At 41.1% G+C, this 72,089-nt stretch overlaps 3 protein-coding genes and 1 long non-coding RNA gene across 8 annotated transcripts; 3 read left to right on the top strand and 1 right to left on the bottom strand.

Moving 5' to 3' along the window:
- The first annotated feature begins 19,899 nt into the window (after nucleotides 1-19,899).
- Nucleotides 19,900-22,612, top strand: LOC115185528 (uncharacterized). The gene is made up of 3 exons (XR_003875171.1): nucleotides 19,900-21,003; nucleotides 21,253-21,375; nucleotides 21,868-22,612. It is a non-coding gene; the product is annotated as an uncharacterized LOC115185528 (long non-coding RNA).
- Nucleotides 22,613-44,804: 22,192 nt separating this feature from the next.
- Nucleotides 44,805-47,820, top strand: LOC115185527 (zinc finger C2HC domain-containing protein 1C-like). Its single transcript, XM_029745779.1, has 2 exons — nucleotides 44,805-46,311; nucleotides 46,649-47,820. Exons 1-2 carry the CDS (start codon nucleotides 45,715-45,717, stop codon nucleotides 46,865-46,867), a joined length of 816 nt encoding a protein of 271 aa, XP_029601639.1. The 5' UTR covers nucleotides 44,805-45,714; the 3' UTR covers nucleotides 46,868-47,820.
- Nucleotides 47,821-48,399: 579 nt separating this feature from the next.
- Nucleotides 48,400-54,078, bottom strand: LOC115185526 (uncharacterized). The gene is made up of 5 exons (XM_029745778.1): nucleotides 53,940-54,078; nucleotides 51,490-51,662; nucleotides 51,125-51,235; nucleotides 50,881-50,943; nucleotides 48,400-50,650 (listed from the first exon to the last, which is right to left on the bottom strand). Exons 1-5 carry the CDS (start codon nucleotides 54,076-54,078, stop codon nucleotides 50,279-50,281), a joined length of 858 nt encoding a protein of 285 aa, XP_029601638.1. The 3' UTR covers nucleotides 48,400-50,278.
- LOC115185525 (uncharacterized) lies at nucleotides 51,233-57,532 on the top strand. 5 transcript variants are annotated; one of them, XM_029745774.1, is made up of 7 exons: nucleotides 51,233-51,548; nucleotides 53,217-53,339; nucleotides 53,545-53,643; nucleotides 53,864-54,407; nucleotides 54,513-54,622; nucleotides 54,731-55,006; nucleotides 56,987-57,532. In XM_029745774.1, exons 4-7 carry the CDS (start codon nucleotides 54,269-54,271, stop codon nucleotides 57,263-57,265), a joined length of 804 nt encoding a protein of 267 aa, XP_029601634.1. In that variant the 5' UTR covers nucleotides 51,233-51,548; nucleotides 53,217-53,339; nucleotides 53,545-53,643; nucleotides 53,864-54,268; the 3' UTR covers nucleotides 57,266-57,532. The 5 variants fall into 5 exon arrangements, with proteins under 5 accessions (XP_029601634.1, XP_029601635.1, XP_029601637.1 ...); XM_029745775.1 differs by lacking the exon at nucleotides 51,233-51,548 and adding an exon at nucleotides 51,654-52,539 and having other exon boundaries at nucleotides 53,217-53,328; XM_029745777.1 differs by lacking the exon at nucleotides 51,233-51,548 and adding an exon at nucleotides 51,654-52,539 and having other exon boundaries at nucleotides 53,864-54,078.
- Nucleotides 57,533-72,089: the final 14,557 nt, after the last annotated feature.

The following is a 72,089-nucleotide window of genomic DNA, read 5'->3' as shown; positions in this document are numbered from 1 at the left end:
CAGCATTATATGATACATTTGCCATCACAGATAAAGTCATTGTGTCCCATGGTTAGACATACAGTGAGGGAAAAAAGTGTTTGATCCCCTGCTGATTTGTATGTTTGCCCAATGACAAAGAAATTATCAGTCTATAATTTTAATGGTAGGTTTATTTGAACAGTGAGAGACAGAATAACAACACAAAAATCCAGAAAAACACATGTCAAAAATGTTATAAATTGATTTGCATTTTAATGAGGGAAATAAGTATTTGACCGCTCTGCAAAACATGACTTAGTACTTGGTGGCAAAACCCTTGTTGGCAATCACAGAGGTCAGACGTTTCTTGTAGTTGGCCACCAGGTTTGCACACATCTCAGGAGGGATTTTGTCCCAATCCTCTTTGCAGATCTTCTCCAAGTCATTAAGGTTTCGAGGCTGATGTTTGGCAACTCGAACCTTCAGCTCCCTCCACAGATTTTCTATGGGATTAAGGTCTGGAGACTGGCTAGGCCACTCCAGGACCTTAATGTGCTTCTTCTTGCGCCACTTCTTTGTTGCCTTGGCCATGTGTTTTGGGTCATTGTCATGCTGGAATACCCATCCACGACCCATTTTCAAGGCCCTGGCTGAGGGAAGGAGGTTCTCACCCAAGATTTGACGGTACATGGCCCCGTCCATCATCCCTTTGATGCGGTGAAGTTGTCCTGTCCCCTTAGCAGAAAAACACCCCTAAAGCATAATGTTTCCACCTCCATGTTTGACGGTGGGGATGGTGTTCTTGGGGTCATAGGCAGCATTCCTCCTCCTCCAAACACGGCGAGTTGAGTTGATGCCAAAGAGCTCCATTTTGGTCTCATCTGACCACAACACTTTCACCCAGTTGTCCTCTGAATCATTCAGATGTTCATTGGCAAACTTCAGACGGGCATGTATATGTGCTTTCTTGAGCAGGGGGACCTTGCAGGAATTCAGTCCTTCACGGCGTAGTGTGTTACCAATTGTTTTCTTGGTGACTATGGTCCCAGCTGCCTTGACATTCTTTACAAGATCCTCCCGTGTAGTTCTGGTCTGATTCCTCACCGTTCTCATGATCATTGCAACTCCACGAGGTGAGATCTTGCATGGAGCCCCAGGCCGAGGAAGATTGAAGTTCTTTTGTGTTTCTTCCATTTGCGAATAATCGCACCAACTGTTGTCACCTTCTCACCAAGCTGCTTGGCAATGGTCTTGTAGCCCATTCCAGCCTTGTGTAGGTCTACAATCTTGTCCCTGACATCCTTGGAGAGCACTTTGGTCTTGGCCATGGTGGAGAGTTTGGAATCTGATTGATTGCTTCTGTGGACAGGTGTCTTTTATACAGGTAACAAGATGGGATTAGGAACACTCCCTTTAAGAGTGTGCTCCTAATCTCAGCTCGTTACCTGTATAAAATACACCTGGGAGTCAGAAATCTTTCTGATTGAGAGGGGGTCAAATACTTATTTCCCTCATTAAAATACAAATCAATTTCTAACATTTTTGACATGCATTTTTCTGGATTATTTTGTTGTTATTCTGTCTCTCACTGTTCAAATAATACCTACCATTAAAATTACAGACTGATAATTTCTTTGTCAGTGGGCAAACGTACAAAATCAGCAGGGGATCAAACACTTTTTTCCCTCACTGTATGTGTATGCGGTTTGAGTCTAAACATTGTTTCTTTAAACAATGGGCTTCCAAGTTGAATTTAAAAAGTATTTGTAAGTCTTTGATCAATCAGAACCAAATATATGAAAGCTGCCAAAATGTAATCAGTTCAATGCACCCAGTTTTTTCAAATGAAAGGGAGATGGGACCTGTATCAGAGGTTAAAGATCTACAATAGTTACGTGGGAAATTGAGGGACTTCCTAGGTTTCAAAGAGGTAAACCATGCTGTATCACTGAAATGGCTTGTAATCAATTCTAATAAATACATAACTCAGAAGTCCATGATCTGAATGGTAATATGGCAGAATTTGGACTGGTCAAAAACATATTGCTTATTGATTCTGGGCTTTATTGTTTGGAATTTCAACCATTTCAAACTAGACGCTTTGATAGAAACATCATGGCTTATCAAGTTGAGGTCCCACACTTTGCACAGGCCACTGAGTTAGTGGATGCTGAAAAGCTGATTGATTTTACCTCTCATTACACAATTAGCAACAAGAGCCAAACTTATGTACAAGTCAAATACCATCTTGGGGAAGTAATAGAATTGGACAACAGTTCAAATGACTCATTGTGTTCCCCAGATATGAAAAGTGTACTGTCTTTGTTCTGTACTGTATTTTGTCTACATGATTGCTGTGCTGTGTGTATGATTGACAATAAAACAGTGAATTCCATTTGGTCATTAATTGTTCTTAATATGTGAAGAGATGAAAAGGATAAGATGCTTGAAATAAGAAATTCTGACTTTGACAAAGCAGTTTTGTACTTGTCAGAGTTGATCAAACGGCTTTATAATTCTGTTAATTATAGTTTTGAGCATTAAGTTACTCAGAACCAATAACACAATCTCAGTAACAAGTTATATTATCTTAAGATAATTAGGGACAAAAAAGCTTGAAACAAGTGAAATGCTCCAACCAAAAACAAGCATATACTGCCAGTATTTAAGATATTTAGTCTTACTTATATTTCAATTTTTGCAGTGCAGACGTATCTTAACATCAACTGTTCATAGGAGACTGCGTGAATCAGGCCTTCAGAGTCGAATTGCTGCAAAGAAACCACTGAAGGACACCAATAAGAAGAAGAGACTTGCTTGGGCCAAGAAACACGAGCAATGAACATTAGACCGGTGGAAATCTATCCTTTGGTCTGATGAGTCCAAATTTGAGATTTGGTTCCAACCGCCGTGTCTTTGTGAGACAAGGAGTAGGTGAACGGATGATCTCTGCATGTTTGGTTCCCACAGTGAAGCATGGATGAGGAGGTGTGATGGTTGTTACCAACAAGTGAGGTCTCGAACTAAAAGGTACAGTACATGAACACATTTACCGCTGGCTACTATATGGAGACAAACAACAAACCTTTTTTAATGAGCTGTGAAAAAAAGAGTGAACTATTTTCCAATGCTCATTAGACTGGCCCAAGCCAACCCCAGTGAATAAGCCATGTTGTATATGGCACATTCCACTCTCTCTTTCTTCTTGTGTGTAGGAGCTACCACTGTACTGTACAGGGGGCCTGCACTTCTTCTGGGACAACAAGTTTGACCATGCCATGGTGGCCTTCCTGGACTGTGTGCAGCAGTTCAAGGAGGAGGTGGAGAAGGGAGACACGGGATTCTGCCTGCACTACAGGTCAGTCAACTAGTCTAGCAGATATCATAGAATTATAATTGTAATCATCTATCGATTATGTCGAGAGTCCAAGGATTAAGCTGTCAAAAGCTGACCAACTTCAGTTATTTGTGTAAATTTGGTAAGTTATACAACTAAATTAATTAGTTCATGTTTCTTCATTTTTCCAATTCATAAAAAAAAATCACTCCTTTTCATATTCAGATTTGACAAATACGTTCCCTTGTTTCTTAATATTTAGTTTATTCTATTTTCCTGCACTAGTAACACATCTGACAGAATGATTTAGATGAGTGTTTGGATTTGATTTTATTGAGGTGTTTTATACAGGTGTTTCTGTAGATTTGAGGAACTGCTGAACACTGTTGGTTTAGACGTTTCTGGATACAATACTGCCTCCTAGTAGTACTGCCTCTTATTGGAACCCTCACAGATTCCAAGGTAGAAGTCCTAATTTGGGCAGCAGGTGGTTTATCAGTCACTGTATGTCTGTCTGTTCAATCCAAAATACAAAAGAGTGACAGACTCAGGTCCCTTGGTGCATCACACCACGGATCGCTTCACGTAGCCAGCCAGTACAGTGCCTTTGAGACGGTGCTTGGTGGAGTCATAGACCCCCCGTCTAGAGCTCTTGGAGGAGAGCTTGGCACAGATCTCGCTGTGTTTCTCCAGGCGACTAGAATCAAAGCACCGGCCGCAGTGCTCACACTGATTCAGCTTGGAGTTGGCTGCACTCATCCCAAATCGACGTTTCAACACCACCTGAATGAATGGATGTTATCAGATGGGACAAATAATGGGCAGCTGGGCAACAAAGACAAGATATACAACATGTACAAACCAGATGAGGCTGGTGGGAGGAGCTCATTGTAATGGCTGGAATAGAACAAAAGGAACGGTATCACACACATCAATCACATGGAAACCATGTTTGATTGCGATCAATTCATTTCATTCCAGCCATTACAACGATCCTATCCTCCTATAACTCCTCCCATCAGCCTCCTCTGATACAAACACACGTGATCACCAACACTACACTAGATCAGCAGTTAGCATGGCTTTGGAATGTCAAACTACTTTACCTGTCTGTCCTCCTTTTTCTCTTCCACGTTCAAACCCTTCTTGACTTCCTTTGGCTTGCTCACAGTGTATCTTGTGGCTGTCTGCTTTGGCTTACTTGCCACACTGCTTTCTTCTCCATTTCTCCTCACCTCTTTAATCCTTTCTTCCTCTTCTTCCTCTTCTTCGTTATCTCTTATCATCTCCCATAGGTCAGAATCCACCTTCATCAGGCAGATCTCCTGGATGAACTTCTCCACCTTTTTTCTCAACCGCACTTTCGCGTTTTTCTCCTCCAAAGCCTGAGCATCCATCTTGGCCCCACTCTTAATCAGTTTCAGTTCTTGGGTGACACTGATCAGCTTGGCCTTCATATATGCCATCACCTGCTCAGCCTCTGAGTTAAAGACGTCCCATACCATCTCATCGGGGCACGGCGGTAGATCCTGTACAGTTAGTGTCTGAGTCTTGAACTGAACGTGTTTCTTCACAACCCGCCTTCTGTACTTTGAAGCAGCAGGATGAGGGCTGCCCTCTGGTCTGACTGGCTGGAATGGCTTCTTCTTGGCATCATTGTTTGGCACAGTGACTCTGGCTCTAATGGGAGGCAGTGGAATCTTGGCGACCATATTGGCTCCATGGACTGCCTTCAATGGCTTGGCACTATGGAGGTAGATGTCTTTCACCACACAGGTTTGATCCCTCTTGGTACGGATGGGTTGCAGTGGCTTCCGTATGGGAGGAACAGTAGCCTTCCCTGACTGCTGAGGTGTTGAAGCTACATGCAGTCCTTGACTCTTCCCATTGCAGATGGACCTCTTCTTCTGCAGTACTGGGATTCTGGAGGGAGGATGTGGTTTCTTTTCCACAGCCTTCAAACTGGCAAGTCGCTGCAGAGCACCCTTTCTTTCTTCAGTCAATTCCAGTACTGGGATTCTGGAGGTGTTTAAACTGTTTTGTTTGATCGCCGGAAGCTTCTCAGTGGCCTTGGGTTGAGATGGCAAGGCAGGCTGAACGGAGTTGCTACTGGCAGCTCCAAGGTTCCCTGTTAAAGCATTATGTTCCTGTAGCGGCTGCAAGAATCTCCTCATCATCAAGGAGATTGACAGTGGCCTTTTAACCCCTTTCTGCAACTAAGTTTTCATCTAGTAGCACTTTCTATATTTTATGGTGATCTACTGTGTTAACTATATCTCAGGAGGAATCTGCTTGATTGTCTTGGATATTAGTGTTCTATTTTCAGCAGTCAGACACCAGAATGTTCAAACAGAACATTTGGAATTTATTGATCAGTTGTGACATCATAATTGGTTCACAAATAATGAGACTTCTAGAATCTCACACACTTATGTGGATGTGATGTCATAATAGACCATAATATGCAGCCCAAAATGGTGAATGTGACCTACCTGTGTTAAACTGCTTGCCCTCATCTCATATTTAAACATGCCACTTTTCTTTGAGGTGAAACATATTACTGAACTCTGAATTGTCAATTTAAAGACATTTTGCCAATTTATTCATTACTAAATTTAGCTAACATAGTTAGTTCAGAGATTCTTACCTTTGCCTCAGCAGTCTCGTCCAGATCATCATGGCATTTGTAGTTCTTTATGATAGCCACATTAGCAGCCAATTAGCATTTCATTTTTGGGGGCTAAATACCGGCAAATATATTGATAAGTCACCTTGTCCTACAGATATTTACACGGTTATCGAAACGTCACACAAGGGTAAGCCTACATGAAACACATCCCTAATTTTAAGTGTTTCAAAAAATTTCTATGGGGAAAAACCGATGGTGAAAAAACAGTTGGAACCATTTCCTTGTTTGACCGCTATGTTTTATGGGTATTATGACACATACTGTGGTATGACACATTACAGAAATAACTGGAGTTGGTCAGCTTTTGACAGCTTAATCCTTTGCCTCCAACTAGTCACTAGCATGAGACATCTGCAGATGATTTTGTCTTAGCGTCCTGGCCTTAGATTTTTTTTTTTAAATGTGGTGTTAGCAGCTGTAGATGTTTCACCAGTTTCTTTCATACCCTTCAAGAAATAAACACTTGGGGGTTTGAGTTTTAATGCACCTTTTTCTTTTATGGGTCAGGATGGATGTCGAGAAGGGCAAGATTGAGGACACAGGAGGCAGCGGCGGCTCCTACTCCATCAAGACCCAGTTCAACTCAGAGGAGCAGTGGACCAAGGCGCTCAAATTCATGTTGACCAACCTCAAGTGGGGCCTGGCGTGGGTGTCGTCTCAGTTTTACAACCGATAGATGAGGACTCACCCTGGGTGTGCCCCTTGACCCTTCTAAAACCACCATTTCGTCACAATGTGTGACTCTCAAAAATTCTTATACAATGCTCTCCTTGCTTCCCTATGATGTTTTGAGAGGGTAGGGAGAAACCTGGAGGAAGGACTTTTGAGATTCACCACTGGTGTGAGTTCAAATTCAATAAGTCTTGTTTCCTTGTTTGATTTCCATATTGACCGTTTGAAAGGACAAGATAAAAACTTAAATTATACACATTGAAGTCCACCTAGACTCGTATGTGTTATGAAGGGAGCTATCTGAGACTTTTGGAGCACATTCCAGGATTGAGTCCTAATAGTAGCTAAGTGGCTTCTGGTTGTGTCTTTTCCTTCATATGCACATATCTTATGACACTGGATAGGTGAAAGCTGTTGAGAAGCCGCACCACCTTCCCTTCCGTCTGCCATTTTCTTTCTCCAGCAGTTGGCTGGCAGTCCTCAGTTTTGAAAGAAAGGCTTTTTTATAAATTCTTGCTTGAGTTGTATCATAACTTGAGCTCTATATATTTCCAAATAATATAATCAATTGCACCCCCCCTCAAATGAAGGGGGAGTTTCTATTTTTGATGACCAAAGTTGAAGGCATGCCTGGCTGATACAACACTGTTACGTTTTACACACATCTAAACTGTCAAGTGAAAGAAAGAGGTCATTATCACTAGGATCATCACTTTTGACTGATTTGATCAGATTTAAATATTTTCTTGGATATTGGACTGGGAGTTTACTTTATTTGGATGGTTGTCCATATTTTTTCATGAGGCTTTCCCCCAAAATGGAGAGGGAGAGACTTAATAGAAATGCATATAAACCATTTAACCGACTTTTGGTCTGACTTTGTGGTTTGTTAGCAAGGAGTTACGTCAAAGATAATTCTCATTTATTGCAAATTGTGCAGTATAAAAAAGTTATTTTTGTGAAATGTGATTTCACGCTTGAGCATAGATGTGTTGTTTACCAGAGAAAAGCAGAATAGCCTAACTGGTAATACTTAAACATAGTCATACAGAGCTAGCTACATGCTACGTACAAGGCTAGCAACCCAATGACTGCCTGAAGAGCCAATCTAAAAGTGCCTTCAGAAAGTATTCACACCACTTGACTTTTTCCACATTTTGTTGTTTGGATTAAATTGAGTTTCACTGGCCTACACACAATCCCCCATAATGTGAAAGTGGAATTATGTTTCTAGAGATTTTTACAAATTAATTAAAAGTATTGTGTTAATAAGTTTCAATTCCTTTGTGATGGCAAGCATGAAGTTCAGGAGTAAAAATGTGTTTAACAAGCCACAAATTGCATGGACTCATCTGATAAGTGTTTAACAGGATTTTTGAATTACTATCTCATCTCTGTACCCGACACATACAGACAATTGTAAGGTCCCTCAGATGAGCAGTGAATTTCAAACACAGATTCAACCAAAGACCAGGGAGGTTTTCCCATGTCTCGCAAAAAAGTGCACCTATTGGTTGGTGGGTAAAAAAACAAACAGGCATTGAATATCCCTTTGAGCATTGTGAAGTTGATAATTACACTTTGGATGGTGTATCAATATACCCAGTCAATACCAAGATATAGGCGTCCTTCCTAACTCAGTTGCCTGAGAGGAAGGAAACCGCTCAGGGATTTCACTGAGGCCAATGGTGACTTTAAAAATATTTAACGGCGGTGATTGTCACGTCCTGACCAGTAAAGGGGTCATTTGTCATTGTAGTATGGTCAGGGCATGGCAGGGGGTGTTTGTTTTGTGTGTGTTGGGGTTTTTGGTCTAGGAGATTTTGGTTCTAGTTTTTATTTTCTATGTTTCGTTTTCAAGGTTGACGGGGGGGACACGACCCCCCCATCCTGGGAAAAATATGATTTGTCCCCCCCAATATATCACTGAAACATAACTATGTAATTTAAATAATATTAATAATACTGTGACGTAGAAGTCCGTCACTGGCCGCGGGCAGCATTTGGTACCTTAACGCACACACATTCATTACTCCTCCCTGCTCCATTATCAGACAAGTTAACAATGTGGGTCGACACACAAGTTAACTTCTCTATCTTAGTACATACATTTCACACTTACGTCAGTAACCGGTTAGGGTATAAAGAAATAAACAGACAAGTGTTCATATTTAATATAAGCAATATTTATTATACTTAGATGTTATGGATGAGCGCATTGTTTGTTCTGTTCCTCTCTCTCTCCATCGCTGTAGCTTCGGGGTATGCTGGATAAGGACCCGAGCTAAGGGAATTGGGCTTACTTTGTAGTGCCTGTCCGGAATGGCTCATTAATGTAAATGGGCATATTGGAAGACACTGTCAGTAGTGTCATTTTGTAAATGTTATATTGTGATGTTGTTTCATAAAGTGTTGCAATGTATATATTTTGGTATGTGTAGATAAATGGAAACTGTAGGTTGAATAGGTAATTGCTTAATTAATTAGTGTTAATTGTTCTGAGGGGAGGGGCTACCCCTATAAAAGGAGCCTCTCTTTCAGTTCATTGAGAGGCATTTTGGATTGAGCTGTGGGTGGGGCAGCTTTGTTTTTAAGCTGTCCCATAAGGTATACGTTTGATGGCAGTACTGTTGTTTTTGTTCCGGAATCACTATGTAAATAAACACCTTTGCACAGAAGAACTTTTGCGGCTCCGCCATCTTTTTATATTTTTATAGAGGTTAGGTTTTCCAGTTTAGCCTTCTGGCCTACTCTACGTGACAAATACGCAATGAAAGCAATTGTGCTGATTATAGACACTTAATAGCGCGTTTTTAAGTTTCAAAAGATTGCGACCGCCCCCACCCTTTTCCTCACAATGGTTTGCTCCACTGGCAAGGTAACAGAGGGGTCGTAGCCACTGTCTGAAAGGCACTCAATGAACGTAACTGACGTGAGGTTAATCCAGTCAATCGCGCACACACACTAGCTGAATATGCAGAGCTAGCGCGCAAATATTAACTATTAAGCTAGCTAGTACCTATTCCATTTATGTGGCCTTGTCAAAGATGGAATCTTTGCTATCGTCAATTTATTCCAAGATCAGCATGCAGATGATGTAAGTTAGTGCTTCAAAGTCCCTGTGATAAGGTTAGCGATAAACTGAAGTCCAAACTGAACAGAACTACACTCTCTTCTACCATTGTCTTAAATATATTTAATGGTCTCGTTGCAAAAGCTAAATTGTCGCAAGGGAACTTTAATTTATTTATTTTATTTAACCCGGGTAGCAAAGATTATAGCAAACACCACTGAAACTGAATTGGTGCTCGCTAGCTTTGCAAAATCAGCTATTGTTGGAAGCCAGCCAATATGAAACAAAATATTAAAATTACAAAAGGTTGCAGCATATGTTGTGTAAATGGTGAACTCATACAGCTGTCAACTCTTGTCATTTTAATCCGTTTCACATTTGCTAGCTACCTTTTAGATCGAAGCCCAAATAGAATGATAAAAGAGAAGATGATAGAAGCCCATCTCCTACTGTAAATAACCTACATACTGTGTGTGTGTGTAGCCAGCCAGCCAGGTAGAAAAATGGCAGAAAAATAAAAGACGGACATCAGAGTATTTTTCAGTACACCAAAACGCAAAGTAAGAACCCTAGTAGCCTAATATCTCAAAGACTAGTTGATAAAATGTTCATAAGAAATAAATGAAATTCTAATGGAAATGTTTCAGAATGATGTCATTAGGCAGAGCAGGCAACAGATGGCACACAGACAGCAGAGTTGGGGACAGATATGCAGGGACAGACTGGCAGAGACGGAGTCTCAGGTAAGTTTGTTGAGTCTTTGTTTGGCAACATTATGAAAGGTTCTCAATTTTTTTGACTTGTAAAATAGGAACATAATTGGAAAATGCCATGGATACCCCCACTCTCAACTTAAACTGGTGACTGAACTACGATTTGTTAAAGGCAATGGTATTGCGGTTGTGAGTAGTTGTGTAGTTTTGGGTACCGGTAGTTAGGAGTACGGAAAACATCTTATTTCTTTGGTTCCTCAATATACATTTACCATATTACAATGTAGGCTATGTGTTACAGCACTACTTTTGGTGTCCCCCTCAGGAATTGCTCTTGAGAAAATTTCATGTAATTGTCCCCCCCAAAGTTGATATCAGATTTTCGCCCCTGGGCGAGTGTGGTTTCCAATCAGAGGCAGGTGTCTTTCGTGGTCTCTGATTGGAAGCCATACTTAGGCAGCCTGTTTTCCTTTGGGTTGTGTGGGTGGTTATTTTCTGTATAGCCTGTGTGCCTTATGGAACTGTTTCGTCGTCTGTTTATTTGGTTTTGAGTGTTCTTTTCTAAACAAAGAAGAAAGATGAGCACTATACCCGCTGCATTTTGGTCATCGTTCATCGATGCCTGTGACAGTGATAGAAAACTGAGGATGGATCAACTACATTGTAGTTACTTCACAATACTAACCTGAATGACATAGTGGAAAGGAAGTTTGTACAGAATAAAAATATTCAAAAACATTCATCCTGGTTGCAATAAGGCACTGAAGGCACTGAAAAGAATGTGGCAATGAAATTGACTTTATGTCCTGAATACAAAGCCTTATATTCGGAGCAAATCCAACAACAAATAACTGAGTACCACTCTTCAAATTTTCAAGCACGGTGGTGGCTACATGCCTGTCATCGGCAAAGATGTTTATGATGAAAAAACAGAATAGCGCTAAGCACAGGCAAAATCCTAGAGGAAAACCTGGTTCAGTCTGCTTTACAGACACTGGGAGACATTCAACTTTTAGCAGAACAATGACCTAAAACACAAGGCCAAATACACACTGGAGTTGCTTACCAAGGCAACATTGAATGTTCCAGAGCGCCCTAGTTAGTTTTGACTTAAATCGGCTTGAAATTCTATGGCAAAACTTAAATGGCTTTGTAGCAATGATCAACAACCAACTTGACAGAGCTTGAAGACTAACATGCAATCCTGGTGTGCAAAGCATTTAGAGACTTACCCAGAAAGACTCTCAGCCCGAATTAACATGTATTGACTCAAGAGGTTGAATACTTACGTAATCAATAAATCAATCGATCTATCTATACATTTTTATGACCTTTTTTTATACAAATGTTAGAATTGGAAATATCCTTTTACATAAGGCGTTCTGTGTGGGTCCATTATTGACATGTTCATAAATGTAATGAACCTGAAAACCAAATCATACAGTGATTTAGGCATTAAATACTGCCACAAGCCTCCTTGTCTACATTTATATACACACCAAGGAGTCACTTGTAGTAAAAGGATTGCCTTGTTGAATTTGCCAATGAACAAAAGCACAGCATAATCCTGACGCCAAAGCTTTCGGGAGACACTTGGTGCGCCCTGCGAGTGGGGAGACAGAACAGACAAGGCAAACGTTCCAATGCTGTTCCAATGCATGGTGAACTTAAACCATCTTTACCTCGTCAGCACAGTAAAAGAAAAACAATTAAAACATACATGTACATTATTCTGTGGCTAGAGTGTAGTTGAACCACAAAGACACAAACCAATTGAAGAAAAATAGTCAGAAAACCAGATTCGTGACTCCCCAGTTTTGCTTCTGGAGCAAAGTAAGAAGCATGTGATACATAAGAACCCATTCCAGTGCTGCATCTCAGTAGTTCAACGTGTCCTTCTCTCCTTCCCTTCATGTGTACTGATCTTTAAGAATTGAACAGGTCAATTGGAAACAACAGCTTTCACCTATCCAGTGTCATAAGATATGTGCATATGAAGGAAAAGACACAACCAGAAGCCACTTAGCTACTATTAGGACTCAATCCTGGAATGTGCTCCAAACGTCTCAGATATCTCCCTTCATAACACCTACGAGTCTAGGTGGACTTGAATGTGTATAATTTAACCGTTTTTAATCTTGTCCTTTCAAATGGTCAATATAGAAATCAAACAAGGAAACAAGACTTCTTCGATTGGAACTCAAACCAGTGGTGAATCTCAAAAGTCCTTCCTCCAGTCTTCTCCCCACCCTCTCAAAACATCATGGGGAAGCAAGGAGAGCATTGTTTTTTTTTATCTAAGGCCAGTATGCTAGGACAAAATCATCTGCAGATTTCTCATGCTAGTGACTAGTTGGAGGCAAATGATCGTGCAGAGACAAAGGATTAAGCTGTCAAAAGCTGACCAACTCCAGATATTTGTGTAAGTACAATAGAGTGCCACAGTATGAGTCATAAAACCCATAAAACATAGCGGTCAAACAAGAAATGGTTCCAACCGTCTTTCCACCATAGGAAATTTTAGAAACACTTAAAATAAGGGATGTGTTTCATGAAGGTTTACCCTTGTGTGATGTTTCAATAACCGTGTAAATATCTGTAGAAAAAGGTTACTTATCAATTTAGTTGCTTGCATTTAGCCCCCAAAAATGAAATGCTAATTATCTGCTAATGTGGCTATCATAAAGAACTACAAACGCCATGATGATCTGGACGCGACTGCCGAGGCAAAGGTAAGAACTAACTATGTTAGCTAAATTTAGACATGAATAAATTGGTAAAATGTCTTTAAATTGACAATTCAGAGTTCAGTAATATGTTTCACCTCAAACAAAAGTGGCATGTTTAAATATGAGATGAGGGCAAGCAGTTCAACACAGGTAGGTCACATTCACCATTTTGGGCTGCATATTATGGTCCATTATGACATCACATCCACATAAGTGTGTGAGATTCTAGAAGTCTCATTATTTATGAACATATTATGATGTCAAAACTGATCAATAAATTCCAAATGTTCTGTTTGAACATTCTGGTGTCTGATTGCTGAAAATAGAACACTAGTATCCAAGACAATCTAGCAGATTCCTCCTGAGATATAGTTAACACAGTAGATCACCATAAAATATAGAAAGGGCTACTAGACTACAACTTAGTTGCAGAACGAGGTTAGAAGAAGGCCACTGTCAATCTCCTTGATGATGAGGAGATTCTTGCAGCCGCTAATGGAAGATAATTCTTTAACAGGGAACCTTGGAGCTGCCAGTAGCAACTCCGTTCAGCCTGCCCTGCCATCTCAACCCAAGGCCAATGAGAAGCTTCCAGCGCTCAAACAAAACAGTTTAAATACCTCCACAATACCAGTGGAGTTGACTGAAGAAAGAAAGGATGCTCTGCAGCGACTTGCCAGTTTGAAGGCTGTGGAAAAGAAACCACATCCTCCCTCCAGAATCCCAGTACTGCAGAAGAAGAGGTCCATCTGCAATTGGAAGAGTCAAGGACTGCATGTAGCTCCAACATCTCAGCAGTCAGGGAAGGCTACTGTTCCTCCCATCCGGAAGCCACTGCAACCCATCCGTACCAAGAGGGATCAAACATGCGTGGTGAAAGACATCTACCTCCATAGTGCCAAGCCATTGAAGGCAGTCCATGGAGCCAATATGGTCGCCAAGATGCCACTGCCTCCCATTAGAGCCAGAGTCACTGTGCCAAACAGTGATGCCAAGAAGAAGCCATTCCAGCCAGTCAGACCAGAGGGCAGCCCTCGTCCTGCTTACAGAAGGCAGGTTGTGAAGAAACACGTTCAGATCAAGACTCAGACCCTAACTGTACAGGATCTAACGCCGTGCCCCGATGAGATGGTATGGGACGTCTTTAACTCAGAGGCTGAGCAGGTGATGGCATATATGAAGGCCAAGCTGATCAGTGTCACCCAAGAATTGAAACTGATTAAGAGTGGGGCCAAGATGGATGCTCAGGCTTTGGAGGAGAAAAATGCGAAAGTGCGGTTGAGAAAAAAGGTGGAGAAGTTCATCCAGGAGATCTGCCTGATGAAGGTGGATTCTGACCTATGGGAGATGATAAGAGATAACGAAGAAGAGGAAGAAGAGGAAGAAAGGATTAAAGAGGTGAGGAGAAATGGAGAAGAAAGCAGTGTGGCAAGTAAGCCAAAGCAGACAGCCACAAGATACACTGTGAGCAAGACAAAGAAAGTCAAGAAGGGTTTGAACGTGGAAGAGAAAAAGGAGGACAGACAGGTAAAGTAGCTTGACATTCCAAAGCCATGCTAACTGTTGATCTAGTGTAGTGTTGGTGATCACGTACATTTGTATCAGAGGAGGCTGATGGGAGGAGTTATAGGAGGATAGGATCGTTGTAATGGCTGGAATTAAATGAATTGATCGGAATCAAACGTGGTTTCCATGTGAGTGATGTGTGTGATATCGTTCCTTTTGTTCTATTCCAGCCATTACAATGAGCCCATTACAATGAGCTCCACCCACCAGCCTCATCTGGTTTGTACATATTGTATATCTTGTCTTTGTCTCCCAGATGCCCATTATTTGTCCCATCTGATAACATCCATTCATTCAGGTGGCGTTGAAACGTCGATTTGGGATGAGTGCAGCCAACTCCAAGCTGAAGCAGTGTGAGCACTGCGGCCGGTACTTTGATCCTAGTCGCCTGGAGAAACACAGCGAGATCTGTGCCAAGCTCTCCTCCAAGAGCGCTAGACGAGGGGTCTATGACTCCACCAAGCACCGTCTCAAAGGCACTGTACTGGCTGGCTACGTGAAGCGATCCGTGGTGTGATGCACCAAGGTACCTGTGTCTGTCGCTCTTTTGTATTTTAGATTGAACAGACAGACATACAGTGACTGATAAACCACCTGCTGCCCAAATGAGGACTTCTACCTTGGAATCTGTGAGGGTTCCAATAAGAGGCAGTACTACTAGGAGGCAGTATTGTATCCAGAAACGTCTAAACCAACAGTGTTCAGCAGTTCCTCAAATCTACAGAAACACCTGTATAAAACACCTCAATAAAATCAAATCCAAACACTCATCTAAATCATTCTGTCAGATGTGTTACTAGTGCAGGAAAATAGAATAAACTAAATATTAAGAAACAAGGGAACGTATTTGTCAAATCTGAATATGAAAAGGAGTGATTTTGTTTCATGCGTTTTAAAAAAGAAAGATAAACGAATTAATTTAGTTGTATAACTTACCAAATTTACACAAATAACTGAAGTTGGTCAGCTTTTGACAGCTTAATCCTTGGACTCTCGACATAATCCATGGATGATTACAATTATAATTCGATGATGTCTGCTGGACTAGTTGACTGACCTGTAGGGCAGGCAGAATCCCGTGTCTCCCTTCTCCACCTCCTCCTTGAACTGCTGCACACAGTCCAGGAAGGCCACCATGGCATGGTCAAACTTGTTGTCCCAGAAGAAGCGCAGGCCCCCTGAACAATACAGTGGTAGCTCCTACACACGCAAGAAGAAAGAGAGAGTGGAATGTACCATATACAACATGGCCTATTCACTGGGGTTGGCTTGGGCCAGTCTAATGAGCATTGGAAAATAGTTCACTCTTTTTTTCACAGCTCATTAAAAAAGGTTTGTTTGTCTCCATATAGTAGCCAGCGGTAAGTGTGTTCATGTACTGGACCTTTTAGTTCGAGACCTCACTTGTTGGTAACAACCATCACACCTCCTCATCCATGCTTCACGGTGGGAACCAAACATGCAGAGATCATCCGTTCACCTACTCCTCGTCTCACAAAGACACGGTGGTTGGAACCAAATCTCAAATTTGGACTCATCAGACCAAAGGATAGATTTCCACCGGCCTAATGTCCATTTCTCGTGTTTCTTGGCCCAAGCAAGTCTCTTTTTCTTATTGGTGTCCTTTAGCAGTGGTTTCTTTGCAGCAATTCGACTATGAAGGCCTGATTCACGCAGTCTCCTCTGAACAGTTGATGTTAAGACGCGTCTGCACTGCAAAAATTGAAATCTAAGTGAGATTAAATATCTTAAATACTGGCAATATATGCTTGTTTTTGGTCTGACAAGATATTTCTTCTTATCAGCCAGTTTGTATGTTGGAGCATTTCACTTGTTTCAAGCTTTTTTGTCCTTAATTATCTTAAGATAATAGAACTTGTTACTGAGATTGTGTTACTGGTTCTGAGTAACTTAATGCTCAAAACTATAAATACCAGAATTATAAAGCTTTTTGATCAACACTGACAAGTACAAAACTGCTTTGTCAAAGTCAAAATTTCTTATTTCAAGCATCTTATCCCTTTTCATCTCTTCACATATTAAGAACAGATAATGACCAAATGGAATTCACTGTTTTATTGTTAATCTTACACACAGCACAGCAATCATGTAGACAAAATACAGTACAGAACAAAGACAGTACACTTTTCATATCTGGGGAACACACTGAGTCATTTGAACTGTTGTCCAATTCTATTACTTCCCCAAGATGGTATTTGACTTGTACATAAGTTTGGCTCTTGTTGCTAATTGTGTAATGAGAGGTAAAACCAACCAGCTTTTCAGCATCCACTAACTCAGTGGCCTGTGCAAATTGTGGGACCTCAACTTGATAAGACATGATGTTTCTATCAAAGCATATAGTTTGAAATGGTTGATATTCCAAACAATAAAGCCGAGAATCAACAACAAATATGTTTTTGACAGTCCAAATTCTGGCATATTACCATTCAGTACTTTTGCAAAGATCATGGACTTCTGAGTTATGTATTCATTACAACCCATTTGACTGATACAGCATGGTTAACTTCATTGAAACCTAGGAAGTCCCTCAATTTTCCACGTAACTATTGTAGATCTTTAACCTCTGATACAGGTCTCATCTCCCTTTCATTTGAAAAAGTGGGTGCATTGAACTGTCAACATTTTGGCAACTTTCATATATTTGGTTCTGATTGATCAAAGACTTGCAAATATTTTTTTTTATATTGAGCTTGGAAGCCCATTGTTTAAAGAAACATTGTTTAGACTCGAACCGCATACACATATGTCTAATCATTGGACCCAATGACTTTATCTGTGATGGCAAATGTATCATATAAAGCTGTTTAGGTGTAACATTGCGGTCTGGAAAAAGCTCCTTCCAATGCTTCAAATGATTTACAATGAGTAACTTCAACCTAGACACAGTCACAATGGAAAGAACAGGTGCAAATACTATCTGTACAATCTCTATTAGCTCAATTGTCAGTCGTATATATGCATTGACTTCCAAACTCTCCAAAACAAATGGCAATATCCTTAGCAGGACAAGCATTTGCCCAGATGACTGTTTTAGTTTTCCATCACTTGACGTTAATGTACTAACAGAAATTGGGGATGGCCGATCGCTAACATCTAGAGGGGAATAAGAGAAACCAAGAATAGCAGAATTCACTGAGTCCAGATCAATCTGTCCTGACACCACAAGACGATTCAAAATACATTGGGGCTATGCCCTCCAGAATTACATGCATAATGTCTTGCGGAGTTTGTTGTATGATATCAAAGGCTGAGAATTCAACTAACTTGCTCCTTCTATTGATCCCATATGTTGTTCTCAGGCTGTTGCGAAGCAAGTCAGTCTGTGCCTTTTCTATTTCATCACACTGTCTGACATGCTTCTCCAATGTCCTTTCAGTATATGCATCCTCATTGAAGTGTGACTGCATGTCCTCAAAAGAACACTCAGTGTCTGCACTTACTGTAGGCAAAGCCCACACCCTCTGAACCCTGCTAGTTCATGTTGTGCCAGGGTGTCTCCAGACAGAGAGACCATGGCACCATATATCGTTTTCTCGCCGTTAATAGTTAGCATTTTAACCCCACTGTACAATGAATGCATCCATGTCTTCCTTGATTCTATTCAATATTACATCTACACCAGATTGACAGAGGTCTGCTGATCTAGCCATGGCAAGTAGCCTGATAGCAGCCAGTTTAGACCTGTATTTTGGATTCATATATCCTAGGGTGTAGTACACCATTAACAACTTGTTTTTTGATGCAAAGGATCCTAGTGGATTACAGATCCAGATGACAGATTCTCTGAAAATAAGGGATGTGATTTTAGAAGAGCACCATCAATAATTTAATTTAATTTAAAAAAAATGTAATCTTTAATTTAACAGGGAAAACAGACTGAGACCTGGATCTCTTTTACGGCTGTTGACATGTACAGTTTTAGGTTTACAGACAAGAACATTTCAAACATACAAAACAAAGACACAATTCAACAGAAACAATCACAGACAACATCATATTGATCCTCCATAACATTTTTGACATGGGCAAGGGACACCAGAGTGTCTAACTTAAGTTGGATCTGCAGTTTGTTCCATAAATAAGGTGCAAAGGAACTAAAGGCAGTCCTACCCAACTCTGTGGAGACCACAGGAGTCTCTAATGTAATCCACATCTGTGATCTGGTTTTAAAATTAGTATATCTAGTGGAAATTAATGATGATATATATGGAGGTAGATTTAAAAGAAGTGCTTAATAAATAAACAAGAGAGCATGTTGCTCTCGCCTCACAGATAGAGAGGCCCAACCCACATGCTGATAAAGGATACAGTGATGAGTTTTGTAACTATCACCCGTGATAAACCTGAGTGCACAATGGTAAATAGCATCCAGTGGTTTTAATGTGTTTGCCGATGCATGCATATAGATAATATCACCATAATCTAAAACGGACATAAAAGTAGCCTGCACAATTTGTTTTCTATTTACGGAGGACAGACAAGCCCTGTTTCTGTCAAGGAACCCTATCTTGAATTTGAGCTTTTTTCCCAATTCAGTAACATGGTTTTTAAAAGAAAGCCTATCATCTCACTATACCCCTAAGTATTTATATGCAGAGACCTGTTTGATTTGAGTACCATCCAAGCTAGTGATTACAAAAGTGTTTCTAACTGAGAGTTTAGACCTAGAAAAAAACAGGACGTTTGTTTTCTTAGCGTTTAAAACAAGTTTAAGCTGTAAAGGAGACCCCTGTAGTATCCTAAAATCAGACTCCAACTGCATTAAAGCTTGGTCCGCTGTTGGAGCAATAGAGTACATCACTGTGTCATCTGCATATAAATGGAATTTACAATATCTGACATCATCACCAATGTTTTTTATATAAAGTGAGAACAATAGTGGGCCAATTATTGAACCCTGAGGGACCCCTTTAAGTAACTGTAGGGGGTCAGACTTGACCCCGTCGACCATGACGGCCTGAGTTCTATCTTTAAGATAGTCATAAAACCATCGGCAGGCATCAGTGCCCAGTCCTATAGATGACAGCTTACTCAAAAGGATAGCATGGTCTACAGTGTCAAAAGCTTTTGACAAATCTACATGGGGGTAGCATGCTACTTGGTTTGCCAACTTTCCAATTCAAATGAACGTTAGCTAACGTTAGCTTGCTAAGGAGAAAGATAGACGGGTGTAAACAAATGAACATTACCTTTTAATTCTGCGGTTGATATATGGTCCATGCCTGGATATGTGTCATCCATTCCATCTTCATTCATGGTGTTGTTAGATGACTCAAAGATTTGGACCGTATTTGACTTTTTAGTTTTTTAGGCCTCTCTTATTTAGCTAGATAATGTGATGAACGTACGTCAGTTAAGCAATATCACAAGAGAGGGAGTGCTGAATATCAGCACGGCTGTGATTCGGTCGTAGGTACGAGGCCGCAGGCCAAAGATAATAATATTCAGTATAACAGCACGACCTCGAGTGTGATATTGCTTTTATACAACACTTCTACAAGCGCAATTTCTTAGTTAACAGTAATAAGCAACAACAGATTATGATTTGTTTATTTATTTCATCATTTATTTGGCTCCGCCAACACACATAGTTCCCCAACTGGTCTGGGACTGGACTGTTGCCAAGCAACACATATACATTTTCCTCCACACTAGCTTGCTACTGCTACTTTGTGTAGGTCTACACGTTACCGTCCTCTCCTGACGACCATTCATCATTTAACTCAAATGTTATTTGTGGAAATATGTTCATATTTGCCGTGCGAAGTTTGTTACAATTTAAGATAGATAACGATTGTTAATGTAATTAACGGTTATTAGAACACCTGTAAAGCGGAGTGATACATGTATAGTTAAAAGTCCCAGTGGTGTTGTTCTCTACTCCAATAAATTACTTGGTTTTATTATAAATACTGAACATCATTTTCACTTCTTTCTGCCCTTTTCATCGAAAGCAGTGGGAACGTTTTACTTGCGTTTAGTAACGTTCAAGATGCTTTGACGGTGCGTTATCTGCTGCGTTTTTATTACTTTTTCATTGAAACTGTTATTGAGCCATATCAATAGATTTCACAGTCGCAGCCCTGATTTCTGGCTGCTCTGTGGTATTGACGGATGCACTGAGGAATATAGTGTACAATTCCTTCCATCATGTAAAGAGAAACCACCTTCAACACCTACTTGATTGCACCCGACCAGATGAACATCCATCGGAGGAAAGCCAAGCACCACCGGAACAAGTAAGTAGCTAGCTAGCATTTTTTTTGTTCTCTGGACTTAACATTTTTTTTTATGAACAGACGATACACGGACCAAAGTCATACTGTCCATTAGGCTATTCGATCATTGTAGCCATAATGACTCTTATGGCTAAAGCTGGGTTTATGTGAAATAATCGATGATAAATAGGAACAAAACACTTGAATAGCACTATTGGTGACACTAAATACAATTTCAAATCATCTGTTTCTTTGATGTGTGGTACACAGGACAACATTCAACCCGATAGTCTTCTAGCTAACTCCAGCATCACTGATCAGCAACTCCATCCATCTGACTCAGATGATGGGCAAAGGGGCATTGACCAACATGGAGCTGTCACAGTGCAACAGGTAAGTTACTCGGTTGGTGGCAATCTACTGAAATTTACCATATTTTTTTTACTTAGATTTACTAATAGCATTCATAGTCAGTCTTCACAACCACTTCTCCTGTCACAAACATTATACTTGTCATGAACTTGTAATGTCCAGCCTCAGGATACTACATTCAATGTCAACATTTTTTTTAGAATCTGACAACACATGCCACTGCTTTTGTGATAAATGCCAGAGCCAAGCATCATCTCTCACAGGTAAGATACTTTTTCTGAACAGAGCAGAGCATTTGGTTTGTTACATTATGCAGATCATTTTGTAGTGGTTCAGTGATGGTTGAGTTCATTCTCAGTGCTAGGTTGTCCACCTTACTATTGTTGACCTCTTATGTCCTTATGTTAATGAATATGTCATAAGAAAACCCTGAATATCATAGGTATACATGATGGTGTGTTCCAACCTCCATGATTGATGACATCCCCACCTCTCTCACTGTCTCATTTTCAGAAAGGTGTGAATGACATTGTTGCTGGGGTACAGCAGTATCAATCATCACTATTGGACAACCTCAGGAAGCAGATGGAGGCAGTGCTAAAGAAGCATTCAGGAAGCACATCAGGTCAACTTGAAAAAGATGCAATGGATATAGTTGACAATTTCATTGACCCTTTTGCTGGCGTTGCAACATTTAGATAGGACAGTGTTACTAAGAAGCAGTTTACTGTTTGGACGCAGAGGAAATTCCAATTGCTGGAACCATATGCAGGATGAAATGTGGAGGATCAAAAGACATTTTCATCAAAGACAAATTATTTTATTATGTACCATTAGTCAAAAGTCTAGAGCAGTTCTTATCACACCCAAGGATTTTGTCTATGGTTGAAAAGGGACCCCGCAGGGCAAGTTTTTTTCATGACATTGTTGATGGTGCTCTTCTAAAATCACATCCCTTATTTTCAGAGAAACCAAATGCATTGCAGATTTTTCTGTACACGGATGAAATAGAGATCTGTAACCCACTAGGATCCTTTGCATCAAAAAACAAGTTGTTAATGGTGTACTACACCCTAGGAAATATAAATCCAAAATACAGGTCTAAACTGGCTGCTATCAGGCTACTTGCCATGGCTAGATCAGCAGACCTCTGTCAATCTGGTGTAGATGTAATATTGAATAGAATCAAGGAAGACATGGATGTATCCATATGTGAACTGATTGCTCCCTATCTATCGTCAGAGCTCGTGCTGCTAGGTGACCTAAACTGGGACATGCTTAATACCCTAGCCATCCTACAATCTTAGCTTGATGCCCTCAATCTCACACAAATTATCAATAAACCTACCAGGTACCACCCCAAAGCTGTAAACACGGGCAACCTCATAGATATCATCCTAACCAACTTGCCCTCTAAATACATCTCTGCTGTTTTCAACCAAGATCTCAGCGATCACGGCCTCATTGCCTGCAACCGTAATAGGTCAGCGGTCAAACGACCTCCCCTCATCACTGTCAAACGCTCCCTGAAACATTTCAGCGAGTAGGCCTTTCTAATCGACCTGGCCTGGGTATCCTGGAAGGATATTGACCTCATCCCTTCAGTAGAGGATGCCTGGTTATTTTTTTTCAATGCCTTCCTCACCATCTTAAATAAGCATGCCCCATTCAAGAAATTTAGAACCAAGAACAAATATAGCCCTTGGTTCTCTCCAGACCTGACTGCCCTTAACCAACACAAAAACATCCTGTGGTGTTCCGCATTAGCATCGAACAGCCCCCGTGATATGCAACTTTTCAGGGAAGTTAGAAACCAATATACACAGGCAGTTAGAAAAGCCAAGGCTAGCTTTTTCAAGCAGAAATTTGCTTTCTGCAACACAAACTCAAAAAAGTTCTGGGACACAGTAAAGTCCTTGGAGAATAAGAGCACCTCCTCCCAGCTGCCCACTGCACTGAGGATAGGAAACTCTGTCACCACCGATAAATCCACTATAATTGAGAATTTCAATAAGCATTTTTCTACGGCTGGCCAAGCTTTCCACCTGGCTCCCCCTACCCCGGTCAACAGCACCGCACCCCCACAGCAACTTGCCCAAGCCTTCCCCATTTCTCCTTCTCCCAAATCCAGTCAGCTGATGTTCTGAAAGAGGTGCAAAGTCTGGACCCCTACAAATCAGCCGGGCTAGAGAATCTGGACCCTTTCTAAAATTATCTGCCGAAATTGTTACAACCCCTATTACTAGCCTGTTCAACCTCTCTTTCGTGTCATCTTAGATTCCCAAAGATTGGAAAGCAGCTGCGGTCATCCCCCTCTTCAAAGGGGGATACACTCTTGACCCAAACTGCTACAGACCTTTATCTATCCTACCCTGCCTCTCTAAAGTCTTCGAAAGCCAGGTCAACAAACAGATTACCGACCATTTCGAATGCCACCGGACCTTCTACACTATGCAATCTGGTTTCAGAGCTGGTCATGGGTGCACCTGAGCCACGCTCAAGGTCCTAAACGATATCTTAATCGCCATCGATAAGAAACAATACTGTGCAGCTGTATTCATTGACCTGGCCAAGGCTTTCGACTCTGTCAGTCATCACATCCTAATCGGCAGACTCAACAGCCTTGGTTTCTTAAATGATGGCCTCGCCTGGTTCACCAACTACTCTGATAGAGTTCAGTGTGCAAATCAGAGGGCCTGTTGTCCGGGCCTCTGGCAGGCTCTATGTGGGTGCCACAGGGTTCAATTCTTGGGCCGACTCTTTTCTCTGTATACATCAATGATGTCGCTCTTGCTGCTGGTGAGTCTCTGATCCACCTCTACGCAGACGACACCATTCTGTATACTTCGGGCCCTTCTTTGGACACTTTGTTAACTACCCTCCAGACGAGCTTCAATGCCACACAACTCTCCTTCCGTGGCCTCCAACTGCTCTTAAATACAAGTAGAACTAAATGCATGCTCTTCAACCGATTGCTGCCTGCACCTTCCCGCCCGTCCAGCATCACTACTCTGGACGGTTCTGACTTAGAATATGTGGACAACTACAAATACCTAGGTGTCTGGTTAGACTGTAAACTCTCCTTCCAGATTCATATCAAACATCTTCAATCCAAAGTTAAATCTAGAATTGGCTTCCTATTTCGCAACAAAGCATCTTTCACTCATGCTGCCAAACATACCCTTGTAAAACTGACCATCCTACCGATCCTCGACTTCGGCGATGTCATTTACAAAATAGCCTCCAATACCCTACTCAATAAATTGGATGCAGTCTATCACAGTGCCATCCGTTTGTCACCAAAGCCCCATATACTACCCACCACTGCGACCTGTACGCTCTCATTGGCTGGCCCTCGCTTCATACTCGTCGCCAAACCCACTGGCTCCAGGTCATCTACAAGACCCTGCTAGGTAAAGTTCCCCCATATCTCAGCTCGCTGTTCACCATAGCAGCACCCACCTGTAGCACGCGCTCCAGCAGGTATATCTCTCTGGTCACGCCCAAAGCCAATTCCTCCTTCGGCCGCCTCTCCTTCCAGTTCTCTGCTTCCAATGACTGGAATGAACTACAAAAATCTCTAAAACTGGAAACGCTTATCTCCCTCACTAGCTTTAAGCACCAGCTGTCAAAGCAGCTCACAGAGTACTGCACCTGCACATAGCCCATCTATAATTTAGCCCAAACAACTACCTCTTCCCCTACTGTATTTATTTATTTATTTTGCTCCTTTGCACCCCATTATTTGTACTTTGCACTTTCTTCTACTGCAAATCTACCATTCCAGTGTTTTACTTGCTATATTGTATTTACCTCGCCACCATGGCATTTTTTGCCTTTACCTCCCTTATCTCACCTCATTTGCTCACTTTGTATATAGACTTATTTTTCTACTATATTATTGACTGTATGTTTGTTTTACTCCATGTGTAACTCTGTGTTGTATGTGTCAAACTGCTTTGCTTTATCTTGGCCAGGTCGAATCTGTAAAGGAGAACTTGTTCTCAACTTGCCTACCTGGTTAAATAAAGGTAAAATAAAAAAAAATTGTACAGTGGGGTTAAAATGCTAACTATTAACGGAGAGAAAACGATATATGGTGCCATGGTCTCTCTGTCTGGAGACACCCTGGCACAACATGAACTAGCAGGGTTCAGAGGGTGTGGGCTTTGCCTACAGTAAGTGCAGACACTGAGTGTTCTTTTGAGGACATGCAGTCACACTTCAATGAGGATGCATATACTGAAAGGACATTGGAGAAGCATGTCAGACAGTGTGATGAAATAGAAAAGGCACAGACTGACTTGCTTCGCAACAGCCTGAGAACAACATATGGGATCAATAGAAGGAGCAAGTTAGTTGAATTCTCAGCCTTTGATATCATACAACAAACTTCGCAAGACATTATGCATGTAATTCTGGAGGGCATAACCCCATTGGAAATCAAATGTGTTTTGAATCATCTTGTTGTGTCAGGACAGATTGATCTGGACTCAGTGAATTCTGCTATTCTTGGTTTCTCTTATTCCCCTCTAGATGTTAGAGATCGGCCATCCCCAATTTCTGTTAGTACATTAACGTCAAGTGATGGAAAACTAAAACAGTCATCTGGGCAAATGCTCGTCTTGCTAAGGATATTGCCATTTGTTTTGGAGAGTTTGGAAGTCAATGCATATATACGACTGACAATTGAGCTAATAGAGATTGTACAGATAGTATTTGCATCTGTTCTTTCCATTGTGACTGTGTCTAGGTTGAAATTACTCATTGTAAATCATTTGAAGCATTGGAAAGAGCTTTTTCCAGACCGCAATGTTACACCTAAACAGCATTATATGATACATTTGCCATCACAGATAAAGTCATTGTGTCCCATGGTTAGACATACAGTGAGGGAAGAAAGTGTTTGATCCCCTGCTGATTTGTATGTTTGCCCAATGACAAAGAAATTATCAGTCTATAATTTTAATGGTAGGTTTATTTGAACAGTGAGAGACAGAATAACAACACAAAAATCCAGAAAAACACATGTCAAAAATGTTATAAATTGATTTGCATTTTAATGAGGGAAATAAGTATTTGACCGCTCTGCAAAACATGACTTAGTACTTGGTGGCAAAACCCTTGTTGGCAATCACAGAGGTCAGACGTTTCTTGTAGTTGGCCACCAGGTTTGCACACATCTCAGGAGGGATTTTGTCCCAATCCTCTTTGCAGATCTTCTCCAAGTCATTAAGGTTTCGAGGCTGATGTTTGGCAACTCGAACCTTCAGCTCCCTCCACAGATTTTCTATGGGATTAAGGTCTGGAGACTGGCTAGGCCACTCCAGGACCTTAATGTGCTTCTTCTTGCGCCACTTCTTTGTTGCCTTGGCCATGTGTTTTGGGTCATTGTCATGCTGGAATACCCATCCACGACCCATTTTCAAGGCCCTGGCTGAGGGAAGGAGGTTCTCACCCAAGATTTGACGGTACATGGCCCCGTCCATCATCCCTTTGATGCGGTGAAGTTGTCCTGTCCCCTTAGCAGAAAAACACCCCTAAAGCATAATGTTTCCACCTCCATGTTTGACGGTGGGGATGGTGTTCTTGGGGTCATAGGCAGCATTCCTCCTCCTCCAAACACGGCGAGTTGAGTTGATGCCAAAGAGCTCCATTTTGGTCTCATCTGACCACAACACTTTCACCCAGTTGTCCTCTGAATCATTCAGATGTTCATTGGCAAACTTCAGACGGGCATGTATATGTGCTTTCTTGAGCAGGGGACCTTGCAGGAATTCAGTCCTTCACGGCGTAGTGTGTTACCAATTGTTTTCTTGGTGACTATGGTCCCAGCTGCCTTGACATTCTTTACAAGATCCTCCCGTGTAGTTCTGGTCTGATTCCTCACCGTTCTCATGATCATTGCAACTCCACGAGGTGAGATCTTGCATGGAGCCCCAGGCCGAGGAAGATTGAAGTTCTTTTGTGTTTCTTCCATTTGCGAATAATCGCACCAACTGTTGTCACCTTCTCACCAAGCTGCTTGGCAATGGTCTTGTAGCCCATTCCAGCCTTGTGTAGGTCTACAATCTTGTCCCTGACATCCTTGGAGAGCACTTTGGTCTTGGCCATGGTGGAGAGTTTGGAATCTGATTGATTGCTTCTGTGGACAGGTGTCTTTTATACAGGTAACAAGATGGGATTAGGAACACTCCCTTTAAGAGTGTGCTCCTAATCTCAGCTCGTTACCTGTATAAAATACACCTGGGAGTCAGAAATCTTTCTGATTGAGAGGGGGTCAAATACTTATTTCCCTCATTAAAATACAAATCAATTTCTAACATTTTTGACATGCATTTTTCTGGATTATTTTGTTGTTATTCTGTCTCTCACTGTTCAAATAATACCTACCATTAAAATTACAGACTGATAATTTCTTTGTCAGTGGGCAAACGTACAAAATCAGCAGGGGATCAAACACTTTTTTCCCTCACTGTATGTGTATGCGGTTTGAGTCTAAACATTGTTTCTTTAAACAATGGGCTTCCAAGTTGAATTTAAAAAGTATTTGTAAGTCTTTGATCAATCAGAACCAAATATATGAAAGCTGCCAAAATGTAATCAGTTCAATGCACCCAGTTTTTTCAAATGAAAGGGAGATGGGACCTGTATCAGAGGTTAAAGATCTACAATAGTTACGTGGGAAATTGAGGGACTTCCTAGGTTTCAAAGAGGTAAACCATGCTGTATCACTGAAATGGCTTGTAATCAATTCTAATAAATACATAACTCAGAAGTCCATGATCTGAATGGTAATATGGCAGAATTTGGACTGGTCAAAAACATATTGCTTATTGATTCTGGGCTTTATTGTTTGGAATTTCAACCATTTCAAACTAGACGCTTTGATAGAAACATCATGGCTTATCAAGTTGAGGTCCCACACTTTGCACAGGCCACTGAGTTAGTGGATGCTGAAAAGCTGATTGATTTTACCTCTCATTACACAATTAGCAACAAGAGCCAAACTTATGTACAAGTCAAATACCATCTTGGGGAAGTAATAGAATTGGACAACAGTTCAAATGACTCATTGTGTTCCCCAGATATGAAAAGTGTACTGTCTTTGTTCTGTACTGTATTTTGTCTACATGATTGCTGTGCTGTGTGTATGATTGACAATAAAACAGTGAATTCCATTTGGTCATTAATTGTTCTTAATATGTGAAGAGATGAAAAGGATAAGATGCTTGAAATAAGAAATTCTGACTTTGACAAAGCAGTTTTGTACTTGTCAGAGTTGATCAAACGGCTTTATAATTCTGTTAATTATAGTTTTGAGCATTAAGTTACTCAGAACCAATAACACAATCTCAGTAACAAGTTATATTATCTTAAGATAATTAGGGACAAAAAAGCTTGAAACAAGTGAAATGCTCCAACCAAAAACAAGCATATACTGCCAGTATTTAAGATATTTAGTCTTACTTATATTTCAATTTTTGCAGTGCAGACGTATCTTAACATCAACTGTTCATAGGAGACTGCGTGAATCAGGCCTTCAGAGTCGAATTGCTGCAAAGAAACCACTGAAGGACACCAATAAGAAGAAGAGACTTGCTTGGGCCAAGAAACACGAGCAATGAACATTAGACCGGTGGAAATCTATCCTTTGGTCTGATGAGTCCAAATTTGAGATTTGGTTCCAACCGCCGTGTCTTTGTGAGACAAGGAGTAGGTGAACGGATGATCTCTGCATGTTTGGTTCCCACAGTGAAGCATGGATGAGGAGGTGTGATGGTTGTTACCAACAAGTGAGGTCTCGAACTAAAAGGTACAGTACATGAACACATTTACCGCTGGCTACTATATGGAGACAAACAACAAACCTTTTTTAATGAGCTGTGAAAAAAAGAGTGAACTATTTTCCAATGCTCATTAGACTGGCCGAAGCCAACCCCAGTGAATAAGCCATGTTGTATATGGCACATTCCACTCTCTCTTTCTTCTTGTGTGTAGGAGCTACCACTGTACTGTACAGGGGGCCTGCGCTTCTTCTGGGACAACAAGTTTGACCATGCCATGGTGGCCTTCCTAGACTGTGTGCAGCAGTTCAAGGAGGAGGTGGAGAAGGGAGACACGGGATTCTGCCTGCACTACAGGTCAGTCAACTAGTCTAGCAGATATCATAGAATTATAATTGTAATCATCCTATCGGATTATGTCGACAGTCCAAGGATAAAGCTGTCAAAAGCTGACCAACTTCAGTTATTTGTGTAAATTTGGTAAGTTATACAACTAAATTAATTAGTTCATGTTTCTTCATTTTTCCAATTCATAAAAAAAAATCACTCCTTTTCATATTCAGATTTCACAAATACGTTCCCTTGTTTCTTAATATTTAGTTTATTCTATTTTCCTGCACTAGTAACACATCTGACAGAATGATTTAGATGAGTGTTTGGATTTGATTTTATTGAGGTGTTTTATACAGGTGTTTCTGTAGATTTGAGGAACTGCTGAACACTGTTGGTTTAGACGTTTCTGGATACAATACTGCCTCCTAGTAGTACTGCCTCTTATTGGAACCCTCACAGATTCCAAGGTAGAAGTCCTAATTTGGGCAGCAGGTGGTTTATCAGTCACTGTATGTCTGTCTGTTCAATCCAAAATACAAAAGAGTGACAGACTCAGGTCCCTTGGTGCATCACACCACGGATCGCTTCACGTAGCCAGCCAGTACAGTGCCTTTGAGACGGTGCTTGGTGGAGTCATAGACCCCCCGTCTAGAGCTCTTGGAGGAGAGCTTGGCACAGATCTCGCTGTGTTTCTCCAGGCGACTAGAATCAAAGCACCGGCCGCAGTGCTCACACTGATTCAGCTTGGAGTTGGCTGCACTCATCCCAAATCGACGTTTCAACACCACCTGAATGAATGGATGTTATCAGATGGGACAAATAATGGGCAGCTGGGCAACAAAGACAAGATATACAACATGTACAAACCAGATGAGGCTGGTGGGAGGAGCTCATTGTAATGGCTGGAATAGAACAAAAGGAACGGTATCACACACATCAATCACATGGAAACCATGTTTGATTGCGATCAATTCATTTCATTCCAGCCATTACAACGATCCTATCCTCCTATAACTCCTCCCATCAGCCTCCTCTGATACAAACGTACGTGATCACCAACACTACACTAGATCAACAGTTAGCATGGCTTTGGAATGTCAAACTACTTTACCTGTCTGTCCTCCTTTTTCTCTTCCACGTTCAAACCCTTCTTGACTTCCTTTGGCTTGCTCACAGTGTATCTTGTGGCTGTCTGCTTTGGCTTACTTGCCACACTGCTTTCTTCTCCATTTCTCCTCACCTCTTTAATCCTTTCTTCCTCTTCTTCCTCTTCTTCGTTATCTCTTATCATCTCCCATAGGTCAGAATCCACCTTCATCAGGCAGATCTCCTGGATGAACTTCTCCACCTTTTTTCTCAACCGCACTTTTGCGTTTTTCTCCTCCAAAGCCTGAGCATCCATCTTGGCCCCACTCTTAATCAGTTTCAGTTCTTGGGTGACACTGATCAGCTTGGCCTTCATATATGCCATCACCTGCTCAGCCTCTGAGTTAAAGACGTCCCATACCATCTCATCGGGGCACGGCGGTAGATCCTGTACAGTTAGTGTCTGAGTCTTGAACTGAACGTGTTTCTTCACAACCCGCCTTCTGTACTTTGAAGCAGCAGGATGAGGGCTGCCCTCTGGTCTGACTGGCTGGAATGGCTTCTTCTTGGCATCATTGTTTGGCACAGTGACTCTGGCTCTAATGGGAGGCAGTGGAATCTTGGCGACCATATTGGCTCCATGGACTGCCTTCAATGGCTTGGCACTATGGAGGTAGATGTCTTTCACCACACAGGTTTGATCCCTCTTGGTACGGATGGGTTGCAGTGGCTTCCGTATGGGAGGAACAGTAGCCTTCCCTGACTGCTGAGGTGTTGAAGCTACATGCAGTCCTTGACTCTTCCCATTGCAGATGGACCTCTTCTTCTGCAGTACTGGGATTCTGGAGGGAGGATGTGGTTTCTTTTCCACAGCCTTCAAACTGGCAAGTCGCTGCAGAGCACCCTTTCTTTCTTCAGTCAACTCCAGTACTGGGATTCTGGAGGTGTTTAAACTGTTTTGTTTGATCGCCGGAAGCTTCTCAGTGGCCTTGGGTTGAGATGGCAAGGCAGGCTGAACGGAGTTGCTACTGGCAGCTCCAAGGTTCCCTGTTAAAGCATTATGTTCCTGTAGCGGCTGCAAGAATCTCCTCATCATCAAGGAGATTGACAGTGGCCTTTTAACCCCTTTCTGCAACTAAGTTTTCATCTAGTAGCATTTTCTATATTTTATGGTGATCTACTGTGTTAACTATATCTCAGGAGGAATCTGCTTGATTGTCTTGGATACTAGTGTTCTATTTTCAGCAGTCAGACACCAGAATGTTCAAACAGAACATTTGGAATTTATTGATCAGTTGTGACATCATAATTGGTTCACAAATAATGAGACTTCTAGAATCTCACACACTTATGTGGATGTGATGTCATAATAGACCATAATATGCAGCCCAAAATGGTGAATGTGACCTACCTGTGTTAAACTGCTTGCCCTCATCTCATATTTAAACATGCCACTTTTCTTTGAGGTGAAACATATTACTGAACTCTGAATTGTCAATTTAAAGACATTTTGCCAATTTATTCATTACTAAATTTAGCTAACATAGTTAGTTCAGAGATTCTTACCTTTGCCTCAGCAGTCTCGTCCAGATCATCATGGCATTTGTAGTTCTTTATGATAGCCACATTAGCAGCCAATTAGCATTTCATTTTTGGGGGCTAAATACCGGCAAATATATTGATAAGTCACCTTGTCCTACAGATATTTACACGGTTATCGAAACGTCACACAAGGGTAAGCCTACATGAAACACATCCCTAATTTTAAGTGTTTCAAAAAATTTCTATGGGGAAAAACCGATGGTGAAAAAACAGTTGGAACCATTTCCTTGTTTGACCGCTATGTTTTATGGGTATTATGACACATACTGTGGTATGACACATTACAGAAATAACTGGAGTTGGTCAGCTTTTGACAGCTTAATCCTTTGCCTCCAACTAGTCACTAGCATGAGACATCTGCAGATGATTTTGTCTTAGCGTCCTGGCCTTAGATTTTTTTTTTTAAATGTGGTGTTAGCAGCTGTAGATGTTTCACCAGTTTCTTTCATACCCTTCAAGAAATAAACACTTGGGGGTTTGAGTTTTAATGCACCTTTTTCTTTTATGGGTCAGGATGGATGTCGAGAAGGGCAAGATTGAGGACACAGGAGGCAGCGGCGGCTCCTACTCCATCAAGACCCAGTTCAACTCAGAGGAGCAGTGGACCAAGGCGCTCAAATTCATGTTGACCAACCTCAAGTGGGGCCTGGCGTGGGTGTCGTCTCAGTTTTACAACCGATAGATGAGGACTCACCCTGGGTGTGCCCCTTGACCCTTCTAAAACCACCATTTCGTCACAATGTGTGACTCTCAAAAATTCTTATACAATGCTCTCCTTGCTTCCCTATGATGTTTTGAGAGGGTAGGGAGAAACCTGGAGGAAGGACTTTTGAGATTCACCACTGGTGTGAGTTCTAATTCAATAAGTCTTGTTTCCTTGTTTGATTTCCATATTGACCGTTTGAAAGGACAAGATAAAAACTTAAATTATACACATTGAAGTCCACCTAGACTCGTATGTGTTATGAAGGGAGATATCTGAGACTTTTGGAGCACATTCCAGGATTGAGTCCTAATAGTAGCTAAGTGGCTTCTGGTTGTGTCTTTTCCTTCATATGCACATATCTTATGACACTGGATAGGTGAAAGCTGTTGAGAAGCCGCACCACCTTCCCTTCCGTCTGCCATTTTCTTTCTCCAGCAGTTGGCTGGCAGTCCTCAGTTTTGAAAGAAAGGCTTTTTTATAAATTCTTGCTTGAGTTGTATCATAAGTTGAGCTCTATATATTTCCAAATAATATAATCAATTGCACCCCCCCCTCAAATGAAGGGGGAGTTTCTATTTTTGATGACCAAAGTTGAAGGCATGCCTGGCTGATACAACACTGTTACGTTTTACACACATCTAAACTGTCAAGTGAAAGAAAGAGGTCATTATCACTAGGATCATCACTTTTGACTGATTTGATCAGATTTAAATATTTTCTTGGATATTGGACTGGGAGTTTACTTTATTTGGATGGTTGTCCATATTTTTTCATGAGGCTTTCCCCCAAAATGGAGAGGGAGAGACTTAATAGAAATGCATATAAACCATTTAACCGACTTTTGGTCTGACTTTGTGGTTTGTTAGCAAGGAGTTACGTCAAAGATAATTCTCATTTATTGCAGATTGTGCAGTATAAAAAAGTTATTTTTGTGAAATGTGATTTCACGCTTGAGCATAGATGTGTTGTTTACCAGAGAAAAGCAGAATAGCCTAACTGGTAATACTTAAACATAGTCATACAGAGCTAGCTACATGCTACGTACAAGGCTAGCAACCCAATGACTGCCTGAAGAGCCAATCTAAAAGTGCCTTCAGAAAGTATTCACACCACTTGACTTTTTCCACATTTTGTTGTTTGGATTAAATTGAGTTTCACTGGCCTACACACAATCCCCCATAATGTGAAAGTGGAATTATGTTTCTAGAGATTTTTACAAATTAATTAAAAGTATTGTGTTAATAAGTTTCAATTCCTTTGTGATGGCAAGCATGAAGTTCAGGAGTAAAAATGTGTTTAACAAGCCACAAATTGCATGGACTCATCTGATAAGTGTTTAACAGGATTTTTTAATTACTATCTCATCTCTGTACCCGACACATACAGACAATTGTAAGGTCCCTCAGATGAGCAGTGAATTTCAAACACAGATTCAACCAAAGACCAGGGAGGTTTTCCCATGTCTCGCAAAAAAAGTGCACCTATTGGTTGGTGGGTAAAAAAACAAACAGGCATTGAATATCCCTTTGAGCATTGTGAAGTTGATAATTACACTTTGGATGGTGTATCAATATACCCAGTCAATACCAAGATATAGGCGTCCTTCCTAACTCAGTTGCCTGAGAGGAAGGAAACCGCTCAGGGATTTCACTGAGGCCAATGGAGACTTTAAAAATATTTAACGGCGGTGATTGTCACGTCCTGACCAGTAAAGGGGTCATTTGTCATTGTAGTATGGTCAGGGCATGGCAGGGGGTGTTTGTTTTGTGTGTGTTGGGGTTTTTGGTCTAAGAGATTTTGGTTCTAGTTTTTATTTTCTATGTTTCGTTTTCAAGGTTGACGGGGGGGACACGACCCCCCCATCCTGGGAAAAATATGATTTGTCCCCCCCAATATATCACTGAAACATAACTATGTAATTTAAATAATATTAATAATACTGTGACGTAGAAGTCCGTCACTGGCCGCGGGCAGCATTTGGTACCTTAACGCACACACATTCATTACTCCTCCCTGCTCCATTATCAGACAAGTTAACAATGTGGGTCGACACACAAGTTAACTTCTCTATCTTAGTACATACATTTCACATTTACGTCAGTAACCGGTTAGGGTATAAAGAAATAAACAGACAAGTGTTCATATTTAATATAAGCAATATTTATTATACTTAGATGTTATGGATGAGCGCATTGTTTGTTCTGTTCCTCTCTCTCTCCATCGCTGTAGCTTCGGGGTATGCTGGATAAGGACCCGAGCTAAGGGAATTGGGCTTACTTTGTAGTGCCTGTCCGGAATGGCTCATTAATGTAAATGGGCATATTGGAAGACACTGTCAGTAGTGTCATTTTGTAAATGTTATATTGTGATGTTGTTTCATAAAGTGTTGCAATGTATATATTTTGGTATGTGTAGATAAATGGAAACTGTAGGTTGAATAGGTAATTGCTTAATTAATTAGTGTTAATTGTTCTGAGGGGAGGGGCTACCCCTACAAAAGGAGCCTCTCTTTCAGTTCATTGAGAGGCATTTTGGATTGAGCTGTGGGTGGGGCAGCTTTGTTTTTAAGCTGTCCCATAAGGTATACGTTTGATGGCAGTACTGTTGTTTTTGTTCCGGAATCACTATGTAAATAAACACCTTTGCACAGAAGAACTTTTGCGGCTCCGCCATCTTTATTTTTTATAGAGGTTAGGTTTTCCAGTTTAGCCTTCTGGCCTACTCTACGTGACATATGGTGGCAGCAGTGGGATGGCGCACCGCAAATCAGTGAATTCCAACAAGAGAGGTAAAGGAATGCGTACAGGATTGCGTTCTCAGCAGCAGCATCAACTGTCAGAAAAGGTAATTGAAGTTGAAACGGGGTGGAATACCATGGAATCTTCTGGTGAAGAGGTTAATTATGAGAAACTAGGAGCCCGATCAAGGGGCCAAACACAACCAGAACTGTTTGAGCTACTGGTTGAACCAGCAGATACAGCCATAAGAGACCAGCTGACTGGAGGAGCAGTTGGGGGACCAGAACCACACCCAACCATGGTAGCCCTTTTCCAGCAACTTTTCACCTGCCTTGAGAAGAGCGACGAAGACCTCAAGCAGGAGTTTCGGGTCCTACGCCAATCTATCCTCACAGCTCCTCACCAAGCAGAACTCGTCAGGGAGAGCCCAAGATTGGGTCTGCCAACACCAGGACGACAAAGGCTTGACGCAGCAGGGACTTCAACTCCACAGCAGGATCCCCAAGCAGTAATGAGGCCAGCCCCAGCACCCGGAGACCAGTCCAGCAGTGTTAACGTTCATCTTCCAGCATTCCTGAGGAAGGAGCCAAAGATGCCCTCATACCAGCAGGGGGAGGACATTGAAAACTACTTGCTGAGGTTTGAGCGAATGGCCAAGACGTGGCAGTGGCCGGCGGTAGAGTGGGCCTGCAGGCTTGTCCCATTGCTCACGGGCAAGGCCTTAGAGGCTTACACAGCAATGGATGAGGGGCTGTCCAACGTCTACAAGGGCTTGAAGGAAGCGCTGCTGGTGAAGTTTGACATCTCCCCGGAGACCTACCGTCAACGCTTTAGAGCTGCATTGACGCCATCGGGTGAGTCGCCGACAGAGACGTACCACCGCCTCAAGGGTCTCTACCGACGATGGGTTCGACCAGAGGAGAAGACACAGGACGAGATCGGTGAGGTCATCATCCTCGAGCAACTTCTACAAGTTCTACCACACGACATTCAAACCTGGGTCCGAGAGCACGAGCCCAAGGACGGGCTTATGGCGGCCAAGCTTGCGCTGCAGTACCTTAATGCACGTAAAGGGTGCCCACCACGACCTGCAGCACCCGCTCCAAGGAGTCTCCGAGACACAAGGGACATCAGAGATACCCGAGATGGTGGAGGTAACTCTGGGGGTTATGTGTCTGGGAGGAGGGAGGTAAGGGATCATGCAGTTCGCTCTGATGGGAGGGGTCTGACCTGTTTTTACTGCCGACAGCAGGGGCACAAGGCTTCAATGTGTCCGCTACGTAAATCCAAGCTCTCAGGTTACTGTTATGTGCCCAGAGAGGGGGATGGTGTTCAGAATAGACAGACTGGGGAAGGGTCAGTCTTGGTACCTGTAAAAGTGAATGGTAAAAGTCTTACTGCAATGATTGACACCGGCAGTTCCCTGTCGTTGATCAGAAAATGTAATGTACCTGTTAATGACATTGATTACGGTCACCAGACACTGATCCAATGTGTCCATGGTGACCAGTCACAGCAGCCCACAGCTGAACTCACAGTGGAGATTCAGGGTCAGAAATACCTCCTCAAAGTTGGGGTAATGGAGAAGCTACCTTTTGAGATGATTTTGGGGAGGGATGTGCCTGTACTCTCTGATCTGTTGGGAAGTGTGGGGGGTCAGCTATATGAGCAGTCAGTTTGCCAGTCTGATGTTCAGGTGTCATGTTCAGTTGTCACTCGTGCCCAGGCCAAAGCTGGTTTACAACCTCTGCCTGACTTGTGTGATAGTCTGTGTGAGGGGGGAACCAAAGGGCCCAGAAAGTCACGCCGCCAGCGGCGTCTTGAGAAGTATGTGGGAACCCCTGTACCTGTTGCTGATGTGTCTGGGTTAGAAGTGCAATGGGAAGTTCCACAAAATTTTGCTACACTGCAGAAGTCTGATGCAACCTTGAAAGGTTTATTTGATAAGGCCTTAGCTGGGGACAGCCAATCTTCATGTGGGGGAATATACACAGTAGACAACCACATACTCTACCTTGGGTCAGAAGCAGATAGCAGGAAGTTAGTGGTGCCATCTACATGTAGACCACTTGTTCTCAACCTTGCACATACAGTTCCATGGGCAGGCCATCTAGGGCAACATAAGACCTATCTTAGGCTAGGCTCCCGTTTCTTTTGGCCCTCCATGTATACTGATGTACAAACATACTGCAAAACATGCCCCACGTGCCAGAAAACCAGTGCTGTCCGTAGGTCTGACCGGGCTCCTCTATGTTCACTGCCAGTTATCTCTACCCCATTCAAGAGAATTGCAATGGACATTGTTGGACCCTTGGAGAAGAGTAGTGCAGGTTACCAGTATATATTGGTGATCTGTGACTATGCCACCCGGTTCCCAGAAGCCTTCCCACTCCGTTCCATAACCACTCCAAAAATAATCAGTGCTCTTGTTCAGCTCTTTTCTCGTGTAGGAATCCCAGATGAAATCCTGACGGACCAAGGCACAAACTTCACTTCACGACTGATGGTTCAACTCCACCGACAGCTGGGCATTAAAGGCTTGAGGACCACTCCCTACCATCCCCAAACGGATGGGCTCGTAGAGAGATTCAATCAAACGCTCAAGAACATGCTGAGGAAGTTTGTGGCTGACACTGGTAAAGACTGGGATAAGTGGTTACCCTTTCTGCTTTTTGCTTACAGGGAGGTGCCTCAGGCATCGACAGGTTTCTCGCCATTCGAACTCCTCTATGGATGGCCAGTGCAGGGACCACTGGAGCTGCTGAAGAAGTGCTGGGAAGGTTCCCCAGTAGCTACCTCAGGACAGGGGATTGTCCAGTACGTTCTCCAGATGCGAGACAGGCTGGAGCGGTACCGAGAGGAAGCTAGGGCAAACCTTCAGCAAGCCCAGAAGGCCCAGAAGCGAGGTTATGACCAGCACGCTCGCCACAGAGAGTTTAAGCCAGGACAGAAAGTCCTGCTCCTCCTTCCCTCGTCTACCAGCAAGCTCCTTGCGCAGTGGCAAGGGCCGTACCTAATCGGGAGGAAGATGGGTCCGGTGACCTACGAGGTGCTGCACCCAGACAAGGGTAAGGAGAAGCAAACCTACCATGTGAACCTCCTCAAGGCCTGGGAGGAGAAAGAGGAACTCTCCAAGGTAAAATCCTTTCTGGTCAGCAGAGTCGAAGAAGAGGATGAGTCAGATGGGGTCACAGAGGCATGGAAAGGACGAGCAGAGGTCATACTGGCTCACCTAGAAGAAGACAAGCAAGATGAGCTGAAGCAGCTGTTTGGCAAGTATCCGGCCCTCTTCAGTCAGAGGCCAGGAAGAACCAAAGTCCTGGAACACGTCATTCGTTTGAAGCCTGGCCAGAACCCTGTCCGCCAGCATCCTTACCGTGTGCCTGAGAGGCTGGTGGTAGCCCTCAAAGAAGAGGTCCACACCATGATAGAGATGGATGTTGTCGAGCCATCATCAAGTGAATGGAGCAGCCCTATTGTCATTGTCCCAAAGAAGGATGGCTCTTTGCGTGTCTGCATGGACTTCCGTAAGGTGAATGCCATCTCCCAGTTTGATGCCTACCCCATGCCCCGCATTGACGACCTACTGGAGAGAATCGGTAGAGCTCATTACATCACCACATTGGATCTCTGCAAAGGGTACTGGCAGGTGCCCCTGGACGAACAATCCAAGGCCTACACTGCGTTCCGGACTCCGATGGGCCTGTTCCAGTTTAAGGTCATGCCGTTTGGCCTTCATGGGGCCCCTGCGACTTTCCAGAGGCTGATGGACAAGGTCCTCCAGGACTGTGATGATTACTGTGCTGCTTACTTGGACGACGTGGTGATCTACAGCCACTCCTGGGAGGAGCACATACAGCATCTTAGCAGAGTCCTGGGGAAGATCCATGATGCAGGCCTCACGCTTAACCTCCTGAAGTGTGAGTGGGCAAAACAGGAGACAAAGTACCTGGGTTACCAGCTGGGTAAGGGTGAAGTTCGACCTCAGGTGGACAAAGTGGAGTCCATCAGGAACAGCCCTCAACCCAGAACCAAGACACAGGTGAAGTCCTTCCTAGGTCTGGCAGGATGGTACCGGAGATTCATTCCGCAGTTTTCGACCATCGCTGTCCCTCTGACCAACCACACTTCAAAGGTGGCCAGCAACCCTGTGAAGTGGACTGAGGAGTGTGAGGAAGCCTTCAGGATACTGAAAAAACGACTGTGCTCATTCCCTGTTCTCCAGACCCCTGATTTTCAGAAGAGGTTTCTCGTGCAGGTGGACGCTTCGGCTGTGGGAATTGGAGCTGTACTGGCCCAAGGGGAGCCAGGAGAAGAGCTTCCTGTACTGTACCTGAGTCGGAAGCTGTTGCCGAGGGAAACCAGGTATTCGACAATCGAGAAGGAGTGCCTGGCTATAAAGTGGGCCCTAGATAGCCTCCGTTACTACCTTCTTGGGAGGGAATTTGACCTGCACACAGACCACAGAGCACTGACCTGGATCCAGACCATGAAGGACCGGAATTCTCGTGTGACCAGGTGGTATCTGGAGCTCCAGCCCTTCAGGTTCTCTGTCCGTCACAAGGCAGGAAAAGAAAACGTCACGGCGGACTACCTATCCAGGCTCCCGAACCTGGTCGCTTCAGGAGAGGAGGAAGGTAATGTGACGTAGAAGTCCGTCACTGGCCGCGGGCAGCATTTGGTACCTTAACGCACACACATTCATTACTCCTCCCTGCTCCATTATCAGACAAGTTAACAATGTGGGTCGACACACAAGTTAACTTCTCTATCTTAGTACATACATTTCACACTTACGTCAGTAACCGGTTAGGGTATAAAGAAATAAACAGACAAGTGTTCATATTTAATATAAGCAATATTTATTATACTTAGATGTTATGGATGAGCGCATTGTTTGTTCTGTTCCTCTCTCTCTCCATCGCTGTAGCTTCGGGGTATGCTGGATAAGGACCCGAGCTAAGGGAATTGGGCTTACTTTGTAGTGCCTGTCCGGAATGGCTCATTAATGTAAATGGGCATATTGGAAGACACTGTCAGTAGTGTCATTTTGTAAATGTTATATTGTGATGTTGTTTCATAAAGTGTTGCAATGTATATATTTTGGTATGTGTAGATAAATGGAAACTGTAGGTTGAATAGGTAATTGCTTAATTAATTAGTGTTAATTGTTCTGAGGGGAGGGGCTACCCCTACAAAAGGAGCCTCTCTTTCAGTTCATTGAGAGGCATTTTGGATTGAGCTGTGGGTGGGGCAGCTTTGTTTTTAAGCTGTCCCATAAGGTATACGTTTGATGGCAGTACTGTTGTTTTTGTTCCGGAATCACTATGTAAATAAACACCTTTGCACAGAAGAACTTTTGCGGCTCCGCCATCTTTTTATTTTTTATAGAGGTTAGGTTTTCCAGTTTAGCCTTCTGGCCTACTCTACGTGACAAATACGCAATGAAAGCAATTGTGCTGATTATAGACACTTAATAGCGCGTTTTTAAGTTTCAAAAGATTGCGACCCCCCCCCCACCCTTTTCCTCACAATGGTTTGCTCCACTGGCAAGGTAACAGAGGGGTCATAGCCACTGTCTGAAAGGCACTCAATGAACGTAACTGACGTGAGGTTAATCCAGTCAATCGCGCACACACACTAGCTGAATATGCAGAGCTAGCGCGCAAATATTAACTATTAAGCTAGCTAGTACCTATTCCATTTATGTGGCCTTGTCAAAGATGGAATCTTTGCTATCGTCAATTTATTCCAAGATCAGCATGCAGATGATGTAAGTTAGTGCTTCAAAGTCCCTGTGATAAGGTTTGCGATAAACTGAAGTCCAAACTGAACAGAACTACACTCTCTTCTACCATTGTCTTAAATATATTTAATGGTCTCGTTGCAAAAGCTAAATTGTCGCAAGGGAACTTTAATTTATTTATTTTATTTAACCCATGTAGCAAAGATTATAGCAAACACCACTGAAACTGAATTGGTGCTCGCTAGCTTTGCAAAATCAGCTATTGTTGGAAGCCAGCCAATATGAAACAAAATATTAAAATTACAAAAGGTTGCAGCATATGTTGTGTAAATGGTGAACTCATACAGCTGTCAACTCTTGTCATTTTAATCCGTTTCACATTTGCTAGCTACCTTTTAGATCGAAGCCCAAATAGAATGATAAAAGATAAGATGATAGAAGCCCATCTCCTACTGTAAATAACCTACATACTGTGTGTGTGTGTGTGTGTGTGTGTGTGTAGCCAGCCAGCCAGGTAGAAAAATGGCAGAAAAATAAAAGACGGACATCAGAGTATTTTTCAGTACACCAAAACGCAAAGTAAGAACCCTAGTAGCCTAATATCTCAAAGACTAGTTGATAAAATGTTCATAAGAAATAAATGAAATTCTAATGGAAATGTTTCAGAATGTCATTAGGCAGAGCAGGCAACAGATGGCACACAGACAGCAGAGTTGGGGACAGATATGCAGGGACAGACTGGCAGAGACGGAGTCTCAGGTAAGTTTGTTGAGTCTTTGTTTGGCAACATTATGAAAGGTTCTCAATTTTTTTGACTTGTAAAATAGGAACATAATTGGAAAATGCCATGGATACCCCCACTCTCAACTTAAACTGGTGACTGAACTACGATTTGTTAAAGGCAATGGTATTGCGGTTGTGAGTAGTTGTGTAGTTTTGGGTACCGGTAGTTAGGAGTACGGAAAACATCTTATTTCTTTGGTTCCTCATATTACCATATTACAATGTAGGCTATGTGTTACAGCACTACTTTTGGTGTCCCCCTCAGGAATTGCTCTTGAGAAAATTTCATGTAATTGTCCCCCCCAAAGTTGATATCAGATTTTCGCCCCTGGGCGAGTGTGGTTTCCAATCAGAGGCAGGTGTCTTTCGTGGTCTCTGATTGGAAGCCATACTTAGGCAGCCTGTTTTCCTTTGGGTTGTGTGGGTGGTTATTTTCTGTATAGCCTGTGTGCCTTATGGAACTGTTTCGTCGTCTGTTTATTTGGTTTTGAGTGTTCTTTTCTAAACAAAGAAGAAAGATGAGCACTATACCCGCTGCATTTTGGTCATCGTTCATCGATGCCTGTGACAGTGATAGAAAACTGAGGATGGATCAACTACATTGTAGTTACTTCACAATACTAACCTGAATGACATAGTGGAAAGGAAGTTTGTACAGAATAAAAATATTCAAAAACATTCATCCTGGTTGCAATAAGGCACTGAAGGCACTGAAAAGAATGTGGCAATGAAATTGACTTTATGTCCTGAATACAAAGCCTTATATTCGGAGCAAATCCAACAACAAATAACTGAGTACCACTCTTCAAATTTTCAAGCATGGTGGTGGCTACATGCCTGTCATCGGCAAAGATGTTTATGATGAAAAAACAGAATAGCGCTAAGCACAGGCAAAATCCTAGAGGAAAACCTGGTTCAGTCTGCTTTACAGACACTGGGAGATATTCAACTTTTAGCAGAACAATGACCTAAAACACAAGGCCAAATACACACTGGAGTTGCTTACCAAGGCAACATTGAATGTTCGCCCTAGTTAGTTTTGACTTAAATCGGCTTGAAATTCTATGGCAAAACTTAAATGGCTTTGTAGCAATGATCAACAACCAACTTGACAGAGCTTGAAGACTAACATGCAATCCTGGTGTGCAAAGCATTTAGAGACTTACCCAGAAAGACTCTCAGCCCGAATTAACATGTATTGACTCAAGAGGTTGAATACTTACGTAATCAATAAATCAATCGATCTATCTATACACTTTTATGACCTTTTTTTATACAAATGTTAGAATTGGAAATATCCTTTTACATAAGGCGTTCTGTGTGGGTCCATTATTGACATGTTCATAAATGTAATGAACCTGAAAACCAAATCATACAGTGATTTAGGCATTAAATACTGCCACAAGCCTCCTTGTCTACATTTATATCCACACCAAGGAGTCACTTGTAGTAAAAGGATTGCCTTGTTGAATTTGCCAATGAACAAAAGCACAGCATAATCCTGACGCCAAAGCTTTCGGGAGACACTTGGTGCGAGTGGGGAGACAGAACAGACAAGGCAAACGTTCCAATGCTGTTCCAATGCATGGTGAACTTAAACCATCTTTACCTCGTCAGCACAGTAAAAGAAAAACAATTAAAACATACATGTACATTATTCTGTGGCTAGAGTGTAGTTGAACCACAAAGACACAAACCAATTGAAGAAAAATAGTCAGAAAACCAGATTCGTGACTCCCCAGTTTTGCTTCTGGAGCAAAGTAAGAAGCATGTGATACATAAGAACCCATTCCAGTGCTGCATCTCAGTAGTTCAACGTGTCCTTCTCTCCTTCCCTTCATGTGTACTGATCTTTAAGAATTGAACAGGTCAATTGGAAACAACAGCTTTCACCTATCCAGTGTCATAAGATATGTGCATATGAAGGAAAAGACACAACCAGAAGCCACTTAGCTACTATTAGGACTCAATCCTGGAATGTGCTCCAAACGTCTCAGATATCTCCCTTCATAACACCTACAAGTCTAGGTGGACTTGAATGTGTATAATTTAACCGTTTTTAATCTTGTCCTTTCAAATGGTCAATATAGAAATCAAACAAGGAAACAAGACTTCTTCGATTGGAACTCAAACCAGTGGTGAATCTCAAAAGTCCTTCCTCCAGTCTTCTCCCCACCCTCTCAAAACATCATGGGGAAGCAAGGAGAGCATGGTTTTTTTATCTAAGGCCAGTATGCTAGGACAAAATAATCTGCAGATTTCTCATGCTAGTGACTAGTTGGAGGCAAATGATCGTGCAGAGACAAAGGATTAAGCTGTCAAAAGCTGACCAACTCCAGTTATTTGTGTAAGTACAATAGAGTGCCACAGTATGAGTCATAATACCCATAAAACATAGCGGTCAAACAAGAAATGGTTCCAACCGTCTTTCCACCATAGGAAATTTTAGAAACACTTAAAATAAGGGATGTGTTTCATGAAGGTTTACCCTTGTGTGACGTTTCAATAACAAGTGTAAATATCTGTAGAAAAAGGTTACTTATCAATTTAGTTGCTTGCATTTAGCCCCCAAAAATGAAATGCTAATTATCTGCTAATGTGGCTATCACAAAGAACTACAAACGCCATGATGATCTGGACGCGACTGCCGAGGCAAAGGTAAGAACTAACTATGTTAGCTAAATTTAGACATGAATAAATTGGCAAAATGTCTTTAAATTGACAATTCAGAGAGTTCAGTAATATGTTTCACCTCAAAGAAAAGTGGCATGTTTAAATATGAGATGAGGGCAAGCAGTTCAACACAGGTAGGTCACATTCACCATTTTGGGCTGCATATTATGGTCTATTATGACATCACATCCACATAAGTGTGTGAGATTCTAGAAGTCTCATTATTTATGAACATATTATGATGTCAAAACTGATCAATAAATTCCAAATGTTCTGTTTGAACATTCTGGTGTCTGATCGCTGAAAATAGAACACTAGTATCCAAGACAATCAAGCAGATTCCTCCTGAGATATAGTTAACACAGTAGATCACCATAAAATATAGAAAGGGCTACTAGACTACAACTTAGTTGCAGAACGAGGTTAGAAGAAGGCCACTGTCAATCTCCTTGATGATGAGGAGATTCTTGCAGCCGCTAATGGAAGATAATTCTTTAACAGGGAACCTTGGAGCTGCCAGTAGCAACTCCGTTCAGCCTGCCCTGCCATCTCAACCCAAGGCCAATGAGAAGCTTCCAGCGCTCAAACAAAACAGTTTAAATACCTCCACAATACCAGTACTGGAGTTGACTGAAGAAAGAAAGGATGCTCTGCAGCGACTTGCCAGTTTGAAGGCTGTGGAAAAGAAACCACATCCTCCCTCCAGAATCCCAGTACTTCAGAAGAAGAGGTCCATCTGCAATTGGAAGAGTCAAGGACTGCATGTAGCTCCAACATCTCAGCAGTCAGGGAAGGCTACTGTTCTTCCCATCCGGAAGCCACTGCAACCCATCCGTACCAAGAGGGATCAAACATGCGTGGTGAAAGACATCTACCTCCATAGTGCCAAGCCATTGAAGGCAGTCCATGAAGCCAATATGGTCGCCAAGATGCCACTGCCTCCCATTAGAGCTAGTCACTGTGCCGAACAATTATGCCAAGAAGAAGCCATTCCAGCCAGTCAGACCAGAGGGCAGCCCTCGTCCTGCTTACAGAAGGCAGGTTGTGAAGAAACACGTTCAGATCAAGACTCAGACCCTAACTGTACAGGATCTACCGCCATGCCCCGATGAGATGGTATGGGACGTCTTTAACTCAGAGGCTGAGCAGGTGATGGCATATATGAAGGCCAAGCTGATCAGTGTCACTCAAGAATTGAAACTGATTAAAAGTGTTGCCAAGATGGATGCTCAGGCTTTGGAGGAGAAAAACGCGAAAGTGCGGTTGGGGAAAAAGGTGGAGAAGTTCATCCAGGAGATCTGCCTGATGAAGGTGGATTCTGACCTATGGGAGATGATAAGAGATAACGAAGAAGAGGAAGAAAGGATTAAAGAGGTGAGGAGAAATGGAGAAGAAAGCAGTGTGGCAAGTAAGCCAAAGGAGACAGCCACGAGATACACTGTTAGCAAGCCAAAGGAAGTCAAGAAGGGTTTGAACATGGAAGAGAAAAAGGAGGACAGACAGGTAAAGTAGCTTGACATTCCAAAGCAATGCTAACTGCTGATCTAGTGTAGTGTTGGTGATCACGTGCGTTTGTATCAGAGGAGGCTGATGGGAGGAGTTATAGGAGGATAGGATCGTTGTAATGGCTGGAATGAAATGAATTGATCGGAATCAAACGTGGTTTCCATGTGATTGATGTGTGTGATACCATTCCTTTTGTTCTATTCCAGCCATTACAATGAGCCCATTATAATGAGCTCCTCCCTCCAGCCTCATCTGGTTTGTACATATAGTATATCTTGTCTTTGTTGCCCAGCTGCCCATTATTTGGCCCATCTGATAACATCCATTCATTCAGGTGGTGTTGAAACGTCGATTTGGGATGAGTGCAGTCAACTCCAAGCTGAATCAGTGTGAGCACTGCGGCCGGTGCTTTGATCCTAGCCGCCTGGAGAAACACAGTGAGATCTATGCCAAGCTCTCCTCCAAGAGCTCTAGACGAGGGGTCTATGACTCCACCATGCACCGTCTCAAAGGCACTGTACTGGCTGGCTACGTGAAGCGATCCGTGATGTGATGCACCAAGGGACCTGAGTCTGTCACTCTTTCTTATTTTGTATTGAACAGACAGACATACAGTGACTGATAAACCACCTGCTGCCCAAATGAGGACTTCTACCTTGGAATCTGTGAGGGTTCCAATAAGAGGCAGTACTACTAGGAGGCAGTATTGTATCCAGAAACATCTAAACCAACAGTGTTCTGCAGTTCCTCAAATCTACAGAAAGACCTGTATAAAACACCTCAATAAAATCAAATCCAAACACTCATCTAAATCATTCTGTCAGATGTGTTACTAGTGCAGGAAAATAGAATAAATTAAATATTAAGAAACAAGGGAACGTATTTGTGAAATCTGAATATTAAAAGGAGTGATTTTGTTTCATGCGTTTTAAAAAAGAAAGATCAACTAATTAATTTAGTTGTATAACTTACCAAATTTACACAAATAACTGAAGTTGGTCAGCTTTTGACAGCTTTATCCTTGGACTGTCGACATAATCCATAGATGATTACAATTATAATTCTATGATATCTGCTAGACTAGTTGACTGACCTGTAGTGCAGGCAGAATCCCGTGTCTCCCTTCTCCACCTCCTCCTTGAACTGCTGCACACAGTCCAGGAAGGCCACCATGGCATGGTCAAACTTGTTGTCCCAGAAGAAGCGCAGGCCCCCTGTACAGTACAGTGGTAGCTCCTACACACGCAAGAAGAAAGAGAGAGTGGAATGTACCATATACAACATGGCCTATTCACTGGGGTTGGCTTCGGCCAGTCTAATGAGCATTGGAAAATAGTTCACTCTTTTTTTCACAGCTTATTAAAAAAGGTTTGTTTGTCTCCATATAGTAGCCAGTGGTAAGTGTGTTCATGTACTGGACCTGTTAGTTCGAGACCTCACTTGTTGGTAACAACCATCACACCTCCTCATCCATGCTTCACGATGGGAACCAAACATGCAGAGATCATCCGTTCACCTACTCCTCGTCTCACAAAGACACGGCGGTTGGAACCAAATCTCAAATTTGGACTCAACAGACCAAAGGATAGATTTCCACCGGTCTAATGTCCATTTCTCGTGTTTCTTGGCCCAAGCAAGTCTCTTTTTCTTATTGGTGTCCTTTAGCAGTGGTTTCTTTGCAGCAATTTGACTATGAAGGCCTGATTCACGCAGTCTCCTCTGAACAGTTGATGTTAAGACGCGTCTGCACTGCAAAAATTGAAATCTAAGTAAGATTAAATATCTTAAATACTGGCAATATATGCTTGTTTTTGGTCTGACAAGATATTTCTTCTTATCAGCCAGTTTGTATGTTGGAGCATTTCACTTGTTTCAAGCTTTTTTGTCCTTAATTATCTTAAGATAATATAACTTGTTACTGAGATTGTGTTATTGGTTCTGAGTAACGTAATGCTCAAAACTAAAAATACCAGAATTATAAAGCTGTTTCATCAACACTGACAAGTACAGAACTGCTTTGTCAAAGTCAGAATTTCTTATTTCAAGCATCTTATCCTTTTCATCTCTTCACATATTAAGAACAGATAATGACCAAATGGAATTCAGTTTTATTGTAAATCATACACACAGCACAGCAATCATGTAGACAAAATACAGTACAGAACAAAGACAGTACACTTTTCATATCTGGGGAACACACTGAGTCATTTGAAGTGTTGTACAATTCTATTACTTCCCCAAGATGGTATTTGACTTGTACATAAGTTTGGCTCTTGTTGCTAATTGTGTAATGAGAGGTAAAATCAACCAGCTTTTCAGCATCCACTAACTCAGTGGCCTGTGCAAAGTGTGGGACCTCAACTTGATAAGACATGATGTTTCTATCAAAGTGTATAGTTTGAAATGGTTGATATTCCAAAAAATAAAGCCTAGAATCAACAAGAAATATGTTTTTGACCAGTCCAAATTCTGCATATTACCATTCAGTACTTTGGCAAAGATCATGGACTTCTGATTTATGTATTTTATTTGTATTGATTACAAGCCATTTGAGTGATACAGCATGGTTTACTTCATTGAAACCTAGGAAGCCCCTCAATTTTCCACGTAAATATTGTAGATCTTTAACCTCTGATACAGGTCCCATCTCCCTTTCATTTGAAAAAACTGGGTGCATTGAACTGTCTACATTTTGGCAGCTTTCATATATTTGGTTCTGATTGATCAAAGACTTGCAAATATTTTTTTAAATTGAGCTTGGAAGCCCATTGTTTAAAGAAACAATGTTTAGACTCGAACCGCATACACATATGTCTAACCATTGGACCCAATGACTTTATCTGTGATGGCAAATGTATCATATAATGCTGTTTAGGTGTAACATTGCGGTCTGGAAAAAGCTCCTTCCAATACTTCAAATGATTTACAATGAGTAACTTCAACCTAGACACGGTCACAATGGAAAGAACAGGTGCAAATACTATCTGTACAATCTCTATTAGCTCAATTGTCAGTCGTATATATGCATTGACTTCCAAACTCTCCAAAACAAATGACAATAACCTTAGCAGGACAAGCATTTGCCCAGATGACTGTTTTAGTTTTCCATCACTTGACGTTAATGTACTAACAGAAATTGGGGATGGCCGATCGCTAACATCTAGAGGGGAATAAGAGAAACCAAGAATAGCAGAATTCACTGAGTCCAGATCAATCTGTCATGACACAACAAGATGATTCAAAATACATTGGGGCTATGCCCTCCATAATTACATGCATAATGTCTTGCGGAGTTTGTTGTATGATATCAAAGGCTGAGAATTCAACTAACTTGCTCCTTCTATTGATCCCATATGTTGTTCTCAGGCTGTTGCGAAGCAAGTCAGTCTGTGCCTTTTCTATTTCATCACACTGTCTGACATGCTTCTCCAATGTCCTTTCAGTATATGCATCCTCATTGAAGTGTGACTGCATGTCCTCAAAAGAACACTCAGTGTCTGCACTTACAGTAGGCAAAGCCCACACCCTCTGAACCCTGCTAGTTCATGTTGTGCCAGGGTGTCTCCAGAGAGAGAGACCATGGCACCATATATCGTTTTCTCGCCGTTAATAGTTAGCATTTTAACCCCACTGTACAATGAATGCATCCATGTCTTCCATGATTCTATTCAATATTACATCTACACCAGATTGACAGAGGTCTGCTGATCTAGCCATGGCAAGTAGCCTGATAGCAGCCAGTTTAGACCTGTATTTTGGATTTATATTTCCTAGGGTGTAGTACACCATTAACAACTTGTTTTTTGATGCAAAGGATCCTAGTGGATTACAGATCTCTATTTCATCCGTGTACAGAACAATCTGCAATGCATTTGGTTTCTCTGAAAATAAGGGATGTGATTTTAGAAGAGCACCATCAACAATGTCATGAAAAAAACTTGCCCTGCACATCTGGGGTCCCTTTTCAACCATAGACAGAATCCTTGGGTGTGATAAGAACTGCTCTAGACTTTTGACTAATGGTACATAATAAAATAATTTGTCTTTGATGAAAATGTCTTTTGATCCTCCACATTTCATCCTGCATATGGTTCAGGCAATTGGAATTTCCTCTGCGTCCAAACAGCTTCTTAATAACACTGTCCTGTCTAAATGTTGTTGCAACGCCAGCAAAAGGGTCAATGAAATTGTCAAATATATCCATTGCATCTTTTTCAAGTTGACCTGATGTGCTTCCTGAATGCTTCTTTAGCACTGCCTCCATCTGCTTCCTGAGGTTGTCCAATAGTGATGATTGATACTGCTGTACCCCAGCAACAATGTCATTCACACCTTTCTGAAAATGAGACAGTGAGAGAGGTGGGAATGTCATCAATCATGGAGGTTGGAACACACCATCATGTATACCTATGATATTCAGGTTTTCTTATGACATATTCATTAACATAAGGACATAAGGGATCAACAATAGTAAGGTAGACAACCTAGCACTGAGAATGAACTCAACCATCACTGAACCACTACAAAATTATCTGCATAATGTAACAAACCAAATGCTCTGCTTACCTGTGAGAGAAGATGCTTGGCTCTGGTATTTATCACAAAAGCAGTGGCATGTGTTGTCAGATTCTAAAAGAATGTTGACATTGAATGTAGTATCCTGAGGCTGGACATTACAAGTTCATGACAAGTATAATGTTTGTGACAGGAGAAGTGGTTGCGAAGACTGACTATGAATGCTATTAGTAAATCTAAGTACTTAAAAAAATATGGTACATTTCAGTAGATTGCCACCAACGGAGTAACTTACTTGTTGCACTGTAACAGCTCCATGTTGGTCAATGCCCCTTTGCCCATCATCTGAGTCAGATGGATGGAGTTGCTGATCAGTGATGCTGGAGTTAGCTAGAAGACTGTTGTCCTGTGTACCACACATCAAAGAAACAGATGATTATTTGAAATTGTATTTAGTGTCACCAATAGTGCTATTTAAGTGTTTTGTTCCTATTTATCATCGATTATTTTCACATCAACCCAGCTTTAGCCATAAGAGTCATTATGGCTACAATGATCGAATAGCCTAATGGACAGTATGATTTTGGTCCGTGTATCGTCTGTTCATTAAATTATTTTTTTAAATCCAGAGAACAAAAAAAATGCTAGCTAGCTACTTACTTGTTCCGGTGGTGCTTGGCTTTCCTCCGATGGCTGTTCATCTGGTCGGGTGCAATCAAGTAGGTGTTGAAGGTGGTTTCTCTTTACATGATGGAAGGAATTGTACACTATATTCCTCAGAGCATCCGTCAATACCACAGAGCAGCCAGAAATCAGGGCTGCCACTGTGAAATCTATTGATATGGCTCAATAACAGTTTTAATGAAAAAGTAATAAAAACGCAGCAGATAACGCACCGTCAAAGCATCTTGAACGTTACTAAACGCAAGTAAAACGTTCCCACTGCTTTCGATGAAAAGGGCGGAAAGAAGTGAAAATGATGTTCAGTATTTATAATAAAACCAAGTAATTTATTGGAGTAGAGAACAACACCACTGGGACTTTTAACTATACATGTATCACTCCGCTTTACAGGTGTTCTAATAACCGTTAATTACATTAACAATCGTTCTCTATCTTAAATTGTAACAAACTTCGCACCGCAAATATGAACATATTTCCACAAATAACATTTGAGTTAAATGATGAATGGTCGTCAGGAGAGGACGGTAACGTGTAGACCTACACAAAGTAGCAGTATCAAGCTAGTGTGGAGGAAAATGTATATGTGTTGCTTGGCAACAGTCCAGTTCCAGACCAGTTGGGGAACTATGTGTGTTGGCGGAGCCAAATAAACGATGAAATAAATAAACAAATCATAATCTGATGTCGCGTATTACTGTTAACTAAGAAATTGCGCTTGTAGAAGTGTTGTATAAAAGCAATATCACACTCGAGGTCGTGCTGTTATACTGAATATTATTAACTTTGGCCTGCGGCCTCGTACCTACGACCGAATCACAGCCGTGCTGATATTCAGCACTCCCTCTCGTGTGATATTGCTTAACTGACGTACGTTCATCACATTATCTAGCTAAATAAGAGAGGCCTAAAAAACTAAAAAGTCAAATACGGTCCAAATCTTTCATTCATCTAACAGCACCATGAATGAAGATGGAATGGATGACACATATCCAGGCATGGACCATATATCAACCGCAGTATTAAAAGGTAATGTTCATTTGTTTACACCCGTCTACCTTTCTCCTTAGCAAGCTAAAGTTAGCTAACGTTCATTTGAATTGGAAAGTTGGCAAACCAAGTTAGCATGCTAATTTTAACTAGGTAACGTTGCCTTTTTTGCAGTTAATAACTGCACGAACGGCCATTCGTTGAAAAAACTTGAACTTTGGTTAGATTGAGTGCTTTAGTGCCAGAAATAGTGTTAATGAGGTGTAAATGTGCCCTAATGACTGACACCGTCGATTATTTAGCTTCGCCGTCTTTGGCGCCCTTTCTATTGACAATAGAAAATCAATAGAAATGGCGCCGAAGACGGCGAAGCTAAATTATCGATGGTGTCAGTCATTGTCTACAATCTTAGCTAGGCAAGCAAAGATTAACTAAGGTTTTCAATATGGGAGACAATTTAGCGTTAACGTTAGTTTCATTAGCTTGCACTATCTTTTGGTTTAAAGTAATTGACTTAAACGTTCATGATATACTAGTAAACTCATTTTGTTAGCTAACATGAGCTATCTTGGTAAATCATTCCTGCATTAACTGGAAAGGGAAGACAGCATGCTAATGTCTCATAACCTATATCAACCTGACACTTTGCGTCTATAAACTATGATTTAGTTGCTAATTACTTAACTATTTTCCATGTGGTTTCATGTATTTTTTAGCTGCTAATATAAGCACAGACATGCTGCCCAGCCTCTAAGGAGGATTTACATGATCTCTTTCCCGGTCCAGAGCACTTCTTCAGAAGGAGAACCATTTGGAGATTTACTCATGGTGATAATGAGGTCATGTTAGATTTTGACATTTGGGAGACATTTAATCTAACCATGCAGACAGTGTTTCCTGTTATCAAAGTAGCATTTCCTGGCCATCATTACAATACATGTATCTACAGATCTACTTGTTTTGGTGTTTGCTGTTAGGTTGTTGTTACAGTGTGGTGTTCTTTGCCTTCATAATTACTATAGAATAAATGTATGTCTTATACAGGGTGAAGAATCAGACCTGTGTAGACCAGGCACCTCCTCTGGGACCTGGAGAGATCCCCACTATCTAGATGCAGCACCCCAGAGGTTGAACAGTTGGGTGGTAAGTACACAAATTGAAATAGTGGATAGTGTTTCCTTATAAATGCAACTTCTACTACTACTGTAAATGAGGGACTAGAAACCAAGTGACTATTTAGTCTTCAGTGTTTCCTGTGGAATGAGAGGTTTGTGGTGGTAGTACCAGCGGAATCACTGGTCTTAATTTCAGTCTACATTTTTAAATGTTAATTGGTGAGGTTTGTGATGTTTTCTGGCATCAGAAACTACTGAGAGGCCTACAGAACCAGGCGAGACATTATAAAACTCTACAGGAGACGTACAAAACCAAGGCCAGACCCAACCAGAAGGATGTTTCCAGCTCCTGGACCTTGAATTCCAAGCAAGACGGGCCTTCATCGACTCTGATGCTACTAAGGAGCAGGACAGGCCTACCAAGATACTTCAAGGGTATCCCTGCTTCAGAGAACTGGATCATGTAAGCAAATGTATTCATTTTAAGTAGGCCTATGCTTCTTTATCCTGGTTAACACCAGACCAAATCTCAAATGAGATGCGGTGTGGGAACTGAGCAGCGTGAGAAGCCATAGCAGAGACGGGGGTAAACTACTTCGGGCAAATGTAAAACAGTGAGCTCGCGAGAATTCGGTCTGGTTGTCTGTCATGTTATGGATGAACTCCGGCGGATCCTCGATCGAGGGAACTGCTTTATACCTGAACTGAAGACCTGCTGGGGGACCTTTTACAACAAGGCACAGTTTTATGTAGTGTTCAAAAAGGTAATGAAGCCACCGCTGCTGGACAAAGGTAATTACTGGCTCTGTTGACAATGGAGAATCCCATGAACGGATTCATTTTTGTTTAAATAACTGGCTGCAGTAAATCAAATGAAACTATTTTTGTTTTTAACAGTGAAGCACTCAATCGCTATGATGAAGGCTTTACCAGATATATTCCCATCACCTGTGGCTCCACCGAAGAAGTTAGGACATGCAAGTGAGGCTATGCTTCACATCCTTGAGGTAAGAAATGTGTGCATGTATTAGAATTTTCATTACTTAACCATAACATACAAAAAGTGTGAATTGTCTTTGTTGTCATTTTTGTTTTTCTCTTTGTGTTTGTGTCAGTCTGCAGAAGACCCCAACATCTTTCTTCAGGAGAGACTACTCTTCAGCCCTGTCGTGATTATCTGCGAAACCAACTGCGTACTGGCCATTGGAACCATGCCTGTGGTGACCTTCCCAAAAGAGGACATCTATGCCAGCGTGACGTATCTCATGGCGCGTTATTACGCCTTTCACCTCACATATCCCAAGTGCATAGCCACACTCCTCTCTGTGCTGCAGACAGAAGTCCTCTCGTACGCCATCCACGACCGGGACGTGACTTCTTCATATAAAAAGGTTATGGCCGAGTGGAAAAAGTTCATTACTGACTAGGGTTACACAATAATAATAAAAATCATTTCTGGTCCCAATAACAGAACTGTGTGTACTGGCCCATCCAAGAACCGATCCGATAACCTTTAAGAAGTTAAAAAAGAAAATTAATCTAATTTCTTTTCACTTTATTGAGGACTCAGTATATCCAGAGGCTGATATGGGCAGAACAAAAGATGCAAAAACAACAATGGCCATTGGTGGTCAAGGTGAAAATGTAAGACCAATGGGAAGATACCAAACATAACAGTGCTTTAAACCTTCTTATAATAAACAACAAACACCCTGCCTATTTATTAAGCAAGCCAATCTCATTTCTAGTAGTAGTACAAGTACATTTATCTTAGTGAGGATTAATTATTTTAAGCACAATATGCTATTTTTCTGTAAATTCCTTGGCATATTGTAACGATTGCAGTAGTGGGTGTGGAGTCAGGCGCAGGAAACAGGAGTAGTTGCTAACGGGCTTTTAATGAATTGCACCATAAAAGAAAAGTACACCCACGAAAACACAACTGGGTGTGATCCAACAAACACAATGATCCAATAACACGTACCACTGCATCAACAACAGTCGACAACAGAAAGTAAGCCCGCACACAGAACAGGTGGGGAAACGGGCTTAAATACTCAACTAAACACTAATCATATACAGGTGCAAACAATCAAGACAAAACCAACAGAAAAGGGAAAAAGGGATCGGTGGCAGCTAGTAGGCCGGTGACGACGACCGCCACCCGAACAGGGAGAGGAGTCACCCTCGGCAGGAGTCGTGACACATATTGCCTTATTTCAAGACGATTGCAATAGCATTGGATTCTAAATTTAAGCACATTTTCCTACATATTGAGAAGATAATTCTTAAATATTTTCTTTGTATCCAGACAAATGTACTTGTTTTTAGTGTAGCTGTACTGGTTTTAAGAAATATTTACTAAACATACAGCCTTATTTCAAGATGATGGCACTAGCATTTTCTAAATTTAAGCACATTTTCCTACATATTCAGAAGATTATTCTTAAATATTTTCTTTGTATCCAGACAAATTACTTGTTTTTAGTCGAAACGCACTAGGTTTAAGATATCTGTGCGTTCTTTGAGACTAGATATTTTTACTTGTTTAAAACATCTTGGCAAGTAAAATTTTCCAGTTCTGTTAGCAGATAATTTTGCTTATTGTCACGACTCCTGCCGAGGGTGACTCCTCTCTCTCCCTGTTCGGGTGGCGCTCGGCGGTCGTCGTCACCGGCCTACTAGCTGCCACCGATGCCTTTTTCCTTTTCTGTTGGTTTTGACTTTATTGGTATCACCTGTGTTCCATTAGTGATTAGTTGGGTACTTAAGCCCGTTTCCCCACCTGTTCTGTGTGCGGGCTTTATTCTTTCTTGCACTGTGTATTGTGTAAGTGGAATGTGTTTTTGGGTCATTGTATTTTCATTACACCCTGTTGTTATTTTGGGTGTATACTCTCTTTGATGGTGCATTTATTAAAGCACGATAGCAAACGCTCTTGTTTCCTGCGCCTGACTCCACACCCACTACATCAAGCGTTACACTTATTTAAGGTAATATTTCCTGCATTTTTATTTTTTGTTTTGTTTTTGAGAGCTGACTTTTTGCAGTGTATGTTGATTTGTTTAACCCTTTTGGGTTACTACATGATTCCAAATGTGTTATTTCACAGTTTTGATGTGTAGACTATTATTCTGCAATGTAGAAAATAGTTTAAAAATAGAAAAGCCCTTGAATGAGTAGTGTGTCCAAATGTTTATCTGGTTCTGTGTGTGTGTATCTACCTATCTATCTGTCTATTGGGGGATTGGAAATGATGCAGACAATTACATTGATGGAAGCCACAATCTATATGCGATATTAAAGCTGATCTACCCCCTAAAAAACAAATAAACATCTCACTTCGGTGCCTTTATCTCTCTCTCCGTCAGGCCTTCATCCGCCTTTACCTCGCCTACCACAAGGAGGAGCGCATCGACGTGCTGCAGCTGGCCCAAGACCCCTTCCTCATGCCCCCCTTCCGCAAGGCCCTGGCCACCGGTCCTGGGCCGTTGGCATCGGGCTCCACGCCCTCCACCTCCAGCGCATACACAGCAGTGCCTCGAACTGAGGCGCCCAACACCATCCCAGAGGGACCCTGTGGGGGCCACATTACTCAAACGCCCTCCCTTCTAGATAGGGGGATGGGGGAAGGAGGATGGAGGGGGTAAAAACAGACTAAAGGATGGAGGAGGAATATCTGACGTGCCCTCCCTATCCTCACCCCTCCTAAGACATGAAGGGGCAGTGCCAGTCTATGGCTTGTCTGTAAGACCCAATGGCTGTACATGTACACACCCCTGCCACAATGAAGAGAAAGACCTTGCTTGGCCTGTCCAGTGGGCTGCATCACAGGGTCATAGGAAAACGGACTGAAGTCACAGTATGTTGTGTGTATGCATACCTGTTTTCGGGAAAACGAAAGAGCTCAAATCAAATTGTATTTGTCACATATATGTGTTTAGCAGATGTTATTGCGGGTGTAGCGAAATGCTTGTAAGCTAGAAGCATTGCAGCCCTATCTGTCGGCACCATTTTCTTACGTATCCATTCCATTTGATATTTTGAGAGAAAGGCTTTTTTATAAATTATTGCTTGAGTTGTATCATAAGTTGAACTCTATATATTTCCCAATAATAGAATCAATTGCCCCCCTCCCTCTTTTTGAAGGGCACAAATGAAGGGGGAGTTTCTATTTTTGATGACCAAAGTTGAAGGCATGCCTGGCTGATACAACAATGTTACGTTTTACACACGTCTAACTGTCAAGTGAAAGAAAGAAATAATTTTCACTAGGATCATCACTTTTAACTGATTTGATCAGATTTAAATATTTTCTTGGATATTGGACTGGGAGTTTACTTTGTTATTTGGATGGTTGTCCATCTTTTTTTCATGAGGCTTTCCCCCAAAATGGAGAGGGAGAGACTTAATAGAAATGCATATAAACCATTTAACCGACTTTTGGTATAACTTTGTGGTTCGTTAGCAAGGAGTTACGTCAAAGATAATTCTCATTCATTGCAAATTGTGCAGTGTAACATTCTAAATTCCAACATGACTTAAATAATAGCAAAGTTATTTAGTATATTGTTAAACATGATTTCACGCTTGAGCATAGGTGTGTTGTTTACCAGAGAAAAGCAGAATAGCCTAACTGGTAATACTCAAATATACACAGCCATACAGAGCTAGCTACATGCTACGTACAAGGCTAGCAACACAATGACTGCCTGAAGAGCCAATCTAAAAGTGCCTTCAGAAAGTATTCACACCACTTGACTTTTTCCACATTTTGTTGTATGGATTAAATTGAGTTTCACTGGCCTACACACAATCCCCCATAATGTGAAAGTGGAATTATGTTTATAGAGATTTTTACAAATTAATGAATTGAAAGTATTGTGTAAATACGTATTCAATCCCTTTGTTATGGCAAGCATGATGTTCAGGAGTAAAAATGTGCTTAACAAGTCACAAATTGCATGGACTCATCTGATAAGTGTTTAACAGGATTTTTGAATTACGACCTCATCTCTGTACCCGGCCCATACAGATAATTGTAAGGTCCCTCAGATGAGCAGTGAATTTCAAACACAGATTCAACCACAAACACCAGGGAGGTTTTCCCAAGCCTCGCAAAGCAGTGCACCTATTGGTAGGTGGGTAACAAAACAAACATACGTTGAATATCCCTTTGAGCATGGTGAAGTTGATAATTACACTTTGGATGGTGTATCAATATACCCAGTCAGTACCAAGACATTGGTGTCCTTCCTAACTCAGTTGCCGGAGAGGAAGGAAAACGCTCAAGGATTTCACCATGAGGTCAATGGTCACTACTATTGATATTTTTGAAACTTTTACTTTTACTTCACTACATTCCTAAAGAAAATAATGTACTTTTTACGCCATACATTTTCCCTGACAGCCAAAAGTACTACTTACATTTTGTCAGGAAAATGGTCCAATTCACGCACTTATCAAGAGAACATCCCTGGTCATCCCTACAGCCTCTGATCTAGCGGACTCACTAAACACAAATGCTTTGTTTGTAAATTAATGTCAGAGTGTTGTAGTGTGCTCCTGGCTATCCGTAAATAAAACAATAAAATATAAATTGTGCTGGCTGGTTTGCATAATAAGGAATTTGAAATTATTAATACTTTTACTTTTGAAACTTAAGTATATTTTAAACCAAATACTTTTAGACTTTTGCTCATGTAGTATTTTACTGGGTGACTTTCAGTTTTACTTGAGTCATTTTCTATTAAGGTATCTTTACTTTTACTCAAGTATGACGTTTCAGTACTTTTCCCACACTGCTCTCCAGCAACTAAGTTAGGAATGACGCCTGTATTTTGTAGTGACGGTGTATTGATACACCATCTAAAGTGTCATTAATAACTTCACCATGCTCAAAGGAATATTCAATGTCTGCTTTTCCTATTTTTACCCATCTAACAATAGGTGCCCTTCTTTGCGAGGCATTGGAACCCTCCCTGGTCTTTGTGCTTGAATTTGTGCTTGAAATTCACTGCTCGACTGAGGGACCTTACAGATTCATTAATTATCTGAATTAATGAATAAAATGAAGAGCAGGTTACAGAGTTGTTGATTGTCCACTGTCAACATTCTGGAACTCTTGATGTCATAATCGACTCTTCTATTACATCATGTTGGGTCCATATCTTATGTATCTTTGACAGTGAACAGTAAACCCAAATCACTTTTACAAAGCACAGCTGACCAGTTAGTAGTTTGACTTGTAATTTGTACTGCCTACTTTTGAAAGACAATTTCTTTCATCAAAATGGCACAGCTCGCCCAGAAAGGTGGGCTGTGCAACATGAAGATGTTATTTTTGGCTGTTATTTTCTGTCTCCTATCGCCTGCTGCTACAAATGTGTTGGCTTCTTCGTCTTCGGACCAGAAGACTTTGATGCCAGTGAAGGACCACTCTGTTCGGAACAACCCTGACGCTACAAAAGAGACCAATTTTAAGACATTGCTGGAACAACTTGAGAGTTTACGGGTGAAAGACGATTCTTCTCCAGGTAATGTGGGCCAGTTGACAAAAGGATATTCCTCCAAAATTGCCAAGTACCCCTCGGAGCTTGTGGAGCCCCTGATTTCTGTTCCAGAGCACAAGCCTTTGATGCCAGTGAAGGACCACCCTGTTCAGGACATCCCCAATGTTGCAAAACTGACCAAAATGGTGCAAGTGGACCAGATGCTGGAACAACTTGAGAGGGTGAAAGATGATACTTTCACAGGTAAAGCTAAAGTCCCCCAGAAGATTGTGGAGAAACTTATTCCTTATCTACTGGCTTACAAGCAAACAGCATTACATGGTGACGATGACGTCTTCAAAGAAAATGTTCAGGCTTCAGCTCCAAAAGCTCAGAAGAGCACCCTGAAGATCAAACCCAGAGTCAACATATTGACCGACCCTTCTTACTCCGAGCCACTTGTGAAGGTGAACCTGATTTTGGGGATCTTTTTCTATGGCTTCATCGTAATAGTGGTTCTCTATGATGCTGTGAGAATCTCCAAGGAGGCTAGAAGGAGATCTGATGCTATGGCCGCTGCCAGGCTGAAGAAAAGACAACCAGCCACCGATGAACCACAGACACTGGTGTCCAGAGTTCGGGAGAGCATATCTTCACACTTTGGTTTGAAACAGGCATCATCCACACCACAGTGTGCCCACATTTCTGACAATTCGGCAAAAGAGTTGCACAAGTCAAAGGAGTCAACCTCCACCAAGGACAAATCTGAAACGGTAAAGAGACCCGGAAAGAGTGCCGTCAGCCTGAGAGAGTGTGAGCCACCTCTGCCTAGCATCCCAGAGAACTTTCTTGTGCCTGACTCTGAGCCTGCCATCCAGGTGGCATTGAACCCATTCGACACCAAGCTAGCCGAAGTTGTATCTCACAATACTGAGGCATCCAACTACGAGGCAACCGAGAAGCCCTGCTACACACATTCCGGACTCACTGAGGTTTGTGTCGATTAAGACCGAGGACTACTTCTTAAACCAAGTGACATTGAATAAAAGCAGCAGATATTGAATCACCAAATGAGATCACATGGAGACTGCCACCTTTGAAGACTTATTTTTTCTGTTTGTAAATGAATATAATTACTTTAGAATAGTAATAAAAATATATTGCATTTAAAATGTATGTTTTAAGTCATTTTTGGGTATTTTGATTTGTTGTTGTACATGAATAAGAACCATTATTTAATTGATAAAATAGATTTTTCGGAGAAAAAAATAGTTTAACAAATGATTCTTCTGTACTGTTGTATAGTTTTTTGCCAGTAGTTCTGAATATAGCCCTCACAAGCCCAAAGTGTCCCTGAAAATGTTGTGCTATGTCAGATATGTGCAGATACAGTGCCTTCAGAATGTATTCATACCACTTGACTCAATTCACATTTTGTTGTGTTACAGCCTGAATTCAAAATGGATTAAATATATTTTTTCTCACTCATCTACACATAAGACCCCATAATGATAATGTGAAAACATGTTTTTTTGAAATTTTTGCACATTTATTGAAAATAAAATATACAATATCTAATTTACATAAGTATTCACACCCCTAAGTCAATACATGTTATAATCCCCTTTGGCAGCAATTACAGCTGTGGGTCTTTCTGGGTAAGCCTCTCAGTGTTTTGTACACCTCGATTGTACGATATTTGCCCATTATTATAAAAAAAAATCTTCAAGCTCTGTCAAATTGATTGTTGATCATTGATAGACAACCATTGTGAAGTCTTGCCATATATTTATTTTATTCTTTATTTTTATTTGACCCATGTCATAGTGGTTTATAAGTCAGTATTTGTGAATTGGGTTGTGTTTTTCTGTGGATTCATGTTTATTGTATTGCTATTGAACTTTGACCATTGAAATCTGAGAGACCCTCAGATTAAGATAGAGTTGGGTGCACCCTAGTAAACTATAGGCAGGATATTTGGCCGGTATCTAAGTCTATTGTACTGTTGATGTATTTCATTCATATTGAGCTCATTGTACAAATTTCACATATCAATATTTCCTCAAGGTGATTCATTTTTTTGTAAGTATTTTTGTTTACAAAATACAAGCCGGCATTATTTTTCTAAATTATTCAGTTATGTGGTTTTCATTTCTCCCTACTGCTCCAGTAGTGAACCTAACTGGTCCAATAGAGTTTAAGCTTAAACATAGTGTTTAGCAATTGTTCCATAAGCAACTCCGGTATAGATTTGGCCTTGTGTTGTAGGTTATTGTCCTGCTGAAAGGATGAATTAATCTCCCAGTGTCTAACGGAACCAGGTTTTTCTCTAGGATTTTGCCTGTGCTTAGCTCCATTCCCTTTCTTTTTTATCCTGAAAAACTCCCCAGTCCTTAACTATTACAAGCATACCCATAACATGATGCAGCCACCACTATGCTTGAAAATATGGAGCGTGGTACTCAGTAATGTGCTGTATTGGATTTGCCCCAAATATAACGCTTGTATTAGGGACAAAAAGTGAATTGCTTTGCCACATTTTTTGCAGTATTACTTTAGTGCCTTGTTGCAAACAGGATGCATGTTCTGGAATATTTTTTATTCTGTACTGTCTTCCTTCTTTTCACTCTGTCAATTAGGTTAGTATTGTGGAGTAACTACAATGTTGTTGATCCATCGTCCATCACAGCCATTCAACTCTCTAACTGTTTTAAAGTCACCATTGGCCTCATGGTGAAATTCCTGAGCAGTTTACTTCCTCTCCAGCAGTGGTGTAAAGTAGTTAAGTAAAACTACTTTAAAGTACTACTTAAGGAGTTTTTGTGGGTATCTGTACATTACTATTGATATTTTTGAAACTTTTACTTTACTTCACTACATTCCAAAAGAAAATAATGTACTTTTTACGCCATACATTTTCCCTGACAGCCAAAAGTACTACTTACATTTTGTCAGGAAAATGGTCCAATTCACGCACTTATCAAGAGAACATCCCTGGTCATCCCTACAGCCTCTGATCTAGCGGACTCACTAAACACAAATGCTTTGTTTGTAAATTAATGTCAGAGTGTTGTAGTGTGCTCCTGGCTATCCGTAAATAAAACAATAAAATATAAATTGTGCTGGCTGGTTTGCATAATAAGGAATTTGAAATTATTAATACTTTTACTTTTGAAACTTAAGTATATTTTAAACCAAATACTTTTAGACTTTTGCTCATGTAGTATTTTACTGGGTGACTTTCAGTTTTACTTGAGTCATTTTCTATTAAGGTATCTTTACTTTTACTCAAGTATGACGTTTCAGTACTTTTCCCACACTGCTCTCCAGCAACTAAGTTAGGAAGGACGCCTGTATTTTGTAGTGACGGTGTATTGATACACCATCTAAAGTGTCATTAATAACATCACCATGCTCAAAGGAATATTCAATGTCTGCTTTTTCTATTTTTACCCATCTAACAATAGGTGCCCTTCTTTGCGAGGCATTGGAACCCTCCCTGGTCTTTGTGCTTGAATTTGTGCTTGAAATTCACTGCTCGACTGAGGGACCTTACAGATTCATTAATTATCTGAATTAATGAATAAAATGAAGAGCAGGTTACAGAGTTGTTGATTGTCCACTGTCAACATTCTGGAACTCTTGATGTCATAATCGACTCTTCTATTACATCATGTTGGGTCCATATCTTATGTATCTTTGACAGTGAACAGTAAACCCAAATCACTTTTACAAAGCACAGCTGACCAGTTAGTAGTTTGACTTGTAATTTGTACTGCCTACTTTTGAAAGACAATTTCTTTCATCAAAATGGCACAGCTCGCCCAGAAAGGTGGGCTGTGCAACATGAAGATGTTCTTTTTGGCTGTTATTTTCTGTCTCCTATCGCCTGCTGCTACAAATGTGTTGGCTTCTTCGTCTTCGGACCAGAAGACTTTGATGCCAGTGAAGGACCACTCTGTTCGGAACAACCCTGACGCTACAAAGAGACCAATTTTAAGACATTGCTGGAACAACTTGAGAGTTTACGGGTGAAAGACGATTCTTCTCCAGGTAATGTGGGCCAGTTGACAAAAGGATATTCCTCCAAAATTGCCAAGTACCCCTCGGAGCTTGTGGAGCCCCTGATTTCTGTTCCAGAGCACAAGCCTTTGATGCCAGTGAAGGACCACCCTGTTCAGGACATCCCCAATGTTGCAAAACTGACCAAAATGGTGCAAGTGGACCAGATGCTGGAACAACTTGAGAGGGTGAAAGATGATACTTTCCCAGGTAAAGCTAAAGTCCCCCAGAAGATTGTGGAGAAACGTATTCCTTATCTACTGGCTTACAAGCAAACAGCATTACATGGTGACGATGACGTCTTCAAAGAAAATGTTCAGGCTTCAGCTCCAAAAGCTCAGAAGAGCACCCTGAAGATCAAACCCAGAGTCAACATATTGACCGACCCTTCTTACTCCGAGCCACTTGTGAAGGTGAACCTGATTTTGGGGCTCTTTTTCTATGGCTTCATCGTAATAGTGGTTCTCTATGATGCTGTGAGAATCTCCAAGGAGGCTAGAAGGAGATCTGATGCTATGGCCGCTGCCAGGCTGAAGAAAAGACAACCAGCCACCGATGAACCACAGACACTGGTGTCCAGAGTTCGGGAGAGCATATCTTCACACTTTGGTTTGAAACAGGCATCATCCACACCACAGTGTGCCCACATTTCTGACAATTCGGCAAAAGAGTTGCACAAGTCAAAGGAGTCAACCTCCACCAAGGACAAATCTGAAACGGGTAAAGAGACCCGGAAAGAGTGCCGTCAGCCTGAGAGAGTGTGAGCCACCTCTGCCTAGCATCCCAGAGAACTTTCTTGTGCCTGACTCTGAGCCTGCCATCCAGGTGGCATTGAACCCATTCGACACCAAGCTAGCCGAAGTTGTATCTCACAATACTGAGGCATCCAACTACGAGGCAACCGAGAAGCCCCTGCTACACACATTCCGGACTCACTGAGGTTTGTGTCGATTAAGACCGAGGACTACTTCTTAAACCAAGTGACATTGAATAAAGCAGCAGATATTGAATCACCAAATGAGATCACATGGAGACTGCCACCTTTGAAGACTTATTTTTTCTGTTTGTAAATGAATATAATTACTTTAGAATAGTAATAAAAATATATTGCATTTAAAATGTATGTTTAAAGTCATTTTTGGGTATTTTGATTTGTTGTTGTACATGAATAAGAAACATTATTTAATTGATAAAATAGATTTTTTCGGAGAAAAAAATAGTTTAACAAATGATTCTTCTGTACTGTTGTATAGTTTTTTGCCAGTAGTTCTGAATATAGCCCTCACAAGCCCAAAGTGTCCCTGAAAATGTTGTGCTATGTCAGATATGTGCAGATACAGTGCCTTCAGAATGTATTCATACCACTTGACTCAATTCACATTTTGTTGTGTTACAGCCTGAATTCAAAATGGATTAAATATATTTTTTCTCACTCATCTACACATAAGACCCCATAATGATAATGTGAAAACATGTTTTTTTGAAATTTTTGCACATTTATTGAAAATAAAATATACAATATCTAATTTACATAAGTATTCACACCCCTAAGTCAATACATGTTATAATCCCCTTTGGCAGCAATTACAGCTGTGAGTCTTTCTGGGTAAGCCTCTCAGAGTTTTGTACACCTCGATTGTACGATATTTGCCCATTATTATAAAAAAAAATCTTCAAGCTCTGTCAAATTGATTGTTGATCATTGATAGACAACCATTGTGAAGTCTTGCCATATATTTATTTTATTCTTTATTTTTATTTGACCCATGTCATAGTGGTTTATAAGTCAGTATTTGTGAATTGGGTTGTGTTTTTCTGTGGATTCATGTTTATTGTATTGCTATTGAACTTTGACCATTGAAATCTGAGAGACCCTCAGATTAAGATAGAGTTGGGTGCACCCTAGTAAACTATAGGCAGGATATATGGCCGGTATCTAAGTCTATTGTACTATTGATGTATTTCATTCATATTGAGCTCATTGTACAAATTTCACATATCAATATTTCCTCAAGGTGATTCATTTTTTTTGTAAGTATTTTTGTTTACAAAATACAAGCCGGCATTCTTTTTCTAAATTATTCAGTTATGTGGTTTTCATTTCTCCCTACTGCTCCAGTAGTGAACCTAACTGGTCCAATAGAGTTTAAGCTTAAACATAGTGTTTAGCAATTGTTCCATAAGCAACTCCGGTATAGATTTGGCCTTGTGTTGTAGGTTATTGTCCTGCTGAAAGGCGAATTAATCTCCCAGTGTCTAACGGAACCAGGTTTTTTCTCTAGGATTTTGCCTGTGCTTAGCTCCATTCCCTTTCTTTTTTATCCTGAAAACTCCCCAGTCCTTAACTATTACAAGCATACCCATAACATGATGCAGCCACCACTATGCTTGAAAATATGGAGCGTGGTACTCAGTAATGTGCTGTATTGGATTTGCCCCAAATATAACGCTTGTATTAGGGACAAAAAGTGAATTGCTTTGCCACATTTTTTGCAGTATTACTTAGTGCCTTGTTGCAAACAGGATGCATGTTCTGGAATATTTTTTATTCTGTACTGTCTTCCTTCTTTTCACTCTGTCAATTAGGTTAGTATTGTGGAGTAACTACAATGTTGTTGATCCATCGTCCATCACAGCCATTCAACTCTCTAACTGTTTTAAAGTCACCATTGGCCTCATGGTGAAATTCCTGAGCAGTTTACTTCCTCTCCAGCAGTGGTGTAAAGTAGTTAAGTAAAACTACTTTAAAGTACTACTTAAGGAGTTTTTGTGGGTATCTGTACATTACTATTGATATTTTTGAAACTTTTACTTTTACTTCACTACATTCCAAAAGAAAATAATGTACTTTTTACGCCATACATTTTCCCTGACAGCCAAAAGTACTACTTACATTTTGTCAGGAAAATGGTCCAATTCACGCACTTATCAAGAGAACATCCCTGGTCATCCCTACAGCCTCTGATCTAGCGGACTCACTAAACACAAATGCTTTGTTTGTAAATTAATGTCAGAGTGTTGTAGTGTGCTCCTGGCTATCCGTAAATAAAACAATAAAATATAAATTGTGCTGGCTGGTTTGCATAATAAGGAATTTGAAATTATTAATACTTTTACTTTTGAAACTTAAGTATATTTTAAACCAAATACTTTTAGACTTTTGCTCATGTAGTATTTTACTGGGTGACTTTCAGTTTTACTTGAGTCATTTTCTATTAAGGTATCTTTACTTTTACTCAAGTATGACGTTTCAGTACTTTTCCCACACTGCTCTCCAGCAACTAAGTTAGGAAGGACGCCTGTATTTTGTAGTGACGGTGTATTGATACACCATCTAAAGTGTCATTAATAACATCACCATGCTCAAAGGAATATTCAATGTCTGCTTTTTCTATTTTTACCCATCTAACAATAGGTGCCCATCTTTGCGAGGCATTGGAACCCTCCCTGGTCTTTGTGCTTGAATTTGTGCTTGAAATTCACTGCTCGACTGAGGGACCTTACAGATTCATTAATTATCTGAATTAATGAATAAAATGAAGAGCAGGTTACAGAGTTGTTGATTGTCCACTGTCAACATTCTGGAACTCTTGATGTCATAATCGACTCTTCTATTACATCATGTTGGGTCCATATCTTATGTATCTTGACAGTGAACAGTAAACCCAAATCACTTTTACAAAGCACAGCTGACCAGTTAGTAGTTTGACTTGTAATTTGTACTGCCTACTTTTGAAAGACAATTTCTTTCATCAAAATGGCACAGCTCGCCCAGAAAGGTGGGCTGTGCAACATGAAGATGTTCTTTTTGGCTGTTATTTTCTGTCTCCTATCGCCTGCTGCTACAAATGTGTTGGCTTCTTCGTCTTCGGACCAGAAGACTTTGATGCCAGTGAAGGACCACTCTGTTACGGAACAACCCTGACGCTACAAAAGAGACCAATTTTAAGACATTGCTGGAACAACTTGAGAGTTTACGGGTGAAAGACGATTCTTCTCCAGGTAATGTGGGCCAGTTGACAAAGGATATTCCTCCAAAATTGCCAAGTACCCCTCGGAGCTTGTGGAGCCCCTGATTTCTGTTCCAGAGCACAAGCCTTTGATGCCAGTGAAGGACCACCCTGTTCAGGACATCCCCAATGTTGCAAAACTGACCAAAATGGTGCAAGTGGACCAGATGCTGGAACAACTTGAGAGGGTGAAAGATGATACTTTCACAGGTAAAGCTAAAGTCCCCCAGAAGATTGTGGAGAAACTTATTCCTTATCTACTGGCTTACAAGCAAACAGCATTACATGGTGACGATGACGTCTTCAAAGAAAATGTTCAGGCTTCAGCTCCAAAAGCTCAGAAGAGCACCCTGAAGATCAAACCCAGAGTCAACATATTGACCGACCCTTCTTACTCCGAGCCACTTGTGAAGGTGAACCTGATTTTGGGGCTCTTTTTCTATGGCTTCATCGTAATAGTGGTTCTCTATGATGCTGTGAGAATCTCCAAGGAGGCTAGAAGGAGATCTGATGCTATGGCCGCTGCCAGGCTGAAGAAAAGACAACCAGCCACCGATGAACCACAGACACTGGTGTCCAGAGTTCGGGAGAGCATATCTTCACACTTTGGTTTGAAACAGGCATCATCCACACCACAGTGTGCCCACATTTCTGACAATTCGGCAAAAGAGTTGCACAAGTCAAAGGAGTCAACCTCCACCAAGGACAAATCTGAAACGGTAAAGAGACCCGGAAAGAGTGCCGTCAGCCTGAGAGAGTGTGAGCCACCTCTGCCTAGCATCCCAGAGAACTTTCTTGTGCCTGACTCTGAGCCTGCCATCCAGGTGGCATTGAACCCATTCGACACCAAGCTAGCCGAAGTTGTATCTCACAATACTGAGGCATCCAACTACGAGGCAACCGAGAAGCCCTGCTACACACATTCCGGACTCACTGAGGTTTGTGTCGATTAAGACCGAGGACTACTTCTTAAACCAAGTGACATTGAATAAAAGCAGCAGATATTGAATCACCAAATGAGATCACATGGAGACTGCCACCTTTGAAGACTTATTTTTCTGTTGTAAATGAATATAATTACTTTAGAATAGTAATAAAAATATATTGCATTTAAAATGTATGTTTAAGGTCATTTTTGGGTATTTTGATTTGTTGTTGTACCATGATAAGAAACATTATTTAATTGATAAACTAGATTTTTTCGGAGAAAAAAATTGTTTAACAAATGATTCTTCTGTCTGTGTATAGTTTTTTGCCAGTAGTTCTGAATATAGCCCTCACAAGCCCAAAGTGTCCCGAAAATGTTGTGCTATTGTCAGATATGTGCAGATACAGTGCCTCAGAATGTATTCATACCACTGGACTCAATTCAACATTTTGTTGGTGTTACAGCCTGTAATTCAAAATGGATTAATATATTTTTTCTCACTCATCTAACATAAGACCCCATAATGATAATGTGAAAACATGTTTTTTTTGAAATTTTTGCACATTTATTGAAATAAAATATACAATATCTAATTTACATAAGTATTCACACCCCTAAGTCAATTACATGTTATAATCCCCTTTGGCAGCAATTACAGCTGTGGGTCTTTCTGGGTAAGCCTTCTCAGGTTTTGTACACCTCGATTGTACGATATTTGCCCATTATTATAAAAAAAAATCTTCAAGCTCTGTCAAATTGATTGTTGATCATTGATAGACACCCATTGTGAAGTCTTGCCCATATAATTTATTTTATTCTTTATTTTTATTTGACCCATGTCATAGTGGTTTATAAGTCAGTATTTGTGAATTGGGTTGTGTTTTTCTGTGGATTCATGTTTATTGTATTGCTATTGAACTTTGACCATTGAAATCTGAGAGACCCTCAGATTAAGATAGAGTTGGGTGCACCCTAGTAACTATAGGCAGGATATATGGCCGGTATCTAAGTCTATTGTACTATTGATGTATTTCATTCATATTGAGCTCATTGTACAAAATTTCACATATCAATATTTCATCAAGGTGATTCATTTTTTTTGTAAGTATTTTTATTTACAAAATACAAGCCGGCATTCTTTTCTAAATTATTCAGTTATGTGGTTTTATTTCTCCCTACTGCTCCAGTAGTGAACCTAACTGGTCCAATAGAGTTTAAGCTTAAAATAGTGTTTAGCAATGTTCCATAAGCAAACTCCGGTATAGATTTGGCCTTGTGTTGTAGGTTATTGTCCTGCTGAAAGGCTGAATTAATCTCCCAGTGTCTAACGGAACCAGGTTTTTCTCTAGGATTTTGCCTGTGCTTAGCTCCATTTCCTTTCTTTTTTATCCCTGAAAAACTCCCCAGTCCTTAACTATTACAAGCATACCCATAACATGATGCAGCCACCACTATGCTTGAAAATATGGAGCGTGGTACTCAGTAATGTGCTGTATTGGATTTGCCCCCAATATAACGCTTGTATTAGGGACAAAACGTTAATTGCTTTTGCACATTTTTTGCAGTATTACTTCAGTGCCTTGTTGCAACAGGATGCATGTTCTGGAATATTTTTTATTCTGTACTCGTCTTCCTTCTTTCACTCTGTCAATAGGTTAGTATTGTGGCAGTAACTACAATGTTGTTGATCCATCCTCCATCACAGCCACTTCAACTCTCTAACTAGTTTTAAAGTCACCATTGGCCCTCATGGTGAAATTCCTGAGCAGTTTACTTCCTCTCCAGCAGTGTGTAAGTAGTAAGTAAAACTACTTTTAAAGTACTACTTACGGATGTTTTTTGTGGGTATCTGTACATTACTATTGATATTTTTGAAACCTTTTACTTTTTACTTCACTACATTCCATAAAGGAAAATATGTACTTTTTTACGCCATACATTTTCCCTGACAGCCCAAAAAGTACTACTTACATTTTTGTCAGGAAAATGGTCCAATTCACGCACTTATCAAGAGAACATCCCGGTCATCCCTACAGCCTCTGATCTAGCGGACTCACTAAACACCAAATGCTTTGTTTGTAAATTAATGTCAGAGTGTTGTAGTGTGCTCCTGGCTATCCGTAAATAAAACAATAAAATATAAATTGTGCTGGCTGGTTTGCATAATAAGGAATTTGAAATTATTAATACTTTTACTTTTGAAACTTAAGTATATTTTAAACCAAATACTTTTAGACTTTTGCTCATGTAGTATTTACTGGGTGACTTTCAGTTTACTTGAGTCATTTTCTATTAAGGTATCTTTACTTTTACTCAAGTATGACGTTTCAGTACTTTTCCCACACTGCTCTCCAGCAACTAAGTTAGGAATGACGCCTGTATTTTGTAGTGACGGTGTATTGATACACCATCTAAAGTGTTCATTAATAACTTCACCATGCTCAAAGGAATATTCAATGTCTGCTTTTTCTATTTTTACCCATCTAACAATAGGTGCCCTTCTTTGCGAGGCATTGGAACCCTCCCTGGTCTTTGTGCTTGAATTTGTGCTTGAAATTCACTGCTCGACTGAGGGACCTTACAGATTCATTAATTATCTGCATTAATGAATAAATGAAGAGCAGGTTACAGAGTTGTTGATTGTCCACTGTCAACATTCTGGAACTCTTGATGTCATAATCGGACTCTTCTATACATCATGTTGGGTCCATATCTTATGTATCTTTGACAGTGAACAGTAAACCCAAATCACTTTTACAAAGCACAGCTGACCAGTTAGTAGTTTGACTTGTAATTTGTACTGCCTACTTTTGAAAGACAATTTCTTTCATCAAAATGGCACAGCTCGCCCAGGAAGGTGGCTGTGCAACATGAAGATGTTCTTTTTGGCTGTTATTTTCTGTCTCCTATCGCCTGCTGCTACAAATGTGTTGGCTTCTTCGTCTTCGGACCCAGAAGACTTTGATGCCAGTGAAGGACCACT

Source organism: Salmo trutta, unplaced genomic scaffold (genome assembly GCF_901001165.1).
Source record: "Salmo trutta unplaced genomic scaffold, fSalTru1.1, whole genome shotgun sequence".
Taxonomy (NCBI): Eukaryota; Metazoa; Chordata; class Actinopteri; order Salmoniformes; family Salmonidae; genus Salmo; species Salmo trutta.
This window is presented reverse-complemented; position numbering and strand designations above follow the sequence as displayed.

Coding starts and splice junctions, on each gene's coding strand:
- LOC115185527 (XM_029745779.1), top strand. CDS start 45,715: ATGAAGCCAATATGGTCGCCAAGATGCCACTGCCTCCCATTAGAGCTA. Junction 46,312..46,648: donor AGAAAAAGGAGGACAGACAG/GTAAAGTAGCTT, acceptor CCATTCATTCAG/GTGGTGTTGAAACGTCGATT.
- LOC115185526 (XM_029745778.1), bottom strand. CDS start 54,078: ATGATCCAGTTCTCTGAAGCAGGGATACCCTTGAAGTATCTTGGTAGG. Junction 50,944..51,124: donor GAGCTGTTACAGTGCAACAA/GTAAGTTACTCC, acceptor ACATTCTTTTAG/AATCTGACAACACATGCCAC. Junction 50,651..50,880: donor CCAAGCATCTTCTCTCACAG/GTAAGCAGAGCA, acceptor TCTCATTTTCAG/AAAGGTGTGAATGACATTGT.
- LOC115185525 (XM_029745774.1), top strand. CDS start 54,269: ATGGATGAACTCCGGCGGATCCTCGATCGAGGGAACTGCTTTATACCT. Junction 54,408..54,512: donor GCCACCGCTGCTGGACAAAG/GTAATTACTGGC, acceptor TGTTTTTAACAG/TGAAGCACTCAATCGCTATG. Junction 54,623..54,730: donor CTATGCTTCACATCCTTGAG/GTAAGAAATGTG, acceptor TGTTTGTGTCAG/TCTGCAGAAGACCCCAACAT.